We start from the raw sequence: 72,089 nt of genomic DNA, 5'->3' as shown, positions 1-72,089 counted from the left end.
CCCCAGCAGATCGTTTTTAAAAATCTATCCTTCTAGTGTAGCCCCCAAATGAAAACCTGAAAATCTTGCATTTGAGTAATATTTAACAATAGGGAGCAATTCTCAAAATCGATCATGTGAAAACGTGATTATCAACAATATACTGATTATAATTTCCATCTTCCCATACCCGTACTATAGAGGTATAAAACTTAGAAGGCAATACTGTAAAATATTAACATTCATTTTCCCTGAAAACTGCAGCTTTGCGTGGTTTGCTTCACTGGCCATCTTTTTTCTGGTTCTTTCCAAGTGTTTAAAAAAAATTTTTTTTAACTGCTACAGTCAGAAAAAAGGAGGAAAAATACGCATGCAAGCCCGTGTTTTACATGGCAAAGTGTAACCCTGACTGGGTGTTCATCTGAATCACACGGCGGTCTTCGCACAAATAAACAAAGGTCTGGTTTTCCTAAGTGCTCCAGAAAAATTAGATGTTTCTGTGAGATTATCTGTCCATGTCTTTCCATGATCAAGAAAACACAGACACAAATACACATGTTGTTTCTGTGGCACCGCCCAGAGTATTTGGGAGTTTGGATCCAAGTCCAGAATTCCAGCTACCTCCTCCAAATCTGGGAACCTTTTGCGTCTGTGAAACGTAAGCGACAGTCCCCCCGGGAGAAGACACTCCTCGGCTTCCTGCCTCATCGCAAAGAAAACTGCCCTGTGTGCACAGGCCTTACCACGAGGGCAGAAAATGAGAACCGCTTGGAAAAACAGCAAGATGCTTGCCATCGTTTGTCTGGTGTCTCCGAAAATATCTGGTGTCTTCACCAGATGAGAGTCATTGCTTGCAGATGATCTGGAGGGGGAATCTTTCCCTTTGCTGAAACCGGAAAGCTGGCTGGGTTTCCAGGACTATGTTTTCATAGACACGATGGAGCATTTTCGGAGAAAATGGGAAATGTGATCATCGGAGACATGATTTGTATAGGATTTTTACCTCCTGTAGATTCGCCCGGATGTTGGGGATATCCGTGTAATCAGAAGCTCCAGCGAGGGGGCTCTGCCGTCTATATTTTAGTAAGATCTACAGGTGATTCAGATATGGGGCCAAATTTGGGAACATCTGTAGAGAGGCACCAAGGGGGGGGGGGGTGGGTTGGCTCACGCAGGAAATCGGCGTCAGTTACAGCACGCCTCAGCATTTCAAGTAGCGGTGTTTAAAATACAGCCTTAGAAATTATTTCGTTTTAAAGACCGTCTCCTTTGCTGGAAGGGCTTCCATGCCTTTATTTCACCTCATTCACAGATTCCTCTCACAGCCTGAATAGAAACAATAAAACAACCCAGGGGCACACTCAGCCCCAGCCATAGGATGCCACATAAATCAGCTGAGGAGGGCAAGCCGACCCAAGCGAGGGTGAACACTGCCGGGGCAGAACAGCCCGTCTGGTGACCAAACGCTTTTGGCCTCTTAGCTGCACGTGTTGACTTTGTGTGGGGACCTGGAGAGTCCAGTCACCACAAACCCAAGGGTCAACAGCCACTCGGCAACCTCTTTGCACGGAGCAAATGCTGAATTAAATAAGACCAGCGTTGAAACCGCCCAGCGTGCTACCAGAAGTTCCTCTTCGTCATTGGGTGAGCACACGTCCTGACGGGTGCCGAGAGCTTAACCCCATTCTCCAGGTGTGATTATTAATAGGGCCCTTTCACTCAGACGTACCCCGGTGTGTGGACAAAGCACGTGGGCACCTAACATCAAGGCCAACGGCACGTTGGCTAAGGGAGCCGTGGGAAGAATAAGGTTTCATGACTTCCCCAAACAGTCCTGAAGCAGTAACTAGAGCTTCCACAGCCCGCGCCCCTCGCTTAGTAAGCAGTAAAAATAACTGCTTGGGAAGCTTCCCCCAACCCTTGCTCAGCACACACCCCCCCCACACCCTGCCCTCCACTGTATATATTGTTAACTCTTGGAGTTTCTTTACTACCCACCATCGTCTGTGCAGCGCAGGGCAGTGACTATATGTCAATTTTCACTTTGCAGCGTGCACGCTTTCTTCCCAAATTACCCCAGTAACCCAAATAAGAAAGGAGAAAACGCACAAAGAATTACTGTGGCCATCTGGAATGCATAATGGGAAAAGATCTGCAATACATTACATGGTCTGGAAAGTGGCTGGTCGAATTCCAGAGGGCTAAGACAGACTTCAAAGTCTGGCTGTACATCAGTGAGACTGCTGATCGGCTCCGATATTTAAAGTGGGTGTAGATGAATGAATTTATTACAGTTTTTATCTTCTGGGCTCAGATGGGGAAATGGGATCATAGTCAGGTTCTCTTTCAATTTCATGCCGTATTTCTTTTCTCAGATTTTATTTTCCTCCTTTTTAGTGCTGTGCTATATCTCATTTTTTTCTAACTGAGACATCCCTTCTTTATCTCCACTATGATCCTAAAAACTGACTCATTTGTATGAATAACTTAACTCTGCAGAAACTGATGACCTGATCCTGAGATGTTTGTACAAAATGTCTCAATTCAAACAGCAGATATAACTTCATAGTCTTTTTTTTTTTTTTTTTTTTTAATTTTACTCTCTAGTAGAGAAAGTCATTAGCTGGGATGTGACCTCAGGGAATGTATTTCTAAAACTGCATTGGGGTGATGTCTAGCTGTATTTCCCGATTAGAAATATTTTTTGAGTAAAACCTGGGCTCAGTAAATATTTGCAAACACTTAATTTGAGGATTGTTGTCAGAAACTCCCTTTAGGAAGGGATGAAACACAGTTCTTTGGTCAACAGCCTCGAAATCCCTTTGAGAAACAAGCATCTTCTCCTCTCTGCCAACTGGATTGCTTTTATCTTCATACAGATTTATCTTGACCCTTAAAAGAATCTCAACAAATAGAATTCGAAGCCAGAGAAAATGTCTGCACTCCTCCACCTTCAAGAGCTCTTAAGGTTCATTTCTAAGCTCTAAACACAAGCTCATTAGCAATGAAGAAGGATTGCATTGGGTCTCTTTTGGGACTGGGAAAGAAAGAATTACTTTTCACACACACAGGAAGGAAAAAAGCAAGGTTAATAGTCTCATGATAGCCGACAGTGACTGCTTACTTTCTCTACTGTGCCAAATATGCATTTGAAATTTCTTGGATCTCTACAGCAATTAGATTTCTAAAACATAGCTGAAGTTCCGACGAAAATATTCAAGACCAGCCCAGAACAAGATGATAGAATCATTTAGGGCTTCGCATCCAGGTTCCTTCTTGAGTTCCTGGCCTCTTTTTTATTTTCAGGGGCTCTTTCTCTACCTCCTTCCCCAGTAATCAAAGACCAAGATATGAATTCTTCAATGGATTGCTCTTGTCTTTCATGAATCTTTTGCCTTTTAAAGGGGAGTTGGGGCGCCTGGGTGGCACAGTCGGTTAAGCATCCGACTTCAGCCAGGTCACGATCTCGCGGTCCGTGGGTTTGAGCCCCACGTCAGGCTCTGGGCTGATGGCTCAGAGCCTGGAGCCTGTTTCCGATTCTGTGTCTCCCTCTCTCTCTGCCCCTCCCCCGTTCATGCTCTGTCTCTCTCTGTCCCAAAAATAAATAAATGTTGAAAAAAAAAAATTTAAAATAAAGGGGAGTTGAGGGCTTAGACTATGTTTTGCCCAAAGGGATGAATCTCTCACGACAAGACATGGAAAAAGAAAATCGTGGGGCATAAGGGGCCTCCGATATTCTTCAAATTATGTCCTGATAGTGTTCTTCTATATTCAAAGATTGGTGTTAGCTAGAGCAATGTTTAGAGCTCAATTTTGCTATTCGGATGCCCTTAGAAGGAAAACCTAGTTCAATGTATGTGTGCTCTATTTCCACTTATGTGTTACATTTCCAACTCATTATAGACTTTTTCAAAAAATAGCTAACAGTGGTGTCCTAAGATGCCATAAAAACGTGCCACAAAATGGATGGCTTAAAGCAACAGAAATTATCTCACAGACACCTGGAGGCCAGGAGTCTGAACTCAGAGTGTGAGGGGGGCCATGTTCCCTCCAAAGCCTCCAGAAGAGGGTCCTTCTTTGCTTCTTCCAGCCCTGGCTTTGCGTGGCTCATGGCAGCATGACTCCAATGTCTGTCTCACATGGCCACCTTCAGGCCACATGCCTCTTCATTATCTGCCCTCTGTGTGTATCTGCCTCTGTGTCCACATCTTCTTTTCTTGTGTGGATGCCAACCGTGGTGGAATAGGGCACACTCTCATGACCTCATCTGACTTACGTGTATCTACAAAGATTCTATTTCTAAATGAGGTCATCTTCACAGGTATTAGGGGTTAGGAATTCAACGTATCTTTTGACAGGGAAATGATTCAATCCGTAACACGCTCCTAGACCAGAACAACTAACAAATGAAGATGGCAATCATCTCCTACGGGACAGCCCTTAGTTCCACCTTATTGGAAAGATGTAATTCAAACTTGAAAAGCCAAAGACAAATCCCATGAGAATTCTAGAGACTCTAGAGAGCTCTGGACCAGTTAAGAGACAGGTGATTTCATGTCGGCCACATCTTGGAGCCTCAGTCTGCTCAGTGAAGCAGGGACCCCAAAGTTTATTTCTCCTGTTTCCACAGAGCTACCTAAATGTGACTCATCACAACTGTGACTCACCTCTGGGACATCCTGAGACAAGCTGGAGGGGTTGATCCTGGCTTGTACTTTGGATGATTCCGGCCAAACCTGGTTTCGGTTAAAAATTAGAGATAAAATTCTGCTTCGTGGAAAAAAAAAAAAATTCTGCTTAATGTCACCAACAAAAAGGTGTATTTTTTTAAACTTAGTTTTATTATTATTTTTCTTTTTTATTTTAGAGAGAGAGAGAGCATGAACAGGGGAGATGGGCAGAGGAAGAGAAAAAGCAGATCTGAAGCAGACTCCATGCTCAGCATGGAGGCTAACGTGGGGGTCAATCCCACGACCCTGGGATCATGACCTGAGCTGATATCAGGGGTCGGACACTAAACTGACGGAGCCATCCAGGTGCCCTGAAAGGTGTACTTTTTTTAAACACTACAGTCGGAACTGTCCATTTGGGTTCCAAGGTACAGGTACATGCTTCTTGAGGGCAGGAGTCATGTTAAACTGATCTTCGTAGTCCCATTGCCCACCAGGAACTCAGGAAAAGCTGGATTAATACGTCCAGGCCTTCTTTTGCAGATAAACTGGAGTTTAAGTCACTTGCCCTGGAGGCACAACTGGGAATTTGAATTCAGGACTTCTGCATCCAAACTGGGAAATCTTTTCACCAGTTTGTCCTCCAGGACAATCCCCTGAAGGGCTCGTGAAAAAACAGATGGCTGCCCCCCCACCGCCCAGATCTTCTGATTCACTAGGACTAGAGAGGGGCTCATCATTTCCATTTTTAATGTTTCCTGGTGACAACAGTGCTGTTGCTCAAGGAATATACCACTGCACACTGGTTGCATGTTTAGAGTTACTTGAGAAGCTTTCAGATGTCACTGCTCCGGGGTGTGGCTTGGCTTCTGGTGGTTCCAAAAGCTCCGTGGGTGGTTCAGTGGGCAGCCAGATTTGGAGACTGCATTTGCCACTCAGCTACCTGACAGCTGGCCTCTGGTGAACATTGACCCGAAGCTCCACTTGGGAAGAAGGAAGGACTGTTCAATGCCCTGGGGTAGCCAGTGTATCCCAGGTCCAACCATTCGGCTTCTCCCCACCCCCTACTTCCCCAGTCACTTCCACCTTGACTTCAACCGCTCTCTTAAGAGAAGAGAAACAGACCTCTAGGAATATGTATTTGGACTCTGTGGGGAGTGGGGAGGGATCCAGAAAGTAAGAAAGAGTATCTATTTCTCCCACATTGACATGTTGATCCCTCATCTAACTAAATACCTTCTTCTGTCTAAATTCACAAAATACCCTACCTAGTGCTCTGCAACTGACAAATCTCTCTCCATCACATCCCGATATATATTCCACCATTTGTATATCCCAGAACGTATTTAGCAGAGCATATAGCTAATATAATGTTTTCAGCCTCAAAAAGTCCTCCCTGATTTGTTGACTCTGAGGCCTAAAATTTTTCTGGAAGAGAACCCATCCTTCCCAGGTCAAATACTCATTGTGACTCCCTGGGGCTCACAGAACAAAACTTTAGCTTGATATTCACAGCCCTCAACAGCATGATTCCCACCTACTTCCCTTTGGCCACTGTCTGTTTGCATTGTCTCATTTCCCCTCTGTGCTGGTAATTTGGATCACTCCTCTTCTCCATTCCACACATACTAGCCCTCTTCTTTACTAAATGTTTTTCAAGTTATTCCCTTTGCCTGGGATTACTTGAACTCCAGTATAGGTGTTTACATTCTACCTATTTAAACCCCAAGTTTCTTTTAGGGTGTGCTCAGGTTACCCTTCCCAGCCTCCCAATTAGAATCAATTGGCCCCACCAATCATTCATAGCAGTTGGTTCTGACCTAGCATGTCCTATCTTGCTGGAGTTATTTATACTTTTCTACCATCACCACCCTTTGCTACTCTGTCAAAACATAAGGGCTCAATTTACCCATTTTAGCATCCTCTCCCTAAACTAAGCTCAGAGTTTGCATATAATAAATACTCATAAAAACTCTAGTTCAGTACTGAATAAAATTCAGCTCAGGCTTTGATCTCTGTTCCTAATATAAACTATACCAAGGTATTGGCATTTTGTTAGCCATTTACACTTTAGTATAAATGTGTTTCCAGCCTTCTATGAGACTGTGTTGTAAATATTACAAAACATGAGACAAGGGTCTCATGACAAGGGTGGGAAGGGTGGGAAGGATGACAAGGGTGGGAAGGAAGAATTGAGATGAAATGGATTCTATTGATCAACTTTTCCCTGTACTCAGGAGACAGGGCCCTTGTTGAGGTGGATAGCTCATTCTGCTGCCTATGAACTAATTTGTGACCAAGGTGGGTTCACAGCTAAAGGCTTGCATAAGAAATGATTTTCTTTCAGTAATTACATTTTGGTGTTTCTCATTAGCCCCCGGAATCATTCTCTTTCTCTTTGGCAAATTTGTACCAAAGATCCCTCATCCAGCAAGTGGTTCCTTCCCATTTGGCAAGTTCTCCGTTTTACTCTCACATGGTTCTTGGTTTCTGCACATTTTCTGTCCTGTGGCTGAAGCCTTGCTGATAAAAAGGGAAGGGAGCCTTCCAGTAGATTTGCATTCAGCCTTTAGGACAAGTTTCACATGATATCATGCTCTATAGGAACTTTAAAAATAAAGACTCAAAGTTTTCCCCCTGGTCTTAATTACGTGGTGGTGTAATTTACATTCTTTCAAAGCTGCCATGTTCTGGGACCAAGGGAGAGTCACATTACCCTCACTGATTTGTTCAGGTGAAAACACCACAGACTTCCAGAACGACAAGACCATGTGACGATCTTTGAGAGAAGTGCTATAAAAGGAACTTGCCAGCTGATGACCCTTCCAATGGCCTGCATTTCATCTCATTCCAAGTGAATTCCGTTCTAACTGAGCATGTTCAGGTATCTCTGTGGAAGGGAATTACAGTGACCATCTGGTCCAGAGCCATGTCGGGAGATGATCTCCAAAACATCTAGAGTTAATAGTTCAGTGGGGCAGGCCATAGTGCTTGAAGCCAGTCACAGCTGTGGGGCCTGCAAGCCTCAGTGGTCTTGTGGGGATAGACCATGACCCCACAGAGCTGTGGGGACAGACCATGACCAGGTAAGTAGCATGCCTATCACAAGGCCTAGCCCACATTAAGTGCTCAAAATATAGTCTTGTTTTTTGTCCTACCATTTCTCTTTCACTGGCCATCCCTGCAGGTTGAGATTCCATGGCTTCCTTCTGTTGTCCATCCCAGGATTTTACTTTCCCAATTAGAGGAAAACCTTCCTCTTGTCCAATCCCAATCTCCCTACTTTATTTACGTTCATGGAGACCAGCAGAATAGTTCATCTTTTCCTTTTCTTCTATTCCTAAAACAAACCAACACCTCAGCATCTCTGGTTGGCCTGTGAAAATTAGGAAAAATCATTTCTATCCTGTCCCGCAGCTCTGTGGTGAGATTAAATTATGTAAAGTACATGCAAATGCTTTGGAATTTGGAAGAGTCTAGGCCAACGTATTATTCCCCGGCCTCACTTCCTTAGTTGAAATCTTTGTGGCCTCCTGTCTGGATATAACAAGCACTCCTTATCTGGTCCCTCACACCTACTGCTGGTTCCCTCTGCCCCATATGCTCACCACACAAATACCAAACCCCACTGTCATTAATTTTCTCCCCCATTCTTCAGGCTTCTTACCACGGCTTAGAATGGGGGGAAAAAAAAACTAAATATCTCCAGTGCAGAAAACTGTCAAGGGATTTTTTAATAACAACCAATGCTGTTCAATAGAACTCAATAGAACTCTCTACAATGAGGGTGATGTTCTACATCTGTACTGTCCAATGCAGTAGCCACTAGCCATACGTGGCTAGAGTGGCTGAAGGACTACATTTTAAGTTAATTTTTAATTTATCATTATTTTAAATTTTATTCTAATTAATATAAATTTATACAGGCTAGTAGCTACCATGTGGGGTAGCAAAGATATAGACCAATGCTTCTCAAGCTTTATGATTCACGGGGATCTTGTCAAAATGCAGGTTCTGATTTGGTAGATCTGGGTTACAGCCTGAGATTCTGCCTTTCTAACACATGGTTAGATGCTGCTGGACCAGAGACACTTCTTTACAAAGAACTTTTTTTTTTTCCGGAGAAAGAAAAACAGCAACCTGAAAAAATATAGAGAAAGGATATGAACAGGTAATTCACAAAAGAGGAGCCCCCAAAGGCTTTTAAGCATATGAAGATGTTCAAACTTACTGATCAGGCTAGTGATCAGTATAGACCAAATAAACAGCAACGTTATATTGCTTGACAACTGAGACTGGCAGTAATCAGAAGGCTAGGTGCCCCAAGTGTGAAGTAGGGATCACGTCCCGCTGATGGATGCGTAGGCTGGTGCTGCCATTCTGGAAAGAAATCTGGCGCTACTGATTTAAATTCAGTAGCTGCTTACCTATGACCTAGTCCCTAATGTCCTGTGTATATACTGGAAAGGAGTTCTCACACAGGTCAGGTAAGAAGGTTGTGATGGGGGAAGCGGAGCCAAGACAGGCATCCATCACTGGGAGAGCAGATGGTAAAGTGCGGTGAATGCCCGGCACAGGATAATACGCAGCGTTTGCAAGCAATGTCGCTGATGTGCATGTACCAGTGTGGAGGGCTCTTAAAGATGATAGCGCTGAATAAAAAAAATATATATATGAGTCAGAATGAGACGTACCATACGATACCATGTTTAGAAATTAAAATACTCTCCACACAATCACAAGTCCTGTTTGGTAGACACACGTAAGCTTTCAAAACTACATCATTGTTACTTTAGATCGATTGTATACAGTGGGAGCGAGGTGGCAGAATGGAAGTATGGAACAAAATCAAGAAAGACAGGGCCTTGCAAGGACTGTGAAGATGTGGCATGCGGCGAAGGAGAAGTCTGGAACTCAGCAGCCAGGGCAAACTGGCCCCAGTGGCCTGACCAGCCTCATTTCCTGCTGTGTCCTCCGTGTTAACACTCCCGAGACTGCGGACAAATTGGTCCTATTGCTCTCCTCCAGACGTGCACGGGCCGTTCCTTCACAGACTCCTTTTTGCAGTGTGGAATCTCCCTCAGCCCCAGAACTAAGCTGCATCCAGGTGAACCCTGGCCTCTTTCATTCATGAAGTCTCCCTGATCATCAAAACCAAAATAAACACCTCTTTCTCTGATATCTGCCACAACTGTATTCCGCACCTCTCCCTCGGCCCTGATCACATACTGATTTACATCATTGGCCGCCATTTTGTAAAGACATAAAATCAAGGAACAGCCAGAAATCAACATCAACAAGACCGGTACTCCGAGCTTGTAAGCTCCTGGAACACAGGGTCAGTGTCTCCATTCTTTTCAGGATCCTCATCAGCATCTATTAGCATATATTTCAAAGACCTGTTTAATAGGAGCTGGTTAATGTGGTTAACCATGCCTTTATGAAGAGAACGCACAGCATTTGCTTCTCAACTAGAAGTCAGTGTAGTTGAACAGAGCATTCAGAGCTGAAGCAGTCAGGAGTGTGTGGAAAAATAGGGTTTGCAGACCAGTGTCATTAGCCAGCTTATAAATATTTTTTTATATCCACTAAATTAAAGTAATAAAGATAACACATTCAGTAAAGATAACGTCAACAGCACTTTATACATCCTAAACTAATCACAATGAACACTGTTCAGTTAATTACAATTTACCATTGTTTGTTGTTCAGAATCTCTTCAGGATATCTTTCTTCTGCAGTTTTAGTGGGAGGCTTGTAAAGTTGGTATCCTCTGTTTACAAACACTGAGCATAATAACTACCATTTGTTGAGTATCCAGTCTATTTCCAGCTGTCCAGCCTCCAGCCCATTTTTCCCCCCACAATCCCTTTTTTAAGACTGAGGAGATAGAGGGTCAAAAGCAGCAAAACAACCTCTTCAAGGTTATCAGCGAGTAAGCGACAAAGCAAGCGTGGTTTCAAACCAGGTTCATCTGACACCCAAACTGAAACCCTGTCCACTATCCACTCGTGCCAAAGAGCTGTCTAGTATCCGATTCTCCAAGCGAATATCTGTTCAATAGCACGCCTCTGAACATCTAACTCATAGAAAAGAAGTGCTTCTGATTTGTTTAAATCAATGGTTCTCAAATATGCATGCACTTTGGAACCAGCGGTGAATGCAACTGAATCGGTCCGGAGGCGGAGCTTAAGCATCACATCATTTTGAAAGCTTCCAGATGACTCTAATGCGCAGCCAGGGTTGAGACCCCCTGGCACAGACTCAGGATAGGTGGCCAGATGCAAGTCCACACGTGCCAGGATGGGAAAATGATTTGCATAATAAAAAGTGCCCTCATCCCTTTTTTTCGAAATTGAATTTCTGTAGGGACAAGATTTCCATCTTTTTTACGAGATGCTTACTAACTCTCATCCCTCTCCAGCTTCTTCTTGTCTCTTTGGAACACAAACAGCAATACAGGAAGTAAATATCCTACTAAGAGTCTGATAAGTGCAGACCTTCACAGCAGGGCTATTTTCTGAGCTGCCTTGGTCAGGGACGTCCACCTGCTATGTAACGAACCACCCAAACTCTCGGTGACTTTACACGACTGAAGTTTGTCTCTGGCTCTCATTACGGTTCAGCAGGCAGCCTTCCACATGGTAACTCCGGGACCCAGATTCTCCACACCTTGTGGCTTCACCCCTGTAGCCACTGACTCTTTTGCCGGATCCTTGCTGTCTGGCGGGCAGATGAGGAAAAGAAACATCGCAGAGAATCTCCCCTTAGGGAGGAGGATTTTATGGGCCAGGACTGGAAAGCTGCATGTCCTTTCTTCCTATGTTACTGTTTAATTCACCTCGAGGTCACTTAGGACCTTTGGAAGTTTTCCCAAGACTTACATTCAAGTCCTCTTACCTACTCTAGATGGAAATTAATATAATAGTTTCTGAGTGCCCACTAAGTTGCAGACGAGTTATGTTATATACGTTCTCTCATTGCATCATCACAATAATCCCATAAAGGATGTGCTGTTTTTACAGAAGACAGTGAAACTAACGGAATTTAAGTGACCTGACCATACTGAGATACTAGATACCAGAGCTCAGACCGGAGCCTTGGTCTTCTATGACTTTCCATTGGTGTGTTCGATTTTGATCTTTAAGACCATTATACTGAAACTTTGATCTTAACATAATCTGATCAGATTACAAGAGAGTAGTTTCCAGAAGTGGACTCTCTCGCCCACTCTGCTTCCCAAGACCATGCAGAGTCCTCTGGCTCTCTCTGCCCCTGCACATGGTCACCTTTATTAGATGGCATCAAAACGTCTGGGGCTCCTGGGTGGCTCAGTCTGTTAAATGTCCGACTCTTGGTTTTGACTCAGGTCATAATCTCACAACTCGTGGGTTCGAGCCCCGTGGCCAGGATCCTACCTCCCTATCTGCCCCTGCCCTGCTCGTGTGCATACGCTCTCTCAAAATAAATAATTTAAAAAAGACCAAAATAAATAAATAATTTAAAATAGGCCAAAATGTCTTACTCTTCGTTATTCTTTAACCTTTGTTTGAAAAGAAAAACAAAAGGCTTTCAATATCAAAATCTAGTTTGTTGTTAGGTATTAATTTCCATTTTATCAAATACGGACTAGCCTAGGATTAAGATGGCTTACCTCAGAGGCTTTCAACCTCCAATAAATCTGAGTGAATGTTTTGGCCCCGTTGGATGAGAAGTTGCTTCATTCAGAATGCAGAATTCCTGTATGTAATCTGTCAGAAGAAAAGCTCCAGCCTGGTAACATTCCCCCACATGTCCAACCAAATTTCTCATTTCAAATCTCTTCCTTCTTAATTCTTAAATATGCAAACCAGATGCTCCCAGACCTGCTTTTGTACTTCTTTTAAAAAGATACTGCTAAAAAAAAATTTTTTTTTAATTAAAAAAAAAAAAAAAGATAGACTGCTAGACTTTTCATTCACTCATTCAACAAATTTTAATCAAGTGCCCACTTGGAGTCAGCACAGAACTAGATTCTGGGAGGGATGCAGTGATGGAGAAGGCCCCAGAAATCACCTTTGGTGAGCTCATGATTTATTATAAGGAAGGAATACACAACCCCCCATGATATGCCGCTATATTCACTCAAAGATAGAGGTGTGCTGGGAGGTACAGGGCCCTAAGGGAGGGAGAAACCAATTCTGCTAGAGAGGAAAGTAATGAAGTGACATTAGACGCAGCATTTATAGGGGTGCCTGGGTGGCTCAGTCAGTTAAGTGTCTGACTTTGGCTCAGGTCATAATCTCGCAGCTTGTGGGTTCGAGCCCTGCATCACTCTGTGCTGACGGTTCAGTGCCTGGAGCCCACTTCAGATTCTGTGTCTCCCCCTCGCTGTCCCTCCCCCACTCATGCTCTGTCTCTCTCTCTCTCTCAGAAAAATAAAGACATATTTAAAAAAACATGTTTTTAAATAAAAGGTGGAGCATTTGCTGTGGGCATTAAAGGGAAATGGGAGATTTTAAATCACAGGATGAGAAGAATGGCATTCTAGGCAGAAGGAATGGCAGAACCAAAGGCTCAGAAGCACATGGCCTGGAATGGCCCAAAACTCAGACTTGGCACTCAAGGAGGAGGGTGGGAGAGATTTTACTAGGGAAGCAGTGAGAAGTCATTACAGTTTTCTGCTGCTACTATTATTTTCTTGTTGTTATTGTTTTTGATGTTCTGTTATAAAGAGCAGATAGGAGGGGTACTTGGGTGGCTCAGTCGGTTAACCACCCGGTTTCAGCTCAGGTCATGATCTCACAGTCCATTAGTTCGAGCCCCACATTGGGCTCTGCATGGGCAGTGTGGACTCTGCTTGGGATTCTCTCTCTCTCTCTCTCTCTCTCTCTCTCTGCCCCTCCCCTGCTCCCTCTCTCTTCTCTCTCTCACTCTCTCTCAAAATAAATAAATAAACTTAAAACATATAGATAAGAAAAAAACATCGGGAGCTAAGATGACCAATGAGTAAACGGCTATGGCAGTCAGTCCTGGAAAGGAAATGATGAGGGACTCAGTGAGCTTTGTGGGGCCAAGGAAGAGTAACAAGAAGGGATCTTGGGTGGCTCAGTCAGTTGAACGTCCAACTTCAGTTCAGGTCATGATCTCATGGTTCATGGGTTCGAACCCTGCATCAGGCTCTCTTCCGTCAGCACAGAGCCCACTTCAGATCCTCTGTCCCCGCCTCTCTCCGCGCCCCGCCCCCCACACTTCTGCGTGCTCTCTTTTAAAAATAAAATAAACATTAGAATAATAAGATATAAGAGATATTTCAAAGATACGATTGAGAAAATGTAAGGTCCCTGAGGGATAGGGGACAGGAAGCAGCAAGCTCCCATGTCCTGGGACTGGACATGGGAAATGTGGAGGCACCCTTCACCCGTGGAGCCAAAGTCAGAGGAGGTCAGGAGAGGAAGAGGGGTGACACGAGTGCAGACAGGATGGGGGCTGTAACACGGGAGGATACATGAAACAGCTACCTGCGTAACACCACCAAGATGGTGACCCATGGTCTGGAGCCCCATTGCAACCAAACGCTGACTGTGCCCTTTGCTAACAGCTTAGCGACAAGACAGGCTGTCGCACTTGGTTGTAAGACTAGGAACTGAGGACAGGCCCTAGCTCTGATCTGCTATTAGCTCCATGGCCATAAGAAACTCTCCACTTAACTTCTGTGTTTCAGAACATTCCTCTTGAAACTCAAGCTTGTAATAGGTCACCTCCAAGTCATGGTTCTAAAATCCTGCTCTGGGGACTGACACTGGTTCATAATGAAAGATCTATGGGAAAAAAAAAAAAAAAAAAACCATGAGGAAAATTAGTGAGTGTTCTACAGAGAATTATTTAGGTAGACTTTCCACAATTATTAGATAACTAGATAGACAGGGTAGGTGAATGGGTGAGGAGAGAGAGAGAGAGAGAGAGAGGGAGGGAGGGAACTGTTATGTGGAAACTCCAATTTGCATTTTCTGAAAAGAACTTTCCTTTTATCCAAGAACATATCCTTCCTTCACTTTTGGTGTTGAAAAGCCCCTTCTTTCGTTCAAGACTGGTGATAGTGATAGTGATTGCTTGAAAGCGTAATAGCAATCTTAGAATTTTCCAGCCTTCCATCGTTCTCACCTGTTTTGTTTTCCTTCTTAAAATTTTCTTAATCCGTAACAGTGAAAAGTCCGAGAACCAATGTCCTAGCGTGTCTCCCATCTGAGAGGCTCGGGCCGGGCTACAACAGCACAGCGATTGTTTTCTTTTCACAGACCCTGACCCTGTACTTCACACTCACCCTTCCGGTGTGAGCGGCGGTTGTCTCCCGAGCACCACGGCCCACTGATTGTAATGTGACCCTGCCAACCCAGAAATTGGGGGATTTGCTTCTGGGGACCTTCAAAGAACACCCATGTTTCCTTTCCTGACTTTTTTCTTTTCTTCCTCTTAGTTTCTCCCATTAAAAAAAAAAAGAAGAAAGAAAAGAAAAAGAAAGGCAAGAAAATCAGTGAGAGGACAGAAAATTCATTCTCCAGATGATACTTCTGTTCATCCTGGGATTCTTTACACCCCCACATCCCAAGCCACCCGCCCCCGGCCTCCCACTGGAGCTGAATTGAGGTTTCTGGTTGTACAACTGTTGGCCGGAACACTATCCTCTCTTCCAAAAAAGATGGTTTTCAGGTGGAGGATATAGAGATTGGTTATGCTAAATCTTCACTACATGATCAGATAACAGAGATTAAGTTGGGGTATGCCCGGATCTCAGTCTGTGGGACAATTATGGGATATCTCCACTGAAACCTGTAAAGAAACAGCTATTTGCTCCCTACAGGGAAACTAAGGACTGTAGCACAGGTTATACATTGGCCCTAACCCTACTGTGTACCTCCTAGTCATGGTGGGCTTAATGGTTAATAATAGCTGTTATCTTTCAGGCATTTACTATGGACGAAACACACTTACGCTAAACTCTAAAGTAAGAATCATTCCTCAATTTACCGAGAGAACTGAGGGGGAGGGGAATTATTTCCTTGCCCCTATTACACAATTAGTTAGTAATGGAGGTGGGGTCTGAATCCAGATCTGTCCGATTACAAGCTCTAATTATTGGGCATTTCGGAGTAAATCCCCCACCATCAGAAGGTCTAGACCCATTGCCAAAGCACAAAGAGACGATGGAATGAAAAAAGGGTCCCTCTCGTGATCTGACAGGGGAGCTAGACTTTTCAACAATTAATTAGACTATCCGGCACATTCAGAGGCAGGCTGTAATGTTGGGGCAAGCAAGACGCAATTGTCACCTCGGAGAAGCCTTCCATCAGGGTTTCTATCTGAGGGTCGGTTGGAATGAACTTAGATGAGAAATCAATGTTCCTAAGAACAATAATGCCATGATTATCACTTCATAAGAAGGGTTGTCAACATCATGTTTGAAGGCAGAATTCAGGCTTTTTTTTTTTTTTAAGTTTATTTTGAGAGAGACAGAAACAACACGGGTGGGAGAGGGGAAGAGAGAGAGGAAGAGAGAGAGAATCCCAAGCAGCGTCCCCATGCTGTCAGCACAGAGCCCAACTGGGGCTAAAACTCATGAAACCATGAGATCGTGACCGGAGCTGAAACCAAGCATGAGATACTTACCTAGTGGAGCCACCCAGAAGCCCTGAGCCTTCCTTTTCTTTTTAATTGAAGTATAGTGGACACAGAATGTCACATTAGTTTGTCTCCTCCACTTTCTTCCTGTGCTCTGGTTGGTTTCTCCCTGGCTTGGTTCACGGTCTCTTCAGCCTTGCCCTACCCCCTGGAATCGCCAGAGAGACTGTTGCATTGGCCTTCATGTAAAGGTCTTGGGAGTGAGAAATACAGGTTTCCTTGATCTGGAAAGAATTGGCTTTGAGTGAAACTCCTGGGACTCTCCAGAGAGATTGAGGTCCCTGCGCCATGGAATATGTGTACATTGCTATTGTGGTTGTTGTTTTCATTGAAAGAGCAAGGGTTTGCGTTCCAACTTTTAAATTCTGAATGCATAAATATATGCTTCCTGTGTTTTACAAAATAAGACAAGTCTATGGAAGGGGGAAAAGGGTGAAAGTACCCCTTTGCCCACACCACTCACAGTAGGTAAGTACAAATAATAATGACTTGGCAATTCATCAAACAGACCTTTTTCCTTGTGTTTACAGCTTTGTATACATTTGGATATGAATGTGCATTTCTGTATTCATATTTTTTAATAAATTGTAACAGATATTACATATTTCTCTGCGATCAATTTTTCCCTTGACCAGATGTCTTGGAGAAACTTCAATACAAGGGAATATAAATTTCTTTAATTCTTTAAACATTTTATTATAGACTATTTTAAAAACAGAGAAAATGGAGAACCTGACGTAACAACAGTCCATGTGTTTGCCACCTCGATTTATAGAATTATTGATTCTCAATGTCACCAAAATTTTTGAGAAATGGAACTTTGTTCATAGAGTTCAATTGCCTTTTTAAAAGCCCATTCCAATATCATTCCCTTCCCCAGTTTCCCAGAAGATTCCACAATCCTGGGAGATTGTTGGATATACTTTTGATACAAGCTGTTGGGGTTTTTTTAAAATTACATGTATATGTTTCCATAAACTAATTAATGACATTGTTCTGGGAATTTTCAATACTCAGAAATAGTCTCATACCATGCATGCCTTTCTATGACTTACTTTTCTTGCTCAGTATTAATTTTCTATAAGTATCTAAATGTAACCATATTGATACATGAGAGCTAATTATTTTCATTCTTAGGTTTTATTGTCTGAATTTATGATGATTACTTTATCCATGGGAGGGGTGGATATTTAAGTCGTCTTAAAACTTCTGCAATGAACATAGTGCATGCCGCCTTGATCAGATGTATATCTCTTGGTGTCCTTTGGACACATGTCCATCATTTGTAGGACTCATCAGAACTTGTATTAACATGAAATATTAGTTAATTGCTACTTTATTAAAGAAGTGATACGCAGATATATGCAGTCAAAGAGTGCAAGGTATCCCTCTAAGTTGGTCATGTTGATTTCTTTGGAAGTGTTAAGGACTTTAATGAACTTCCATTTCCAAGAAATTGGAAATGACCATATAGTATCACCCCCTGGGATTAAGCCTTTTATATCCAAACACAACAGATCACAGCAGGGATGTCCACAGTCCCTTAAGAAAATTACTCCCAAGCCAGGCGGGATCTGACTATAACCCAAACGAAACATTACTGCTCTGAAGATAGAATATAGCCATCAAAACGGGTACTGTCTTCTGGGAAGCCCAGGGGGAAACTCAACAATGCTAGTACAGTCATCGCATCAAGGAAGGGAAGCCAGAACTACAGATTTCTAAACCACGGCTGTAGAGCTGATCCTTACACGCTTCTATGCCTTACTCACCACTAAGATTCCTTTTGTGTTCCTTGATTATCAGTCAAAGATCATACTGACCCTTAGGACTTTGAGTGCTTCCCGTTACGTGCCATATTTTTTTAATGTAAATGAATACATTGGCATTCTGATAGTACAAGTCCGTCCCACGCACACGTCTTCAGAGTTCACCACAATGAGATGGTCCCTTCTCAAAATGCTGAAAGCGTCAGGTTTGAAACTGAGACCCGGAGCTTCAGAACTGACAGAGGTAAATAGGGGTAATGAATGCCACCTGAGCAGGTCCTTGGTCACAGCACTGTGGCTCTCTTTTCTTGGGTCTGCCACACGATAACACCTGACTATGTGCACGTGGTTTCTGTAATTTGCATATTCTAAGTTCTATCAATGTCTTATATACCTTTCTCCCCCCCCCGCCCCCGCAAACAGAAGTCACAATAAATCTGAGTCCCAGTAATCCTAAAGAGGCAACATGTCAGCCAAGTGGGTGAGTCTAAGCCCAAATGCCTCAGCCCAAAAGTTAATGCACATAGGGAAAATCCAGGTGACTTAATCCTTCCATTGGAAGAGAGAGCGTGGCCACCTGGAAAACTCTAAAACTTGGAGTATATTTTTTCATGGTACCTTAATGCAATTTTTCATGCGTCACACATTGATACTATCTTCATGATGAAAAATGATTATGAGAAATAGCATAAGCTTGACATTTAGGGTTGTGTGTATGTGGTTTGACTGGTATTCCACACATCAGGAAGAAAGGTTCAAGAGATGTTAAAAAAAAAAGCCACATTGTTATTTTATGAAGTGAGAGTATTAAATGGCCCATCTTGCAAAATGATGGAATGGGGCGGTGATTAGAGCAAGAAAAGAGAGACTGTGACCATTTCCTACCCTCTGACCACTTTCCCAACAAATAATCAGGGCTGTGATAATTACTGGTTTGTTCAAGTAAGAATTTGCATCTTCAAATATATGAAAATCACTGGCAATCCCTGCTGTTGTTTCTGATGTCTTGGCATTGCATTAAAAACGTTCCTGATTTTTAATGAAGGTCAGATTCCTTCATAACAGGAAAACATCTGTCATAAACACTGTACAAATATTTATAGGACTAAACTGGCAGTATGCAGCCTCCTCTCTCCCCTTTTTAATCGGAACTGAACGTCCAAGGGCAAACACCATAAGACAGCAGCAAACAAAGAGGGTCACGGAGTGCTGATATGAGGGACATTGGCACATTGTCACCTCAGAATTTGTCCCCAAGTCAGGCAAAGAAAGCACAATGGGGGAAGTTTCCAGTTATTTCAGGATCTTTGCCAGACTCTTTGGTATATGCTATTTGACGACAATCTCTTTTCTTCTGTGTTTTTTCATTGAAGACATTCTATTTTCTCCATGGGGGATACCTGAGCCACAGATTTGTTATTTTTATCCCGATAAGCTCCTCCACACCTGTATTCTGTCTGATTTAATTCAATATAGCATTTTCATTTTACCCTATATTGAAACAACAGTTCTATGTGACCAAGAATATCTAAACCAGTAATGAGAAAACAAAGGGGGACTGGAAAGACTCAATCAACGTCTCAGTAAAAAGCAGAAATATCAGATCCTAAATAAAAGAAACTGTCTTCCAACCTCTGTTTTACAGTCTCACTATCACTATCATCACACAAAATGTATCTCAGACGTGGTTCACTATTCTCTACCCGTTCTCTACAAGTCAGTGGGTGAGGGTGAGGGTTTTGTTTTTGATGCTTTATTTCACCACAGTGATTTTAAACAACTCTAAATTTGAGGCACTAGGGTGGCTCAGTCAGTTGAGTGTCCAACTCTTGATTTCGGCTCAGATCATGATCCCAGAATTGTGGGATCAAGCCCCACATCAGATTCTGTGCTGAGCATAAAGCCTGCTTGGGAGTCTCTGTCTCTGTCTCTCAGTCTCTCTCTCTCTGCCCCTCTCCCCCATTCATGCACCCTCTCAATAAAGAAGGAAAGAAAAATAAAAAATAAAAGAACTCTAAATTAATTACGATTTCTCTCTGCTTTGGCTTCGTGCTTTGTGAATCCATAAAAATGGTAGACTGTCACAATGTTTTACTTAGAAATCAATATCAAAGTTCACTCTAGGGAAAATTACAAGGTAAGAATGTTTGATCTGCATGGTTCTCCTAACCTTCTGGTTTGGCACCTCTCGCACCAAATGTGGGAAGAAGATAAAATGTGTGGGCTTTGGAGCCTAGGAGATCTGATGTCAGATCTGGCACATGTTGTGACCTGGGCTCGCTAATAAATCTCTTTAGCACCAGCTTTTCACATCTCAGAAATGGGGTTTTTGTAGTGGTTGAATCAGTGTTGTAAAAGCACTTAGCAGTGTGTTTCAAGTTCAACAAGGACCCAATAATGTTTCTTTTCCTGCAATTCCGTTCCCTCTCCTGCCATTTGACGTCACATTTTAATCCAGACTCGTAAATGATTCATGGGTCAAAAAAAAAAAAAAAAGGAAAGTTAGAAAATATTTTGAACTAAGCACAAATGAAAATGCAACATATCAAATGTGTGGGAATCCACAAAAGCAGTACATAGAAACGTGTAGCACTAAAATGAATTTATTAGAAAAGAAGAAAGTTCTTAAATAAATAACCTGAGTTTCCATCTTATACCTCTAAACAGAGAAGAGCAAATCAAACCCAAAATAAGCAGAAGAAAATAAATAATGAAAGACAAGTAGAAATCAATGAAATAGGAAACAAAAATAATTGAGAAAATCAACGAAAGCAAATCCTGGTTATTTGAGAATATCAATAAGTTGATGAAGATTCACCTAGCCTGATCAGGAGAAAAGTGAGAAAAGACACAAATTACCAATATCAAGAATGAAGGAGGCAACATCACAACAAATTCTGTAGATACTAAAACGATAATAATAAAATATTACACACACCTTTATGCTCATAAATTTAAGAACTATATGAAATGGACAAATTCATTGTAAGATACAATTACCAAAGTTCATTTAAGATGAAACAGATATTGTGAAGGTCATATAGTGTATCTTGTTATCTTGTTTTGTTTTTTGTTTGTTGTTTTTTTTTTTTTGAGAAAGAGAGAAAGAGAGAGAGAATGGGAGGGGCAAAGAGAAAGGGAGAGAGAGAGAGAATCCCAAGCAGCCTCCACACTGTCAGTCCAGAGCCTGACATGGGGCTCCATCCCACAAACCATGAGCTGAGCCGAAATCAAGAGTCAGACACTTAACTAGCTGAGCCACCCAGGCACCCCATACAGTGTATCTTTTAAGGAAACTGAATTTGTATTTAAAAACCTTCCTACAAATGAAATTCCATGCCCAGATGATTTTATTAACAAATTCCAGTAAACATTTAAGAAAGAAATAACACCAAATCAAAACAAATTCTTCCAGCAGATTGAAGAGCAAAGCGTATTTTGCAACTCATTCTGTGAGGTGAGCATTGACACCAAAACCAAACAAATATGTTACAACAAAAGAAAACTATAGATCAGTAACCCTCATGAGTATAGATACAAATATTCTTAACAAGTTTTAGCAAATCAAATCCAACAAAATGTATTAAAAGAATAATATATCACGGCAGAAATGCAAGATCGGTTTAACATTAGAAAACCAATATAATCGGGATGCCTGAGTGGCTCAGTCAGTTAAGTGTCCGACTCTTGATTTCAGCTCAGGTCATGATCTTATGGTTCATGAGTTCGACCCCCACGAGGTCTGTGCAGAAAGGATGAAGCCTGCTTGGGATTCTGTCTCCCTCTCTCTCTGCCCTGCCCCCACTTGCTCTCTATCTCTCTCCAAAATAAATAAAATTAAACTTTAAATGTTTATTTATTTTTGAGAGAGAGAGAGAGAGAGAGAGACAGAGCGTGAGTGGAGGAGGGGGGCAGAGAGAGAGGGAGACACAGAATCCAAGCAGTTTCCAGGCTCTGAGCTGTCAGCACGGAGCCTGACATGGAGCTCGAACTCATGAACTTGAACTCATGAATGCAAGATCATGACCTGAGCTGAAGTCTGATACTTAACCACTGAGTCATCCAGGCACCCTTAAAATTAAACTTTAAAAAAGTATATATAACCATATAATCATTTCAGTCAATGCAGAAAATGTACTTGACAAAATCCAACATCAAATTCTAATAAAAACTCTCCAAAAAAAAAAAACCCTTAAAAATACAAAGGAACACCCTTGAGTATCTGTAAAAACCTACAGCTAACATCAGATTTAATGGTGAAAGATTGCACACTTTCCCCCTAAGTCCAGGAACAAGGCAAGGATACCCACTCTCATCACTTCTATTCGACATAATACTGGACATTGTAGCCAATGCAGCAAGACCAGAAAATGAAAAAAGAAAAAAAGACACCCACATTTGAAAGACAGAAATAAAACTGTCTTTATGCACAGGTGACACAAACATCTATAGGGATCATTTTATGGAATCTACTAAAAAATTATTAAAATTAATAAGTGAGCTTACCAAAATTATAAGCTATAAGGTCAATAGACATAAATTGTTTTTTCTAAATACTAGCAATAAATAATTGGAAATTGCATTTTTTAAAAATACCATCCATAATAACACAAATATTTAGAGATAAATCTGACAACAAAAATGAAAGACCATTAGACTAAAAACTACCAAATCTTACTGAGAGACATTAAAGAAGACCTAAATAAATGGAGAGATGTACTTTGCTCCTGGGCTAGAAGACTCAAGACTTTTAAAATGTTAGTTCTCTCTAAACTGATCTAAATTCAGGACAATCTCAATCAGTATCCCAGCAAGCTTGTTACAGAAAGGGGCGGGCTGAGTCAAAAAATTCATGTGGAGTTGCAAGAACCTCAGAGAACAAGAACCATGTTGAAAAATAAGAACAAAGTTGAAATAATCACACGCCAGTCTTCAACGCTTATTAAAAATCCGCAGTAGTCAAGACAATTGGTATTGATGTCAAAATAGACAAATATATCAGAATGAAACAGAATCCAGAAATAGACCACACATCCATGATAACTGATTCCGATGCAGGTACAAAGGCAATTCAGTCGAGAAAGAATAGTCTTTTTAACAAATGATGCTGGAGAGTTAGATAGCCACATGAAAGCATAAATAAATTAATCTTCATCCCAATTTCACACCATATACAAAAATGAACTCAAAACGGATCTTGGACCTAAATGTAAAACTGAAAACTGGAAAAATTCTAGAAGGAAACATGGAAGAAAATCTTTGTGACTTTGGATTAGGCAAAGATCACATACAACACCAAAAGTGAAATCAATTAAAAAAAAAAAAAAACAAAAACCTGTTACATCAAGTTTCGTCAAAATGAAGAACTTTTGATCTTTGAAAGACACTATTAAGAGAATAAAAAGACAAGCCATAGATTAGAAGGCAATATTTGCCAATCATACATCTGATAAAGGAATTGTACCCACAATATAAAAAGAACCCTGAAAAGTCAACAATAAAAAAACAAAAACCTGAGTTTTTTAAAGTGAGGGAAGGTTTGAATACATACTTCTCCAAAGAAGACACAGGAATTGTAAGTAAGCACACAAAAAGACAGCCAACACCATTAGTTGCTGGGGAAATGCAAATGAAAATCACAATGAGAAACCACAATATGCCTATTAAAATGTCTCAAATGAAAAAGACTGACTATACCAGAGGTGCGTGGGTGGCTGAGTCAGTTAAGCATCTGCCTCTGGATTTTGGCTCAGGTCATGATCTCACAGTTTGTGGGATCGAGCCCCAACTCAGAGTCTGTGCTGCCAGTGAGGACCCTGCTTGGGATTCTCTGTCTCCTTCTCTCTCTCTCTCTGTCCCTCCCCCCACTCGCATGCATGCACGCTTTCTCTCTCTCTCTCTCTCTCTCTCTCTCAAAATAAATAAACAAACTAAAAAAAAAAAAAAAAAAAAGAAAGAAAAAAAAAAGACTGACCGTACCAAATGTTGGCAAGTTTGTGTAGCAACTAGAACACTAATATGCTGCACTTGGAAATGCAAAACGGTAGAACCACTTTAGAAAATAGTTTGGCAATTTCCTAAAATGTTAAACACACACCTAACAACATACCCAACCATTCCACTCCTAGGTCCCTACCGTGAAAAGCAAGCACAAAAGTTTATACAACTGTCCATCCAGCTTCGTTTGTATAATAATGAAAACGAACAAACCAAAAACTGGAAAAAATCCCAATGGCCACCAACAGCAAATGGGTATCCCAACTGCAGTGTCTGTGTATACTATTCAGCAATAAAAAATAGCAAGTATTTTATCATTCCATTCACATAAAACTCTAGAAAATGCAAACGTACCTACAGTGATAGGAAGCACTTCAGTAGTTGCCTGGGGCTGGATGTTGAAGGACCGCGGTGCGGTGAACTGCAAAGGGCACATGAAAACTTCGGGGAGGGATCAGTATGTTCACTGCGTTGATTTTGGTGGTGGTTCCACAGTTGTATATACCTTATCAATTCAAATACTTTAAAGCCATGACATTTTCTCCAAGTCAATTACAACTCCAGAGGGCTGTTAAAAAATCGTTAATTAAAAAAGTAATCCAACTACCCTCAGGGGAAAATGAACCTCCTTACATTTAAAAGTGTGTCATCAGGAACAAGTGCCTTGGTAAGTTGGTCAGTGAAAACTGACTTTATTCTGACCTCTAGTTTGGGGCTCATTCTTGTTTCTTTGTGTTGAGCAACACTTGATACGGTTGCCCTATCCTTTCACCCGTTGTTTCTGTGGTTGGGGAAGTGATCACATGGATTTCTCCTACGCTAGAACCAATTTTCACCCTGAAATACCTTATTCGTGCTCCAATGAGCACTTTTCAAGTGGACGATGATCATTTTCAAGCTTCCACTTATTAAGCATCTACTATGGGCCAGGCAGTTGACATGTACTAGCCCAGATGCTCACAACAATCCTACGAGATAAATTATTTTCTCATTCTCCAGATGCGTTCACTTGCTTAAAATTAGCGTTGTTCCTAATCAGCAGGGATGCGTTCAGGACCTAGACTTGTCCACGAAAGCCTCACCTGCCAGATAGATTCTGTGGCGTGGCAGATACATCGGCGTGCCGGTGACAGCACCAATGTCATCTCTGATCAAGGAAAGACACAAACAAGGAAGGATTTAGCTGCCTGGATTTGTCCCACTTGGGGTGCTTTCCCCTTCAGGCTTCATAACGGTCTTTAAAAAACATTCAGCCAAGTCCTCAGTGTCTTTTACCAAACACTTTTCCCCTTGATTTTTAAACCCATGTGTTATTTCAGGAATAATGAAAACCATATGTCGCTGACATATTTACACTTAAATCATCAAGATGTTGTTTGGTCAGAACTTTTTGATGTCCTCTGAGTTTTTTTTCTTAATGGGACCCTCCTAGAGGCAGTAAGTCCCCATCACAAATAAACAAATTAAAACAAGAAGAAGCCTGAATAGGGACCCGGTTTCAGGCTGGCCGCGTGGGATGGATTTGAGACTTGGCAAACTGCGATCATTTTGGAATTGTTTAATTCTGGTTCTAGCTCAGAAGAAACCATGAAAATTTGACTTCAGTGAGAAACTCTTCACTGATCTGGTGACATTGCAGAACATGTTCTTGGACTCTTAGAAGGCCAAATGCAAAAGGTAGAAGGCAAACCAAAGTACCAGCTTCCGAGACTTGATGAAACTGACAACTTACCGTGAAAATCCCCTAAGTAAACAACCCCTTTGGGAAAGATGCAGTCACAGTTGCTCACACAATCTGCCCCCCGTTTTCTCCAACAGGCATCCCCACACTCCAACAAACTAGAGGCTTCCTTCTTGCTGGGGATACTATGCCGAGCTCACCTGTTGTTCATATAAACCTGTCCTCCTAGAATTCCTCCAAAGACAAAGACAACTCCTTGATCATGCTTTGGTGTTTCCAAAGCCCTTTTCACCATGCCAAGTACCTGGGAGAGAAGCCAAGCAAATCTGAGTCTAAAAGTTCCGTTTTCAGGGGCGCCTGGGTGGCGCAGTCGGTTAAGCATCCGACTTCAGCCAGGTCACGATCTCGCGGTCCGTGAGTTCGAGCCCCGCGTCAGGCTCTGGGCTGATGGCTCAGAGCCTGGACCCTGTTTCCGATTCTGTGTCTCCCTCTCTCTCTGCCCCTCCCCCATTCATGCTCTGTCTCTCTCTGTCCCAAAAAATAAATAAACGTTGAAAAAAAAAATTTTTTTTTTTAAAATAATAAATAAATAAAATAAATAAAAGTTCCGTTTTCAGAACACCTCACTCAGGATGGCGCCAGTGATGAATGGACAGAAACACATGCTGTCTTCCGATCCCAACACTGCTGTGTGGCCTTGGGCAAGGTCTTTCACCCCTCACGGCTCAATTTCTTCATCAATAGAAGGAATGTAAGAATGTTATTCCAACAGGTCGATGTGTGAATTAGTGATACTGCCACACAAGAGATTCATATAAAAACTCTTTTTCTTCTTTTATTTTTAGAAAGAGGGAGGGAGAGAGAGAATCTTAAGCAGGCGCCACACCCGGCGCAGAGCCCAATGTGGGGCTTGATCCCACGATCCTGGTATCATGATCTGAGCCAAAATCAAGAGTTGGACACTCAATGTACTGAGCCACCCAGGCTCCCCAAGAGGGTCATATAAATTGAAGTGATTCTGGCAACTCGAAGAATGGAGAGAAAAATCTTTTTAAAAATGTTTGTTTGTTTGTTTGTTTGTTTGTTTGTTTGTTTGTTTTGAGAGAGAGCATGAGCAGGGCAGGGGCAAAAAGAGAAGGAGAAAGAGAAAATCCCAAACAGCCTCCACACTGTCAGTGCAGAGCCAGATACGGGGCTCGATCCCATGAGCAGCGAGATTGCGACCTGAGCCAAAATCAAGAGTCAGATGCTAAGTCTACTGAGCCACCCAGGTGGCCAAGAGAAAAATCTTTAAATGTTAATTCATAGGAACAACAATTTTCTGCTTCCAGGTATCGCTACTACACTTCATAACACATTTATAAAAATACGCAATTATGAAACTTGAGAGATGACGTCATTGACCAGACTTGAGCCTTCCCCGTTCGGTTGCCTCATACATATTACTTGGTCTCCAGACTACTCACAAGTACCCGCTTACGGCAGAGGCACTGTTTTTCTTATACCAAAGTGTATGAGGGATTGCCATATGTGTGTATTTTGAAAATGCATGTGTTCTTAACAATTTTAGAGCTGGAACGTGGTCCAGCTTTGTAGATGAGGAGGAAACTGAAGTCAGCGGTGTTCAAGGACTTGTCCAAGGTCACAATACTATTGTCAGCACTTGGGGAAGAGTTCCCAGGCCAGTATTCTTGCCACCTCATCCCAGTTTCCAACGTGTAGTACCGTTTTTTGTTTGCTCTTCTCTTCCTTCTTTCTTATAACCACATAACAGAACTTAAAATATAATCCAGAATCAATTTGCTCTATTTTTAAAAAAGAATACCCTGTCATCGTGACAGCTGTACCTGGCCCTCCCAGCCTAGGACTGTAGACAAAGCCCCCCAGGGAGCACTCAAGCTTGTGGTGCTGGTGGAATGTTCCGGAACGCCGCAGTCAGCTGACACATGGGGAGGCCTGCTTGTGATTACCAGAAAACTCGGGGGAATGGATGAGTTTGGGAAACATTTTTGTAGGGTTTTGCTAACGGAAAAAAGAAAGGGAATCTGGTATATGTTAATCGACAGATTATTCCAGAAGAGTGTCCAAAAATATAAAATCGAAATTGGCAAATTCAAGAATGTCTGAAACATGGAACGTTGCCGAGATGCTCATGTGCCTTAAGCGAAGTGATGACATTTGCTTTCATGCCAAATTCCAGAGAGTCTCAGATCACGGTTTCTACTTGCCGTCCATCCTCACTCCATCCTGGGCTGCTTCTGTAACGTGGGCTTCCTAAATTGAGTTTGGGGACAAGCGTTCCAGGTTATCTTGATTCCTATTTCCTTGGTTAAATTTACCCCAGGTCGTGCCATCCCACTGCAACAGGCAGTGTGGACGACGCCTCTATCTCGGTGTGACAGGAGAACTCAGAGGAAGCTAAGAAAAGCTGACCTTGCCTGGAGCCAGGATTCACAGATGTTTCCAAGGAAGGAAACGGACATCGTCAGGGCGCCCGAAGGCTAGAAGTCTTTGAGCGATGGGGAGCAACATGAAAGGGCACCCCCAGGGTAATACTGTTGCTTGGGGTAAAGGAGGGCTCACATGAAATCACAACAGCTAGAAGAAGATCCCCAGCCCGCCCACCCAGGGCACACCTTGGCCATTGCCACACTTTTCCCTGATAGCTCAGCCCAGCTGTTCCCAGCTGTGAGGGCCCGGCACATCGCAAGTGGGACAATGTGGGAGGAGCATGAAGGCATCAACCACCTACTCCCAAGGTCAGCTGGCCATTCCCCCTGAGGATACCTCTTTAAACCTGTCCCTTTGTTTCTCTGTTTCTTGGCCATTAGGTATGAAGGCCTAGATTTTAGGACTGGTGGCTACTTAACATTTGGTTTGCAACTGAAGGGTAGGAGATGCCTGGGTGCCCCACCCCCATTGTCACTCATAGGTCAATGGCCTGGTTTCCTGGTGTTGGATCCTGTGGAGGGACTGCCCTGGCTACAGGAACATGCTCTATGTGTCAGAGGGTTAACCAGCCTAGGGACAGTCCGCGCCCAGTGGCTTATGGACAAATAACACATAGGGGACACTTCCCAGCTGTGTCCCACAAAGGCTGGCAGCAGGTTGAGCCCCACTTGCCCTCAGGGGTCAACAGCGCACTCACTCACTGTGCTGCGACCTCTCTTCCCCGCCTACCTCTCTTCCCCGCCTACCCCACCAAGTGCTTCCGGGCTGGTTGCCAAAGCAACCGAGTTGTTCCTGAATCCTCATTTTAGGTCCTGCTTCTGTGGGGACCTAACGTAAAATATTCAGTAAGTATTCACGGTTAAAATCATTCACTAAGCACCAGGCACCGTTCTGGATGCTGGGAGTGCAGAGAAGAGAGGAATGAGGCCACCTGAGCAAGTCCTGAGTTACTGCGTGTTTTTAAAGGAGATAAAAGCAGATACCCCAACAGCATGTATCAAATGGCAGAGAGTGCAAAGTTCCATGAAAGAATAGAAAAGACAGTCTGGAAATTCAGAGAGGAAACACACACGTGGCCACAGACTTGGGAAGCTAGGAAGGCTTAGGAGTGAGGCAGATCGGCGCTCACCTGAAGGCAGGGGAGGTACGTAGGTAGGTAGATACCGGTAAAGAACATTCCCTCCCAGGAGAGCTGACCAGGTGCAGACATCACTCCTGTGACCCTGGCCCGCAGATCCTGCTGAGGTTCCGATCCCCAGCCTGGCCAGTCAGCTGTAGGGTTGGGGGACTGCCCAGAAACTGTGCTCGGAAGCAAATAGGCTTCACTGGACCAGCCAGCCTCCCGTGGGAAGTGTCACGAATATAAGTTATGTTAAGGGCCTGACAGTTCTCGGGAGGGGAGACAGGCTCGAGACTGGAGGACCCAAGTCTCTTAGTTTCTGCATTCTGATGCTTTGACATCCAGGGCCTGGCTGACATGGGAGGGCCGGCCCCTCCCAGGTTAGCCAATCCTAGAGACAGAGAACAACTTGCCCCTAAGCACACATTCCAAATACAAACCCACATCCCAACATCTCCTTACTGGGTTCTCACACTCTGGGCCACTACCCACCTGCCCTATCACCCAGGACTGGGTTCCAGACAGCCCCAGCAGTCTGCCGAAATTCTTCAGACCAGCCAATCCTAGTTTACCGTTTCTTTCTCCTGGAAACCACAATAAAGGCTCTTGCCGAAGTCTCCCTCCTCCCTCTCCCTCCTGACCGCCTCTGGTGCCTCCTCCTTGCGGCCCCTTGTGACACAACCTGCCCCTTCCCCGTGGGATCGGTGACTAACGATGTTTTGGCCTCACCATACCTCCATCTTTCTACTCATGCACTGTCTTCTAAAATAGAGATTCACAGAGGGACGGCAGTAAGAGGGAGTCCGGAGGCAAAGAGAGAAAGAAGGTACTGAGAAGAGAGGGTTGTGTGAGCAGAAACAGAGAGAGAATGGCCGGGCAGCGTTCCAAGTCCCCTGACGCCAGGCTGCCTGATGCCTGGGTCTGTTTGCTGCTTTGTCTTCCGTCCCCACGTGGCCCAGCACCTAACCTCCTAATGAAGGTGCAACCTGAATGTGTCTGTTTGCTCCCGCAGCAGGAGAGCAGAACTTGAAGGAAAAGCTAAGGGATAGTCACTGAATCACGTAATTTTGGCATCGGGAGGGCCACTGATAATCGTCTAGCCTCGGGATGCAAAAAGTACTTTCTGTTAAGGAAAAGATGGACAAACCGGTTTCCTTTCAGTTAAGAACATGCCTTCATCAGAAGACACCGTGAAGCTACTAGGTAAAAGCTAAGCCGCAGGGAGGGAGAAGATGCTCACAACACATACGACAAGCAATGTGTGTCCACCATGTATAACTCATTCCTACGAATCCACGGGAAATACAGACTGGCCAGTTTTCAAAATGTGCTAAAGAATGGGATAGGTACATCACAAAAGGGAATGTCAGAATGATAGAATAAGGCATTCGAGGGGCAACTGGGTGGTTTAGGAGATTAAACTTCCGATAATTGATGAGGGAGCTTAGGGCAAGCTGCCTGGCTGCAAACACCCCCCACCTCCAGGCAGGGTGTGCGGGGATATTCCTCAGGCACTCCTGGCTGCCCAAGAACAAAGGAAAGGGGTAAACAAAGGGTTAGCTGATAGATCGTAGTCCTGCAGGACCTAAGTCTCCAACGCCCTCCATAGTAGTGTGGGCAACAAAGGCAGAAGGAAATGGCAGATAGAACCAAATTTCCTTATAACCAGCAGCCCATTGACAGATACTTGAGGCTGGCAGAGTGAAAAAGGTTCTCCAGGAACTCCCTACTGTCTTAACGCTGATGCCTTGCTAGAGGGAAAACCACCTTCCCTTGACAATAGCTAGGCTTCCACTATCCTGAGAGTCTTCTTTAGCACATGAAAATTTCACTGGAAACTTCCGCTGGCCGGCCGTTACCTCCCCCAACTCCATAGTATAAAACCAATCTCTCCTCCTGGTCCCGGGGCAGCTCTTCGGGTGTCCCCGTGCTTCAATAAAACCACCTTTTTGCACCAAAGATGTCTTCAAGAATTCTTTCGTGGTCATCAGCTCCAGACTGCCTGAACCCCACTGTCACCCCAAAAACCTCATCAATGATCTCACAGCTTGTGGGTTCGAGCCCCACATTGGGCTCTGTGCTGACAACTCAGAGCCTGGAGTGTGCTTTGGATTCTGTGTCTCCCTTTCTTTCTCTGCCCCTCATCCACTCATGCTCTCTCTCTCTCAAAATAACTAAACATTAAGAAAAGTAGGCATATGAAAAAAGCCTGGATATATGGTAATACCTACAGTTGGCAAGGATATAGAGGAGCCAGAATTCTTCCAGTAGGAATGTAAATGGATACAACTCTAGGAAACCATTTTGGACAACCACAAAAACTGAACATATGCAAACGTTTGAAACCCCGCAAATCCACACCCCGGTATAGTCAGCAAGTTGATATGAAGTCAGATTAAAAAGTTTGTCAGTTAAAATTTTGCAGAAGTCTTCAAAATCTTGTAAACAAGCGTGCACCTATCCTCACCAAAACACATGTACTCGGATGTACGTCGCAACGCTCTTTGGAATAGCCCCAGACTGAACACAATCCAAACACTCATCAACAATAGAATGGATAAATCGTGGAACGTTCCTGACGAACACCACACAACAGGCACTAAAGAACCATACACGCATCGTGAAGAAATTTCACAAACACTGTGCTGAGCCAAAGAAGCCCACACTAGAGGGTTCATAGATATGATTCTATTTACGTGAAGTACAAAACAGACATATAAAGACAGAGCTCATCTGTGGTGATAAGTCAGGACAGTGGTTAACCTGGGGAGCTAGCATAGTGCCTGGGATGGGGAACAAGAAGCTGTTTTGGGGGGGCCAGTAATGTTTTATGCCCTGGTCTGGGTGTAAGTTACACTTTAATGGACACTCATGACTTGTGTACTTTCCTGTACATATGTTATGCTTCACTATGGATGTCTACTAGATAAAAACCCCTAGTCTGCCTTCCTATCTATTTACTACCGAGGACCTTCCATGTTTCTCTCAGCAAGTGGTCATTCATTCTGATCCTGCTTTAACTCTTCTCAATAATCAGAAAGGCAAGTGGAACATTCGTTCATAGAAGAATAAGGAGTAAATTCTTCTAAGGCTCATGTCACCAAACGCCCAAGTTGCTGAATTTCCTAAATTTACCCATAATCTAATAAATGTATTCTTGAACATAGCAACAAATATGAACATACGCTTCTGGATGAATTCATGAGTGAATCAGCCTTCACCTTCTACTGGGGTTTTAAACATATACTTTTCCAAGGAATACATATGTTCATAAGAAGTACAAATCCCGTTACGTTCCTTAACAATTCCTTAAATTGCTTCTCTGAAGAGAATCAAAAATCGGGCAAATATAATATGGCAGATTTCCCCAAAAGCTATTAAAACTATATCATTTCATATGAATTCCTGTACATTACATACATAATTGAAATTTGTAAAGAAATAAACATTAATGCACCATTGGAGAAATTAGTCAAAGATTTCTACAATTGCTAGAGTTTTGGTAAATAATAAAATGGCTTTTAAAGAACTTCAGGACAACTCACAAAAAACCTGAAAATTTCACAAATGAATAGCTAAAGGTCAAAAGAATTCAGAAAATGTGATGGAAAAGAATATAAATATATGTATAAAATATTTATATTACATTACATAAATATAGATACTGAGGGGGTGGAAAGAAGGCGGGAAACAGACGCATTATAACCACTGCCATCTTGCCTCCCAGCCCATAGCAATCACATGCGAGTCGATCTTCACCATATTTTACTTTCTTCAACTTGTGCATGAAGATAGAAACGAATCTGTGTTTGTGGAGAGAAGGGACAAAGAAAGAGAAGAGAGGGAGAGAGAGAATGTACCGGAGGGACATTTATTCTTTTTTTTTTTCTGGCTTTACTAAGATATCATTGACATGTGAACAATTTGATACATTTATAAATTGTTTTTTAAATTATAAATTGCCAGTCAATGCCACGATAGCAGTCGCTCCCTCCCATCACATACTTACCATTTCTTCCGTGTGTGTGTTGAAAACATTGAAATTAACTAAGAGGGAAGGGACGTTTTTTGAACACCAGCCCCATGTAAAACACGACACAGGTATACAAAGATGGTTACGAAAGTGATTGAGATAAAAACAACAAACACTCATACAGTCCTGATGCTCTAAGCAGGGTCCTCAACACAACACACGGTAACTCACCTGACTCCCTCACAACACCCTTTGGAAGTAGGTACTAGTGTTATATTATCGCCCTCTTTATGGATATGTTACCTGAGGTACGGGGAATTTACGTACTTGTCCCAGGTCACAAAACTAATACTTGGGAAAGACTGGAGTTTGAACCTTTGTACTTTGTGCTGTAGAATCTGTGTGCATTAGGACGACAGTCTGGGTAGACTGTGATCAACCTCGGGACACGTGAGCACTTAGTAGCTCCATCCAAGGGTCAGATGAGAACTGAAAGGGGACCCAGAAAAATCTATTTAGCTACTTGGCAAGAAAATTACCTAAAAGGAAGGCAGCAGCTTCGTGCCGGCGTCTCATCTTTCCAGGGTAAGCATACCCTTTCCTATCTTTTATTGGTGCCCTCATTACCGTGCCAATTTAAGAGCGGCCGTAGCATCTCCTCCTCTGCCACTTTGCTGCTTTGCCCCAAGCCCTGACCTCATTCAGTGGGGTCAAACCGTCTTCCTTAATCACCAAGTGGGAGCTCAGTTTTGCACAAGGAGAGCTCGGATGATAAATTAAAACAAGGGACCTTTGTTTGGTGCGTGCAGTTGGGCATCACCGTCACCTTAATTATGCAATGACGTCACCCAAGCTGAGGGAAATTCTAAGGGCTTAATTACTGGGAGGCCTGGCAGGCCCGTGAGTAATGAGTAATGGGCATTGTGGCGTGCCTACAACGCACCTCCTCTCCTGGGCAGAGCCAGCTGCAAAGGGGATGCGGGGGCTGGGAGTCGGCGGAGCCTTCTTTCCGCTAAGGAAGCATAGTAGAGCGCAGTGGGCCAGAGCATGGCCTTGGGATCGGATAGGTTTTCGCTTGACTCCAGGCTCAGGCATGACCTTGCTGCGTGCCCTTGGAGGAGTTTCCCCCCCTCGCTCCAGACCGTGACTGTGAGGAAGAAATGAGACGGTGTATTTCCGTGCACGTAGCGGTTCCCAGGCGAGCACTAGGTGTTTGTGCTATGAGAGAGGGGAAGCCCCCTCTGCCATTAGGAATATCTGGGGACACCGGTGGGGGGGGGGGGGGCTCGGTCGGTCAAGCAACCTACTCGATTTCGGCTCAGGTCACGATCTCATGGTTTGTGAGATCGAGCCCCACGTCAGGCTCTGTGCTGATGGTGCGGAGCCAGCTTGGGATTCTCTCTCCCTCTCTCTGGCCTTCTCCTGTTTCCTCTCTCTCTTTCAAAATAAATAAATAAAACTTTAAAAAAAAAAAGAGTATCTGCATGCCCCCAAGATAAAGCAAGACAAGGACCTTCTGTTACATCCCAGGCATGGGTTCGTGATCCTCCTCTGATCTTGAACAAGTGACTCCACCTTTCTGAGCCTCAGTCTTTCCCTTTGTAAAATGGAGCTAAGGTTTGTGAGCCTTGACCGAGATCATGGATATCAGTGACCCCACACAGAGCCACAGTGGGATGGGAAACAAATGTCTGGGGAGCACAGCACATGAGGCCCCTGGTTTCTTCCCACCCACGTGAAAGCGTCAGAATAACCGGCTTCCAGACAAAGCCCTTCAGACTGTTCTGTACCTCCAGCGTTCTGTCAGAGAGACGTGGTTTCCTCCTTCTTTGGTTTCCTCTCGCCAGTTTATCGGCTGCTGGGCTGGAGAATTTGGCCTCTTCCCTTCCCTTCCCCCACCCCCTTGCTCGCCCCCGCCTCTGTTTGGCCCACAAGGGCCCCAACAGGAGACAGGCTGTGACTGATGAGCCTGACCCCCGCTCCTTCCTCAGCGACTCCTCCCCCTGCTTCCCACACACCAGGTGCTCCACCAGCTCCTGGCACCACTTGCACCCCAGCCTGTAGTCTCCTCTGCGTCCCTCCTGCCCCCCATCCCCTCCCCATCCAAGCTTCCAGTCTTTCCCAAGAGCAGGGGAATCGGCCTCCCTCTGTTTGGCGGACGAGGGAGAACTCCCATGGTGCTCACTTGAGATGAAGCCCGGACCCAGGCTTTCAGAGCTCCTGTGGGTTGGGATGTGGGGCACACACGCATGTGCACACATGCACACAAAAACACACTCGTACTCACATGCAAACACGGATGCATACATGCACACGCACACAAACACACGCATACACTCACCTATACACAGGCGTGCACGCTCTCATGCACAAACTCACATTCGTGCACACACACGCGCGCACCCCCTCCCCCAGCCACAGAGGAGACAGGATTTCACATGCACGGCGTACCGTCAATAGTTGAGAGCCCCCAGCTTCTCATGGAAGTTTCTAGAGATGATTGCACACGTGTTTTGAACAATGAGGGAAAGGGCGTGGCACGAGGGCAGCTGTGAGGCATGTTGCGGCCATGACTTGGCAACGTCATTGGATCCAGGGCCAGCCCCATTGGTGCGTGCTTCTGGGAACTATCTCTGCCACGGAGACAAGGCCACCCATGCAAACTGCCGCCTTCCTGCTTATCCGCATCTATTTATAGCGTCAGCCCTGTGAAACAAATGTCTTCAGCCATACATCTGCGAGCGTTTCTGGCATGTAGGCCCATTCCTTTTTAGTCTCAGTATGCCCTACCAGAAGATTCCCTGATTGGGTATTTCTGAGGGCACCAAGAAGAATCACACCCACCTGCAACAGAAATGGCGCTGAGCAGTGGTGGGAGCGGGGGAGGGGGGGGAGGGCAGGGCATGTATGGTACTCGAAGAAAAGTCACAGCTACTGTCCCCTCCCAGGCCAACAGAAGACCCCCTGTGACACGCTGGCTGGGGGAGAGTCGTTTCCCCCCGGTGCTGGAGTGGAGGGGACAAGACAGAACACGCCCAGGGTTGTGCCAGTTCTCACAAGCCACACGCTTTATCATGTCAAATGAGGAAAATATTTTGCTTTCTGCCTAGCTTGGGGGCTTCCCATTCTGGCGGGGATTACACGGACGCCAAAGCAAGCCGTCTGCTAGGAATGTGAGCGAACTGGCTGAGAACGGGGCCCGCAGGATCCAGCAAGCTGCCACGTTTTGAAGGCCAGGAGTCCCTTCTGAGATTCTCTTTTTCTGGGTACTTGGAGAGGCTGCAATCCCCCGTCCTCATGACTTCAATGCTGAAGGCAGATTCACCAGAGTCCTGTCTCTGACATGAATTTGCCGCATCCTCTTAGAAAACATCCCCCAATTTTTTGTGAACTCATTCTCCAGCTGAGGAGATCAGGAGACGACATGGTGCTTCACCTTCCATCTCACCCTCCCCGGGAAATACACCTCACGTCCCAGCCACCCTCAGCCAGCTCTGCCCCGTGAGGCCACCGGGCCTTTGCTCATGCTGTTCGCCTGCCTTGAGCAGACTCCCTCCCTTTTTCACTTTCCTTTGAAGTGCAAGACGACAGCCACGTTTCTACGGAAGCTTCCCTCAACTGTCCCAGAAAGAATAAATCATCCTCCTAATACTGGTTTCCTGTGGCTGCCGCAACAGATTACCACGGACCAGATAGCTTAAACAAGAGAAATTTATTCTCTCACAGCTCTGGGAGCCGGAAGTCTGAAGTCAAGGTGTGGGCGGGGCTATGCTCCCTGCAGAGTCCAGGGGAGAATCCACTTCTGCTTCTCCCAGCTTCTGGTGGCTGTGGCTTCCTCGGCTCGTGGCTCTGTCATACCAGCCTCTGCCTTCCTCTTCACTTGACCTCTGTGTGTCTCACAGCTCTCTTGGACTTTTTCTTAGGAGGACATCTGCCATTGGGTTTAGGGCCCACCTGGGCAACTGTGATGCCAACTCAATATCCTTAACTTAACTACAGTTGCATAGACCTTTTCTTCCAAATGAGGTAACATCCGTAGGTCTCGGGGACTTGGACACAGACAGTTATTTTTGGTGGCCACTGTTTGACCCACTATATACCCCTGCCCAACAAAAAACACACTAAACCACCCCATGGCACACTAGCCCCCCAAAAGGATAATCATCACTATGTTATATCGCTTAGCACACTGAGCCATAAACTGTCTTCCCCTTACTGGATAGTTAGACCTTTGAACTACATGAACTCTACTGGATTTACCTTTTGGATTATAGAATCATTATGTGTTTGTTACAATGGACTAGTGATAAAAATAAGTCCAAAGCCTCCCACGGCCCATTCAAACCCATCTGCACAGTGAGGTCTCTGTGCCTTCAAGGAGACCAGGACTAGTGTTTAGTTTGTGTCTGCCCGACAACATTCTTAACACTCCGACACACAAAATAATTGATATTTATATACACTCACCCATACGCATATATAAGGCTTTTTGTTCTCCTTTTTTTTTTTTTAAGTTTATTTATTTAATTTGAGAGAGAAAGAGAGAGAGTGAGCATGAGTGGAGGAGGGACGGATTCAGAGAATCCCAAGCAGGTTCCGCACCCACATGGGGGCTTGAACCCACAAAGTGTGAGGTCATGATCTGAGCCAAGATCAAGGGTCGGATGTTCAACAGACTGAGCCATCCAGGAGCCCCCCCACCATTCTCCTTTCTACAAAGAAAATTTACAAACCTCTTTTGTTACTTAAGAATGTATCATGGGCTTCCCTCTCAGTGAGATATCACTGAACCTTTCTAGTAGCTGCATACTACTCCATTGTATGGAAGCACCATAGTTTAATCCATGAGTCCCGTGTGGGTAGATAGAGATTATTTAACTGTATTTTCTCTCTAAACATGTAGTCATAAACATTCTCTTACAGATGTGGCCTGGGGTATTCCTGATGATGCTGATGCAAATTTTTCTTCCATTTAGATCTTTAGGACATCTAAACCAATGGCTCTCAACTGGGGCCAATTTCCTCCCTCAACTCGATGACAATGTCTGGACACATTTTCGTTTGTCCCACCTGCGGGGAGGAAGGTGCTGGCAACATCCTACGACAGAGAATTAGCCAACCCCCAACGTCAACAGTGCCAACATAGAGAAACTCTGTGGCTAAACTGCAATTTTATAGGCAGGGTAAAACAGATCTGTCTTTGTTTTCATTGATACGGATGGTTAGTTTTGTGTGTCTCTGTTATTTATTCATCTTCCTCGTCCCACTAAAATAAAATGCTGTGTAATTCCATGCTTAGTCCACATACATCTTTCTTTCTGATCTTTCCACTAATCCTTTGTTCTATTCTTACTCCGATGCTGCCTCTTTAACGTAAGTTATTTTTCGTTACTATAGGCAAATACATACTAGATATAAACTCCTTTTTGTTAGAGCTCTGCTACATCAGACAACCTCTGCTTTGCAAATCAAATACAAATACAATTGCAAAACCAGTAAATTTCAGACGAACACAATATGTTGCCATAACAAAGCTGTTGGTCAGCAGTGAAGACCGGTAACTCAGGGCTATGGGGGGGGGCAGGCAGGTCCTCTCGAGTTGGGTATGCCGAGAATATTATTTGTCATGCGAAGACCTAAGGCTCCCTTGTTGTTCCCACCGATGTTAACTTTCATTGTCACTGAGCCACATTGGTATTTGGCACTCAACACAAGCACGTCATCAGTGTTTTAAATCTACGTCTGTTCTTACTTGCCCAGGATTATTAAATCAGGGCCACTTTACCACCAGTGCGATCATAAAGGCACTTAATTGTAAATGCAAGTGTGGCACAGATTTTGTGGCAGTCCTTAGCTGTGGGTGATCATCAGATGACCCAGAATAGGATTATGTTTACTTTCGGTCATTATTATTTTAAATGATAAAATTACATTTTACATAAAATTACATTTTAGGTTTGCAGAGAGAATTGTCAGATCCCACAAATAGCCACAGACACCGACTTGAAAATTTCTCTCTGTGTCTTTCTCCTGTCATCGAGGTTTCTCTCCAGGGCCACTTCTTCCCGGCAGGCTGAGGGCTCGCTTAGCGTGTCCCTGCCCTAATTTCAATGCCTTGTGATTTTACTTCCAGAAATTTTATAGTATGTTTTCACATCCAGCTAGGCAAATTCTCTCTGCCACCCTTCAGTATTTTCCTTTTCCAAATTTTTATTATAAATTTTTACACATTTGTACTTGCACTTTTCACTTCTAATCAAGAAGTATGATTCCTGATGTCCCACAGGAAGAGGGGAGAGTGACTTTCATGTAACCACTGATTTCATGACTGTTGAGACTTCAGATTTAAGACTTTCCTCCGGAACATGGTGTGTTTCTTTCTTTGTTACTACCTTAAGTCCTTCAATAAAGTTTATTCCTGGTTATTTTATAGTTTTCATATCTATTTCAAATGGGATTTCCCCTATTCCCTTATTGCTATATCTGAAAAAAGGACTATTGATTTTTACAAATATAAAAATATATAAATATATGAATTTTACATATTTATGTATTGTATATTTTATGTATATTATATGTATTATTATATGTTTTATATATACTTATATGCACACCTACATATACTTTCTCAAAATCTCTTTATGAATTTTAAATGGTTTTTTTTAATAATCTTTCAAGTTTTCTAGGAATACGTTAATTATCTTCTGAAAAAAAAGATTATTGTGAGGATTTTCAATTCTAACATATATTCTGCTGATTTTATTTTCTAGAAGCTTCAGCGTCAAATAGTAGCAGCCATACTGCCATTGTCTCTTCTGTTTATAGAAGAAGAGAGTCTCAGTGTATTTACTCAGTTGACTTCTATTTAAACTGAAGTAGAATCTCTATAAATAACATCTTCCAAATTTTATAATGACTTCTTTAGAATCTACTGGTACTTTTTGTCTTTCTCCTTTAACTGAATTAATAATTTTGTTTTTAGATTTCCTGATGGTGAACCATTCTTTCAAATACAAACCCTCCTGGGTTATGCTGTAATAGGCATTCTTTCAGTATACTGATGGATTTTACTTGCTAATTACTTAAAGTCCTTATTCATTTGTTTATTCTATAATTTTTGATATCAAGATAATAATATATTTGAAATGAACTGGGAAATTTCTATAATTTTCTCTATACCAGAACATTTCACTAACATAGAAAATGTTGTTTTTTTTTTCATATAAAATGCAACTTAGCTGTGAAAATCAACAGAGCTGGATAAATTTTTGGTATGTTTATTTTTCCACCGTCATTGGGTCAATTATATTTTATTTTCAAAATTACTAATTTCTGGTATGTTTTATACATATTACTGTAGACAGCATAAAGTACCCCCCTATAGTTTTTTTTCTTTTTCATATTTATTTTTATATTTCATGCTTCATTCTTAATGTTGTATCTTTTTGTTTCCTATTTACTGGTTTTGACTCTTTCATCTTTTTAAAAAACTAGTTGTTTTTCTTTATTTCTTTTTTTATTTTAGACAGAGACAGAGACAGAGAGAGAGAGAGAGAGAGAGAGAACACATATGCATGAGCAGGGGAGGGGCAGAGAATATTAAGAGCAGGGAAGGGGAGAGAATCTTAAGCAGGCTCCATGCCCAATGCTGACCTATCGGTTCGATCCCATGACCCTGAGATCATGACCTGAGCCCAAAACAAGAGTATCAGCGAGATGCCTAACTGACTGAGCCACCCAGGTGCCCCAAAACTAGTTCTTTCTTTAGTTTGTTTTAATTTCATTTGTTTCAGGTTTTATTCTTATCAGCCTTCTTTTCCTAATCCTTTTGTTTGTTGTATTCTTCTTTATCTAATTTATTTACTTAAGCATAATGAAGACAACGTGTTATAAATTTTCCTCCCAGCGTACCTTTGGCTGCATCCCCTACGTTTCCATTTTAATTTTTTTGTATGATTTGTAACTCAGACCTTGATTTACTCTTTCATATGAGAAGTTATTTAGATATAGATGTGTCCAAAATCTCAACTAATTAAACTTTTGAGTGACATCTTTCCATGAATGCTTTTCTACGTTTTAGGACTTGGGGGTAAAGGATTATGGTCAAATAATATGATCTATAAAAGCTCCCTTATTTGAAATTTGTTAGAATTTTATTCTAACCAAAGACAAAATCAACCTTTGTCCTTATTCCATGAATTATACAAGAAAGTGGTATATTTTCTGGGCTCAGACATAATAGGGTTTTGCTGTTGTTCTGCCGGATACATTATTGCTGGTTTTTCCTGGTCTCTAGATTTTCCTAATTTGTGTGTGTGTGTTTCAAGAAACTATTTAATCTTGAAATCACAGTTTCCAGTGACATCATCATCCTTTCTATTGCACATCACCTAATACACATCCAGATTCATTATACACCAAAGTTTCTGGAACATATTCTCTTTTCTGCATGGAAATCTTTGTTCTGCTCTTGCTTATAGTTTACAAAGAACTTTTCTGAATAGTTACATATCTAAAAATGTCAAATTTATTTCTCCTTATAAAGAATGTTATCTTAGGGGTGCCTGACTGGCTTAGTCGGTTAAGCATCTGACTCTTAATTTCTGCTTAGGTCGTGATCCCAGGGTCATGGGATTGAGCCCCTTGTTGAATTCTGTGTTGAGCATGGAACCTGCTTAAGATTCTCTCTCTCTCTCTCTCTCTCTCTCTCTCTCTCTCTCTCTCCCTCCCTCCCTCTCTCCCTCTCTCCCTTACCCCACCCATCTCTCATTTGCATTAACTCTCTCTGTCTCAAAATAATAATAATAATAATAATAATAATAATAATAGTTTAAAAAATGTTATGGTGGCAGAATAGATGATTTTTTTAATTATGTATTTTTCTTTTAATAGTTTATACATGTGCTGCTTTTGCTTTTGAACTTCTAGTGTTACAGATGAGAAGTCCAATCCAAATCCGACTCTCTAGACTTTGAAGGCAAGCTTTTGCATTTGTCTAGAATTTTATAAGCTTTTACACTGAGACTTGCATTTTGGAAATTCACCAGGAAATGTTTAGATCTGAGCTGTCCAAAGTGGAAGTGACTAACATATGACTGTTTAAGTGCAAATGTTAGTTAATTTTAATTGTCAGTTCCTGAGCCGTATTGTTCACATACCACAAGCTCCAAAGCTCATGTGACTAATGGCCACTGAGGTGCAGAGCTCAGAGCATTTCCATCATTGCAAGAAGCGCTATTGGCCAGCTCTGATCTGGTTTGTATTACCAGTGCCATTAACATTAATACTACTATTAATCTTGCATGACATCTGCTGAACCCTTTCAATTACAAAATTGAAGTTTTCTTTAACTCAAAATGTCTTATTTATTTATAACTTCTCCATCTATTCTTTTTTCCTATTGAAATTCCTCAACACGGCATATAAGGTCTCACTTCTCTAAATCTCACAATTTCCCTCATTATTCTCACTTTCTCCCTGCCATGTTTCCTTAATGAAATCTTTAATTTGGTGATCAGCAAGCGATTATTCTCTGTTATCAATTCTTCCGTTACATTTCTTATCTTGTGAAATGTGTATTTTAGCTAAAAATTTCTTTTGGGGGGGCTCTGTGAATATGTCTCCTTGAAAGCTTCTTTCTTTCTTTCTTTCTTTCTTTCTTTCTTTCTTTCTTTCTCTTAAGTTACACTCTTCTTCATTTCTTCTACTCTGGAGCGTCAGCACTCTGGTTGATCCCTCAGGCTGGTCTTCCTCCCTCAGTGGATTCCCTTTCTGAATCCAATGTGCCTTTGTGCTTTTCCTTGCCTCCTGTGGCTGTGGCTCACCCAGCAGGACCACCAAGCTCTCAGGGGAAATGGGTGGCCCTCGCTCTGGCACCTGCTGCAGTGGCCTCTCAGGCAGTTGTAGAAACTGGCCATTTCTCCTGACCCCTGTTGGTACCCACACATCACAGACTGAAGACCCACCCCAGTTCGTTCCCCTCCAGAGCCCCAGGTTTCCAGGGATTAATTGGCCCTCCCAAGTAGTTAGGAAGACTGACAATCAGAACAAAGCTTCCACATGCCATCATCTGAATTCTCGGTTCTTGAAGGCTCATGTTTTACCCTCTCTGTCATTGAAGGAGAGCCCAAGAACAGTTCTGGGCAGAACTGTGGTAGAAGTTAACTCCAAGCATTGGCCCCAAAACCCAAAGGGATTTTTTCCCCCAAAAAACCTTAGCTTAGAGTGAGAAAGCTATTTCCCAAAAGAGAGTAAAACTTGGTATAAGCTTTCTGGAAGACAGTGAGGCCATAAGATTAAAAATTCACAAATACAGACTCCCTTTGAGCAAGCAATGATATCTAGGCATGTTTTCTGAGGGAACAGTTAAGGATATGTGCAAAAATCTAACTATAAGAATGTAGTTTAATACTGTTAAGATAGTAAAACATAAAAAGGTGATAGATATAGATAGGTAGGTAGGTAAATAGATAGACAGATGAGGAAATACTCCAAATGCCCAGTAATAATTTGTAGCAAATTAGCTTCGAAACACTGTAATCTATGCACCGATATAAAATTATATTCACTGAAGATAGTATTGTGGATCATTTGTGTGTGTACTGATTCCATTTTCTATTGTCTTTAAATCTATAAACCTCTCTATGTGTTTATACCTCAATCCGCATAAAATGGGGAAAGATAGGATATACCCAAGTGTTTGAAAGTGGTAGATGGGCAAGCAACGTTTGATCATCTAAAATTTTATCTTCTTATTTTTAAATATCAAGCAAATTTTGCTTATGTGACTTTTTTAAAGTAGCAAACTTATTTTATTTTATGCTTAAAGTTCATTTATTGATTTTGCGAGGGAGACAGGGAGAGCGTGAGCTGGGGAGGGGCAGAGAGAGAGCAGTACCCAAGTCTCCATTTGGGCTCAGGCCGTGTTTCACGGTTTCTGGGAGGGAGCCTCACCTCAGGCTCCACGCTGGCAGCACAGAGCTTGCTTGGGATTCTTTCCGTGCCCCTCCTCCACTTGCACTAAATAAATAAATAAATAAATAAATAAATAAACCTCTTATTCCAGAACTCTAGTTGAACTTTTCAGAATCATGTTCAAGGTTTCCAGCAAACTGCATGGCTACCTGATCCCAGCTCCTTACTCTTGGCTTTTCCAGATTGTCTCACCCCCCCCCCCCCCCCCTTAGCCTGCCTCCCTCACATCTCCTTCTGCCATCACACGCCATTAGACGATGACGAGCTGATGTACCACACGGTCATCGTGGGCTAAGGAAAGCTCACTGAGAGGGAGGAATGGTCCCCTCCCAGGTCTTCCTCCAGGTTTCTGTTTCATCAGCAAAAGGTAAAGGGAGCTGGAATGGGCCTTTCATGGGCTGGAGCTCAGGGCTGGGGACAAGCTTCCTAGGCTGTGCAGACGCCTATGGTCCTGCCCCAGCATCCAGCCGAAGTGGGGAGGGCTGCAGGGCTGAGCCCATCACCAGGGCAGAGGCAATAACAGGATACCAGTCAGACCAGGGCCAGCTAGAAGGCTCACTGGTGATGACTCACCTGCTAATCCGGTCTCCTTCATTGTCCCCTAATCAACAGTGACAATAGCCTCCGTGTCTAGGACGGAAGGAGAGAAATTTAAAACCTGCTATACCTATAGCTCAACCCTCTTTCTGGCACCATGTGGTGAAGCAAGGACATATCAATATCTTCTTGCCCCAGGCTCTTTGAAGAAAGTCCAGGGCTGAACGACATGAGGGAGCAAAGGAGTCCTCAGCCTTGTCGGTAACGTGCCTCATGCTGCCATCTTGTTATACCCAAGTTTTACTTTCTGATGAAATAAATGAGAAAAAAAAATGGACGAACTCTTGCTGAGCAGAGGTGGCATTTATGTGCTTGGCAAGTTTTTTATAATTCATTCTTTTTTTTTTTTTTGACACCCAAAACTCTTTTATTGGGGGTGGGGGGGAGCACCGGGGCCCCTCACTGCCCATCTTGTTCATTGATGCTGCTTCCTAAGTCCTGTGGCTTCATCATGTCAGATGCCTCAGGTGAGCTAGACAAGGACTCAAGGCACAAGACCTAGAAAGCTTCATCGTTCTGGAAGGCCAGCCTCACAGTGGCTGGAGCCTGCAGCCATGCTGTCTGACTGAAAGTGAAGCCACACTTTCCCAGTGTCTTACCATCACCCAGAAACTGGTCCTACTTGTAGCTGCTGCCTGAGGATGCCCTTGACGATAATGCAGAACAGTGTTGAAAGTTGCCTCTTGGCACATGTCGGGATACTACATAATGGAGCCTCCTCCTTGAAGACAAGGGCTCCCTCCTTCCAGGTTGTATGGCCTTTCCAACATTGGATCTAGTGACCAATGTATCTCACTTTGGGGCTGGGGGTCCCATGACTGTTCCCACACATATTCTCCCTCCAGCTTTGGTCCATGACAGCGGGAGCCTCTTGAGGACAGGAATTCTCTCTCTCCCTGTGGCCAGAGACCCAGCAGTGCTGAAGGGGATGGGTAAGAGGCCAAGGCACAGACGGGGGGAGGAACTGCCTCATAACCCAGAGCCTGTCAGTCAGAGGAGCTCACTAAAGGATACAGGAAGGGACATATTTGAGTCTTTGGTAGAAAGTTTACAGGGGGTCAAAGTGCCATTCCACCCCACCCCCCCCACCCCCCCCCCCACTGAAGAGAAAGGGCCAGGGGCTGGTTCTCTTCAATGGAAGTGACATTCTTGGGGGCTCCCAAGGGACCTTTGTCTTTTCAAGTAAAATCTTCACCATTTGCTACCTCTAGACCAGTGTGTTCCTCAAATTTTAATGTGTACACAAAATCACCTGGGGATGTTGTAAAAATGCAGATTCTCACAAGTCTGGGGTGAACCTGAGAGCTGCTGCTGGCCCATGGCTCACACTCTGGATAGTGAGACGTTCAAGAACGCACGTCACATGGAAGCCTGTTCTTGCTACAGCTGAGTGACCTTCGTCAGACGCAACCAGATTTCCGGCCTGCGGTGGGTGAGGCAGGTTAGGAAGATGCCAAGCGTACAGAGGTGAGAGGAAGGGCCTCTTTACCAGCAAATCTAGCAAACGCATCTCTCCTCTTTCAAGTTCACCAGGTTGCCACAAAGATACTCTTTATACCGTCCACGTCTACAAAGTTCATTCTGGGCATTGAAGGGGTTAAAAGGGCCAGAGACAGTGAGAGAAAGCACCCTTTTCAAGGGCATTTCTAACAAGCTGAGCCTGATCCAAACCTGGTTTAATGAGTGCTTATTTTATACAAATAAGCTCACAGGCGCGTACTCATCTCTAATTAAACCAGAAAGAAAGCATTTGTTCTAATTGGGCTGCATAGCTCAAGAATTAATTGTGAGATTGTTTAGAATTGCAATCTTGTGACCCGTTCGCCAGAAGGGGGGCTGGGGGTGGGGGTGGGGTGGGGAACCTACTTTAGGAATCTCACTCTGTGTATTTTTTGCTAGGCTTTTTCTCTTCCTAATTCCTGGAAACCTTCCTGCAGTCTGAACTGATGATTTACAAACAAAAGCAAAAACTTCTGAGAGCAACTTACCGCCCTGCGTTACAGAGGCGTGGGCCAAGGTGAAGAGAACGCAATTCAGTGTATATTCTAATGTGCCCCTGAGAAAGTGCCCTGATAATTAAGGGTTCACACAATTTCTATGGGGGGGGAATCCTGAGTCACGTTATTTATCAATATCAAAAGAGTCACTTTTGCATTCGGCAGTCTGGCCTGCCTGGAAACAACAGATGTTCTCCCCGAACGCCAGTCCACAGCCACGTTCAGCCAAAAATGCAAGAGGTTTCTATAGGCACATCCGGTGCCCTTGGGTGGCGTTGATTGCCATCGAGTCTGCAAAGGATTACTCGACGGTGCTTGGCACTGTTTGCTCCTGAGCTGCCCTCCTCTGCTTGGGCTCTGTCTTCTGTATCTTGTCGGTGCAGCTCACTGACAAATGCCGGCTGTTTTCCTGCAGCCAGTTCAGCTCATATAGCTGCAGAGAGAACAAGCTGGGTCCTTTGCCCTTCAGAAGCTAAAAAAAAAAAAAAAGATACAGCTATGTCATCCTTGACGGCACACCCTGAACCCCTCCGAATCAGGGGCAGATGTCTTTAGAGAACCGGACAGGCTGGGACCGAGGTGGCCTTTTGCAGCTGGGACCCCAGTGCATTGGTGCAGCTCCGTTCAGCTAGCTGTGCTTGGGTTGCTAATACTCTGCCAGGGGCAAAAGGGAACCTATTTCACTGCCAAGAACTAGCTTGAGCTTGTGAAGCTGACACTCGGAAAAGTCTTGCTTTGACTTGTATCTGGAAAGAGAACATTTCAAGTTGAATGTCAGTGATGGAGGAAAAGGGGGATGCTTCAGATGGTCTTCCCGTGCGATACCACGTTTCACCAGCGGGTCAGACTTCTGCTGGGGGGCTTCCCACCCCGCACCCTTTGCCCCCTCCAAATGCACAAGTTTGCACAGTTGTTCACTCTTGAACACAAAACCTGGCTGCGCTTGAGTAAGTTTCAGGGATGGAAAATGCAGAGGACTTTGCCAGAATTGCATAGCGTGAAGGGACCCAAAGCAGACCATAGTAATCGCAGACAGGAAAATGGATCTGAACAAAAACAGAACCGTTTTGCTTCGGGGAATGGATTTTAATAAAGATCCAGTCGATTGCGCCCAGCAGAGACCAGGCATTAAATCAATCGTCCATGCAACAGCCTCCACCCAGCCAGCATTACACCAGGGCGTGTGGGAGACAAATTGGGAAATGAAAGGCATATGGCCTTCTCGTGAGGAGTGAGCACACCCCTGTAGGGAACTTTTCACTAGACTGTGAGTCTTTAAGGGCCGGCTTAGGGCTCTGAGTTCCCATCTCCTGACGTGAGATCCCATCCCAGGCTCCACAGATCTTTGCAGAATGAATGGATCTTTGCGGAATGAATGCAAAGATAATGGGAGACCGAATATAACTAACATGAAGCACAGGTATCCATTGGCACCGCAGTTCAAAAGGGGACCGACCAGTGTGGGACCAAATAAGTGAGGAAGAGCCCTGGAGGGTGAATCGAGCCTCAGTGCAGAGAGTGATCCTGAATATCCGTGGCTTCTATATCTCCTCATTTCTATTCCCAACCTTTCCCCCAATCTCCTGAACTTCCTGAGACCACAGCCTGTATGTATCAGGCTCTTTTCACTGCAGAGAGAATTTGACTTAGAGACTCCTAATCCTACTGCCTATCTATCCTAATGCTAAGTTACCATCTTAGCATTAAGTGCTTAATACATGCAAAACCAAAAAGACGAGAAAAACACACAGAGATGCTAATTCCTGGTTCATTTTGTTTATTGCACACGAAAAATGTATGAGCCAAAAGTTTATAATCGTACACTCTACACGTCCACAATAATACACGTACATAAGAGTATTTTAAATATATTAAAATCCAGTGGCTTAAACAAAACCTACTTAACGTACAATGTTGTATTGGTCAAAATAGCTTAAGCCATACAACGATTAAAAAATGAGCTCCGAGATCTCCATGGCTTTACACACAAAGGTTTATTTTTGCTCTGCTATGTGTTCAAGTACGTGGCAAGGACGACGTGTTAACTCTCAGGAACCAGGCTCTACCACTTGAAACATGTCCGGGCCCTATAGGAAGGGAAGATACAGCCAAGAAGGGTCATGTCCTGACTCTTCTACACTTGAGTCCAGAGATGACATAAACCACTTTCACCTACAGCCTATTGGTCAGAACTAGTCAAGGAAACTTACCCGAGAAGTCATCAACCACTAATAATAAAGCCTCAATTACTCTCTGAGAGGTCTGTTTGATCTGCGAGGCCCCCAAGTTACCTCTCAGTTGGGTGATACCAAAGTGCCCAGCATTTCACCATAGGGTCTAAACCAAGGGCCACAGCCAAGAGGGGAGAGGCAGAGACTCTGAATGCTGAGGACAGAGTAACTGTCTGGCCCAACTTTTTACTCATTGGGTCTCTGATTCTTTGTTGCCATATCTCACTAGGGATAGCATACGATTCTGCAAATACTCCAAGTAGATTGAATATTTAAAACGTAAGGTTTTTTTTAAGACCCATTTAGTATTTCCTTCCAGTTTCAAATACTGGGAGCAATAAAAATTGGAAGTTCAAAACCTCAAACATCCCTGAGCCTCTAAGAGGCCTTACCAGGGATAGATAATCCAGTGAGCTCATTGACAAAATTAGCTGAAAATACATGTGGGTGTTAGGCCCCTGGAGACGGGCTGCTCTAAGCCCAGATCAATCACCCCCTGGTCATGAACAGGCTCCACCCCACCAGGGTGATGACCACATGGAGAAAGATCCTGCGGTGGTGGCAACCTTCAAACTCAGCTTTTCAATCCAGCCCATCTGTACCTGGCCCCCAGCATCACTGCGGGGAGGCGCTCTGGCTGCCAAAAACCTCCAAGTGTCATTGAGAGAAGTTGGTTAGATTCTTGCGGTTTGAGGATTAAGCCCGTGTGGAGACTCTAGTGTTTTTCGGTGCTGGAAGGGGGGGGTTCCTGGGGTTGGGGGTGGGGGTCCCGGCCTGAAGCCCGCCAAACCCCGTCACCTGAACAAATAGCTCCCTGTCGCACCGATGTCACTGGAGAGAACAGCTGAGGTTCAGCGGAGCATCTGCTAATGAATCGTCTCCACGGTGTCAGCTCTCCCGCCAGGGGCCCGTCCTGCACTCTGACATTATTTTCCTTAAGTGAACAAAAGGAAAGCCGGGATGGCATTTATCCAGGCCAGCTGACTAAGTCAGCACAGCTGGCTCCACCAGCTTAAAGACACCTCACTGATCACCAGCTCCAAATAATCTCAAAACTGGGCCCTGCAAACTCTCCTCCTCTGGGAGGGCAGATACAAAGCAGGGGCCAAGTCCTCCAGGGCTCCGGACCACAGTCTGCTGTGGAGGGGAGAGGTGGGGACCTCCCATCCTCCCTCGGCTCCCGGCTGATGAGAAAGCAGAGGAAGAGGAATGCCTGGCCTTGGGGCAGGGTGGGGGAAGCTTGCTGAGAAGCCGTGTGTGTTCGCTGTGCCTCCAGCCCAGGACTGCCTGGGAACCCAGGGAGGTGCAGGAGCCCAGGCTACAGGAGGCATGTGGCATCAGTGTAGACGCTGAACCTGGGCCAATTTCAGCAAAGGCCGAGATGAAACTGGATGGTGAGGGCAATTGCCTCGCCCTCTCCCCACTGGGGGCAACTTGTGTCCAAAACTGCATTTTGCATTAAAATAGGGCAAACAGGGACTGAGTTTCTTGGGCAAGGCAGCAGACGGGGCCGGATTGAGGTCACCTATTTTCTGAGCTAGGAAAACACTTATTTGGGCTTTCATAAAGATTTTTCCTACTTTTTAAAGGTGTGTCCAAGAGAAGTATTTAATGAATGCTTGGGGCACCTGGGTGGCTCCATTGGTTGAGCATCCGACTTTGGCTCGGATCATGATATCGCGGTTCGTGGGTTCGAGCCCCACATCGGGCTCTGTGCTTCAGCTCGGAGCTTGAAGCCTGCTTCGGATTCTCTCTCTCTCCTTCTTTCTCTCTCTCTCTCTCTCTCTCTCTCTCTCAAAAATAAATAAATAAACATTAAAAATATAAAATTTAAAAGTGCTTGGTAGTGCCTGGCCATAGGCACACTATATAACAGAATGGCTTCACAGACACAGGCCTGTGAAATTTTATTATCTGCATAGATGAAACTGATACCTTTTGTATCCTGCAAACTTGAAAAAGTTCAAGAAAGTCTCAGATGGTGAATTCGGGACGAACAATGGAAGCAGACCTTCATGGTGACATACCCCGTCACCTCCTGCGTAGACATTGTGCTTTCTAACTCTTTCCTTCCCTTCAGCTCAACAAATGGTCACACACCTAGGAAATTCTTCAAGGAACATTCAGGCTGTGCTCCTATATTCAGGAACGTACTGGAGAGCCCTGCTTTCTGAGACTTGGGACTGTCTGCTTTTTGAAAAGGATGTTCACTTGAACAATGCGTGTATTTGGGCCTCTCTGGCCCACATCATCTCTACAAGGACTCATTAGAAATGTGTAAAGAAAGCAACTCCAGGTTGGAATGTATCCAAGCAGAAGACCAGATCGGCACAGAATCAGACTCTCCTGTAAACCCCATAGCCTCCGTGGTATCACCCTCTGGGCTATGGACAGACCGTTTGACCTAAGTTACTTACTATCAACCAGCAAATGAATTTTTCCAGTGGATTCTCAAGCCCGTCTTTTTCTTGTGGCATTGTTCCATTCTGATAAATTTATCTGGATTATGCCTATGAGAGTAAAGGGTTGGGGTCATTCACTAAAGACCATGAGCCTCAGAGTATTGGGAAATAATGATTCTACTTTCCCTGCTTGAATTAGGATTCTCCTAAGCAATGGACGTAGGAGGTCAGAAAGAATGGACAGCTGTTTTTAAAAGACACGATATGCATCTGGGGGTCTTTGCAGTTTATGAGGCATCTGTACCACAAAGAGTTCCACAGATACATCTTCATCATTTGGAATTGAGTTACTTAAGAAATGGGCCAATGCAAGAAGAACACTAAGACCGCCCTTTGTCTCCAGAAAGAAGGAAATAAATCTCTCATAGGAAAGAGACTGCCTGACGTACCAGGGGGAAGAGAGACATCCCTACTGTCAGAGATATGAAATTCAAAACAAAGAATTCTGTATAAACAAATCTTGTTACTTTTCTTAGTTGTCTACTCCAGACCTGATCATTTTTAGAATTCCTTGCTAATGATAGTTCTTCAATGTAAAAAGCATAATCATCCTGTGAAATATCGAAGATTTATGCTTCTTCGTCTAAAATGTGCAAAAGCTGCCTGCCACGCTCATTTCTATGTCCCAATTTCATCACTGGACCTTTGTGAGCCTGTATGAAAACTCTGAGGTTGTCTCCTGTTTAAAAAAAAAAAAGTAAATAAGCCAACTTATAGCACTTAACAAATAAGCCCTCAAATTCCTGCATTTATATGAAAAGGAGGCATAATGCCAAGCAATGCAAAGTAACAATTTTGCCCTTGAAGATGTAGTCAGAGAAGACGCGGCTCTGGCTGAGAAGGTCGGAGATTAACTCTGCAATATAAGCCCATGCGCTGGATGCATGAAGATTCCAGATTTGCATTTAACAAATCTGCTACCATAAGCAAGGTAGACTTGGCTTTGCTCTGGGAGTACTTAGAGAGTTGTTGACAATAAGTGAGTTTGAGCAGGAGGACACATTCATGAAATAACTACAGGGGCGCCTGGGTGGCTCAGTCAGTTGAGTGTCCAACTTCGGCTCAGGTCATGATATCACGGTCCGTGAGTTCGAGCCCCGCGTCGGGCTCTGTGCTGACAGATCAGAGCCTGGAGCCTGTTTCAGATTCTGTGTCTCCCTCTCTCTCTGACCCTCCCCCGTTCATGCTCTGTCTCTCTCTGTCTCAAAAATAAATAAACATTTAAAAAAATTAAAAAAAAAAAAAGAAATAACTACAAACTGTAATGAGTGCTGTGAAAGGAGCATGGCATGGCATAAGGAAAGGCCTGGAAGGATGCTATCTATATTCACGCCGAGGCCTAGAGTGCCAGGAGGAAAGCTAAGAGAGCTTCCAAGCAGAATAGCATAGCCGGAAACCCAGAGGCAGGGAAAATTTAACCCATGGAGAAACCAAAAGGCTGGTGTGGCTGAACCTGAAAGACCAGGGCTGAGAGATGAAGTGCAGTTGGAGGCAGGCAAGGGCCGGATGATGAAAACTTGCCAGCCGCAGTGAGGATTTTGGATTTTACTCCATGTGCCATTGGAAGGGGTCATAACTGGTAACCATGACATAATCTGGTTTTCATAATTAGAAGGCTATTCTGGATGCTGTGTGGAGAACGGGTTAGAGGAGAAATAGAGAAGTGGCAAGACATTCAGGAACTGGCTAGAATAGTCTACAGGAACGGGTGGGAGAGTCTACAGAAGCAGTAATAACAACCTGGCTGAGGTTAGTGATGTGGATATGGAATGGGTAGACCAGTTGGATGACTGAAAGTCTTGTTTTAGACACATTAATTCCGATATATCTGCAAGACATCCAAGGACAGATCGTGAGTAGGCAGTTAGATACATGAGTCTGGAGTTTACAAATATAAATTTGGCAGTCTTAGACATAATTTACATATCTGGGAATGAGTAAGTTCACCTGGTATGAGACACAGTGAGAAAGGGAGACAGAATGAGCGTTAGGAACTGCCAACACGTCCGTTCTTAGTAGTTGATACGTAGCCAGTAGAGGAAACAGCTTTGAGTAATTTAGCCCTAGCTCTGTCACTCAGAAGTCGGCGTCCTTGGGCTAAGAGACTGGATGGTACGGACCCAAAGTTCTCTGAATGTTTGACACCCCATGATTTTACCAAAAGGCATTTTCCCAAACCTACAAGCTGACGAATGTTGGGTGGGCTCAGGACTGACATGAAAGAGGTCAGCTAGAATGACACCCGCCTTCTCTCCATAGTGTTTCTTCAGACGAAATGGTGGGCTAAGTAAATGATGGGCCTGATGTTGCTGTGGAGAAAGCCCTCAGATTTTAGCGAAGAAAACTTTAAATGATAAGAAGGTTCCATGTATTTGTGAACACAGAGGTTAAATTCAAGTGTGTCTTGGGGTGAGGAAACAACTGGGAAAAGATTTAGAAGCGGGGAATTGTCCAACCAAGGAGACCTTTTCAATGAAGGAAAGGGATATTTCTTATTCTGCCTTTTGCCAAAATAGAAGCATGAGGGAGATTCCAATCCTTTGGATCACCTAAAGCAAATACTCTTCAAGTCAACAAGAGAGGACCAATCAGTGGCATTCTCTTAAGAGCTTCCAGGGCTTTGCGGTGACAGTGTGGAGCCTGCTTGGAATTTTCTTTCTCCTTCTCTCTCTGCCCCTCCCCCTCTCAACATAAATAAATAAGCTTAAGAAAAAAGAGCTTCCAGGAAATGAATGTCATAGAAAGTTTAGTGTAGAGTACATTGAATTACCTGTGAGTTCTTTTAGGTCCTGAGTTTCTCTCTCCTGCAGGTTATATAGTTTGGGAAGTTATAGGCGGGAAACAAATAATAGAATGAATAGGATATTTTACATTTATTTTTTTAATATTTATTTATTTATTTTGAGAGAGAGAGAAAGATAGGGAGAGACAGAGAATCCCAAACAGGCTCCATGCTGAGCCCCATGCAGGGCTCCATCCCAACACCATGAGATCAGGATCTGAGCCGAATCAAGAGTTGGACGCTTAACTGACTGAGCCATCCAGGCACTCCTAGAATTAATAGGAATTTTAAAGGAGCTGCATGTATAGTGTATTCAGTTTGCATGTGATGTGTAACAAGCTTCCTCAAAACTTAGTGGCTTAAAATATCAAACATTTTGCAGTGTAAGCACCTGAGAGTTGGCTTTCTGATTATAATGCAAGTGTCTGACATTAAGCTTTTGATTTCCAGGCAGCCTCTTCACACAGCTATCTCCAATAAACACACTGCCAGCCACAAGACTAGATAAAAAGCCAGGCCACTCCACCCCTGTTTTAGAGGTCCCTGGTTGACTTCCATAACTGACCATTTGAAAAATAAGTGTATTTTTCCCTGCCCATGCTGTAATTATTGCTCTTATGTTTTAAATTCACCAACAAGGAGTGAACCCACAAAACCCTAGACAGCCCCATCTTCAATCCCAATAAAAGCAGAACCTCAAGCCCATGCTTTCTCTCTCTCTCCACAACCTCGTTGTATGACCCCAAACGTGCCATGCACTGTCCATGACCCTACGTGCGATAAACCTTGATTGTTGTTTCAAAATTCCCTGAGAGTTGCTGCTGAGGTGCCTCTTGCAATCATAATAAGAACCACAAGGGCCAGTGCAGCTACAACACCGACTCTGAACGGGGACATTTCTGTGGGGGCTCGCCCCAGGCCCAGGTGAATGCCCTCCAGCAATTCTAGCCAATAGCCAGCACAACACACATTTATACTTCCTCACCATCCCATGGGTGGGCTGAACAGTTCTGGTTTGGGCTGGCACAGATGACCTCTGCTGGCTCTAGAGGAGTTTCAGATCATCTTTTGTGTGGTAGGGGTCACACAGGTCTAAGAGAGCAGACTTCAGTGTGCGAGTTCTTTTCCTACCTCTGCCCGAATCATGTGTCGATCGTGCTTGGATTGTCCTATTGGCTGAAGCAACTGCCAGAAGCAAGTTCTGATTTATGTGGATGGGACTAGCCAAGGGTATGGTTGCAATGACACACGAATAAATCTGGGGCCATTACTTGGACAATCTACCACAGATATCCCCTATCTGATGCTATGGAAGAATCTGGAGTTAAAAGGGAACAATTTAGGAGCCTACCATGAGCACATGAGCGCCTGAAAACATTGTATAATTATTGAAAGAAAATTTTAAATTTCAATGTGGCCAAATACACTCTGAACAAAGTTAGAAGGTAAATACAAATTGAAGAAAAGGTGTCTCCCATACAAAAGACATGCAAAGGATCAATATTCCAAATGTACAAAGCCTTGGTACAACACAATGAAGAGAAGACAAAAACCCCATAGTGGGCCTTTGCCTTTTCCTTGACTGGGCAGTTTCAGAAGCCAACGACCAGTGCCTTGGGAGAGACCAGTGCTTGGAGGGGGGAGATGTGTCCACTGGTGACAGCTTAATCCACCTCTACCCTCCTGCATAACCTAGGCTGTGGTTTCTATATCCAGCCCTTCCTTTGTTTGTGCTTATTTTCTGAGCCTCATTTTTCAGCCTCCTTGTCAATGACATGAGCCACCTGATACCCCCCAAAAATCAATTCTCCATCTGCTTAGATTGGTTTCTACTGTTTGCAGCTCAGAACTTCAACAGGTACACACCCTACTAGAAAAATGTGCAAATATGAGTAAGCGAGTTGTAAAGGCAAAATACAAAATAACCAATGAGGACAGCACCTGTCTTGTAGACCACAATGCTGATGGTGTCATATGTAACACAACAGAAATTAGGAAATAATTGACAATATCCATCCTCACAGTGGGGAGGATGCAGAAAATAGGTACTTGCCAGCATTATTTCTGGGAATGCACGCTACATGATCTTTGCGCAAGGCAATTTGACATTATGTATCAAAAGATAAAATTTCAAGAAAAAAGACAAAATTTCATGCTCGGCAATTCCACTTCTTGGATTCCCACCTAAGGACATAGTCAGGAAATAATGTGGAAAGACATATGTATCTGGAGGACCGCTGCACCAATGTGCACCATAGCACAAAAAAAGAAAAACTGAATTTATGGTGTTCCACAAAATAAAACAATATACTGTCACTTAGTAGCTAATTCAAGGTGGCACTATTTGATCTGGCAGGATATCTGAAGACTCCTAGCACGCCGAAAAGCAGAGAACAGAGCCTCAGGACTGGTGGGATTCCACTTCTGTGCATGAGACTTTCTGGATATGTTGAATTCATTTATGACTTCCTTGAAAAACACTGATAGAGTGCTTCACCCCAAGACAACCATGATTTTACATATCCTCCAAATACTAATTCATTTCTTATCACTATAGCTCTATGATAGAGGTCCTTGTATTATCTCCATTTTACAGATGAGGACACTGAGGCAAGTTAACTAGTCCAGGGTCCCAAGCTGACAAGCAGGATAAAGAGGGTTCGAATCCAGGAAACCTGGATCCATACCCTGAGCATTTACTAATGAGCCTTTCAAAACTGTACCCAAAAAATTTAGTAGGGCCTATATCTCTGTCTAGTTGGAAGTTGGATGTTTTCTCTTTTGTCTGTTGTATTTTCCTTTATTTATTATCTATTTTTAATCCATTATGTCTTTTTGTTCTGTTTCACAGTTTCTGTGTATTAGCTACTTATAGAAAGACCTTCCAGTAGGTCTGCTTACATGCAGAACAATCCAACGGCCAGACGATCCCCTTAGATGGTAATCTGAACGTCACTCTTCCACTCAGTGTCACATGCAGCACCTGGAGTGGATGTCTACTAAAATGAAAATGGGGACAACTAAGTTGACTTGAAATCATTCCACCTTGAATGTGCCAGAGAACCTTCTTGGGAAGAAGAACAGGCATGCCAGGCACCTGAAGAGAAAATAAAATATATAAGAAGAGGGGACTTTCTGCTAATCTGGGAGGAACATCATCCAGAGGAGAGAGTGAGTCATATATTCAAGGCTCTCACCACAGGGTCAACAAGGAGCAGAACACAGGGAGAGCAGCAGGAGTTTATATTCCTCTTAAAGAGCACAAATGCCTAGTCTTACTCTTTGCTTTTGTTGTTGTTAATGGGAACGCTTATAATGGTAATGACAACAATGATGTGATGTTGATGAAGTAGGTAACTTCAAAAGGTAATTTGTAATGTAGAACATTAAGCTTTTAAAAATACGTCTGGGGTAATCAACAAACTCATACAGTTTCTTATAGGCATTTTATATAGCCTTTTTTTTCACTTCTCAGTCCCTTCTCTCTTCTCACTACCCTGTGCCTGAGGCTTTGTCATACTGGGAGGGCCTTGATGGGCACCTCGAGACAGGAGAGGAAACCAAATGATTTAGTACACCAGGCTGGACAGCTGCGAGGAGATCAGCTGGGTGGTGTGGAAATTCCCAACTCTCTCTCGCTGATGCTCTTCCCAGAATGGGTCATGGGGAGGGCCACTTACCCCACGTCCTGGACCCCACAGGGAACACAATAGCTGACAACCAGCATCCAGAGAAGAGGAAAAGAAAAACAGGAACTTATCGAGAGAGTGAACAAGTAGGAATATTCCATATTGTTGTATTGTTGTATTATTATTATTCCTATTTCACTGGTAAAAAAAAAAAAATTGAAGACTTAGAGAGGTTAAGTATCAAAGGGCCAAGAGGAGGGAAAAGCAAACTGAGGGTCAAAGGGCACAGGTTTCTATATTTACATTTTTGAGGAATTTCCTCCATACTGCTGTCCATGGTGGCTGAGAGAATTGGTATTCCCACCGACAGATTAAAAATGGAAATAGCATATGATCCAGCGATCCCACTTCTGGGTATATATCCAAAGGAGATGGAAACCAGATATCAAAAAGACAGCTGTTCTCCCATGTTATTGCAGCATGATTTACAAGAGCCAACAGGTGGCAACAACCTAAGGGTCCACCAATCGATGAATGAATAAAGAAGCCGTGTAAATGTACAGTGGAATATTATTTAGCCACAGGACTGCCTTTGCAATGACCTGGCTGGGCTTTGAGAACATTGCACTGAGACAAGTCAGCTTGGAGAAAGGCCGAAACTGCACGATATCATTTATACTCACGCGTGGAGTCTGAACGAGCTGACTTCATAGACACAGACCGTAAAATAGTGGTGGCCAGGAGCTGGGGCTCGGGCAACTGAGGAGATGTTGTTTAATGATACAAATGTGCACGTAGCAGATGGGTAAATTCTGGAGCCCTAATGCAAAGCGGAGTGATTGCCCTCAACAATACTGATTTTATACCTCAAAGTTGCTAGAAGGTTAGATTGTAAATGTTCTCACCACAAAAAAGCAATGGCACAGGTAGTACCAGGTGGTAATCATACCGCACTATGTAAATGTGTCAAACCAACATCTTCACTCTCCTTAAACTTACAGGACATTGTATGCCAATCATACCTCAATAAAAAAGGGAGCTCTGGTTTCCCTTCTCCTAGGGAATGGGGGGGCCCCTGTGATTCTGGAAGATGCCATCTCCGCCCTGTGGAGAAACTGTGGCCCAGTCCAAAAGACTCAGAGAGCGACTCCCTAATCCACATGCCCTTGTATAATCAAATCCTCCCAAGCTCAGTTTCCTTGCTGACGCCTGGAACTAAGAACCCACCCTGTGGTTTGGGGGCCTGAGTGAGATGGTGAGTTTGAGCTGCTGCACATGCTGACGGACAGAGACCCAGTGCTCAAGGAAGAAGATCTGTCATTGTTATGATTATTAGTACTTATAGGATTGTTATTCCAATTATTTATCTAAAATGTTTTCATAGGTACAGAGTATAGCATTGGATGTATGTACTTGATTGATTTATCTAAACCCCTGTTATGGGGCATTAATCTTGTTCACAAACCCTCTACCGTTAATCCTGTTAATGACCTTGGGGAAAACAAGCACAAATACAACGATGGGGAAGGAACATGGCTTACTGCACCACCAGGAGTTCCTGGTTCTCTCTTGGGGGCCCCTCTGTTTCAATGACGGAGGGAATGCTCCAGGGCCTCCACTCAATCTTAAATCAATGCAAAGGGAACCAGGACTCCACGCAGCTCGGGAGGCCTGCCCAGAGCATTTGTAGGCTGGGGAGAGTCCAAATGGAGATGCCACGTAAATACTTAGAAGTTACAAACCAAGCTCACATATTGCTCAATATGTAATCTCCTCCTCTCCTCCTTCCATCATGCTCCAGAGGCCGGGTTTCAATTCAGGCTTCTCAGATTCCTTGGTGTTCCATGCTAAAACTGGCAATGAGGAGAAGCAAGCCTCAGCTCTCCACCTGCCCCTCCTCTCTTACCACTCGAACTCCATTCCATAGCACGCAGAGCTGAGTGGACTCCCCAGCCTGCACATCTAAGATCTGTCCACACCTAACATCAGACAACTGCCTCTGTGCCACCACCAGGCATAGGGCCATGCACGCTGGTCTGCCCAAGGAGGACAGACATGGAGAAGAGTCCCATGTAGGCTCTGGAAGTAGGCTCAAGGTCACTGGATAGGGAATTCTGGGGTCTAAAAGAGGGGCACTCTAGAAGGGAATTCTAGAAATGTTATACTCCCTTCTAGACTGCATTCTGGGAGGGCACATCCCCTGAACCTCCTGATGTCTTCATCTTACGAGAAAGAACAAGGCTAGAGGAAGATCAGAGTAGAGCCCTATAAAGCAAGGGTCTTACAACAGAGGTCCCTTGCCCAGGTCTAAGTGAGGGCAGAATTTCTCAGGGGAAGTCCTCTCATCTGGCTGGTAAACTTACAGACTACTATTGGGAATCGAACTCAAGTAGATACTTTCATTCATTTATTCAGCGAGTATTTTTCCAACCATCAACTACATGTCAAGTGCACTTATAAAGGAGAAACAAGGCTAAAAAGACAGTCTCTGCTTTCACGGCACTTATATTCTTTCTCCATGCCATGGTAACTGGACAGGTGATGATAAGCACTGTGAAGCTATTAAAGCAGGGTTTGTGTGATAGAATGGGGATCAGCAGGCTCATTTATGTTGAGTGTTCAGGAAAGACCTCTTTGAGGAGGTGACATTTGAACTAAGGCCTAAACATCAAGATGGACCCAGCCTTGTGAAGTCCTGGAGGCAGAGGGGATAACAGGTGCAAAGGACCCAAGGCAGGAGAAAGCTTATGGTATTGGATTAACAGAAGGAAAGCCAGTGGGCTTAGCCTAGTGAGCAAAAGGGCAGGAGGTGAGGACAGAGAGGTTGCCAACACTAAATTAAGGAGGGTATAGGTAAATACCCTATAGGTACCTATATTTTATGGTATTTACATTATTGTTCAAAATGCCACGAAAAACCACTAGGTATCCTAAGCCAGAAGAGATGTGACCTGATTTATGTTTTTAAAGAGCATGCTATACAAAGAATGAAGGGGGAAATAAGGCTGGGAACAGGCACACCAAACAAGAGGCACAGCCCAGGTAAAAGGATGTGGTTTCTGGGACGAGGTCGGTAGCTTTGAAGCTAGGAAGACGTGAGATAAGGAATAAGTCAGGATATGTATTTTGGAGCTACCCTTGAAAGAACTTGGTGATAGATTGCATATGGAAGGTAAGGGAGGGAGAGGAGCCCCAGGCGACTCTCAGATTAGGGTCTGCTCAATTGTTCAGATAGTAGTCCCATTAATGGAGATGTGGCAAAGGGCAGAAAGTGAGAAAATCCAAGGGGGTCTGGAAAGTGCAGGGGCACATGTGGACTGTTCAGTGAACAGCCACCATCTCTGCCACCGTGGGCCATGTGCACAATAGAAGGGAGGGAATCAATCCTGGAACCCTTCCCACCCAGCCACCCGTGTCCCTTTCCCATCCACCTCTCCTCTGCTAACTCAAGCTTCTCCTCTGTCTCATTTCCTCAGGACTCGGCTCTCCATCACTCATCTCTCTCCCTCCCGCTGCTCCTCCCCCACTCGCACTTTTTCCCTCTCTCTCCCTCTCAAAATAAATAAATAAACTTAAAAAAAAAAAAAAGAATTAATAGACCCTGAAGGAGACACCACTTCCTTGGGAATCTGCTTTCATCCACTAACGGACAAAGCAAGTCCATATAATGCTACCATTTCTGGCCCAGGAGCAGGAAGAGGGAGCTGATCACATGCCAATTGTACATTTCTCTTACTTGTGTGACAATAATGGCTTCCTTCTATTGGGTGCTTATTCCGTATTGCCACTATTATTTTTGTCATTATTACGATTACTTTGAAAAGTGGCACAGTCAAGTCAAATCCCAAATCTGAGGCTTAGTGACCTCAAGCAAAGTTACTTACCCTCTCAATCCTGTTTCCATGACCATTTAAAATGAGGCTAAAACCACGCCCCTCGTAGCCTTGAGACTCCAACAGTCTCCACAGTCTCGTAACAGAAGAAGGGCTAAGCGTCGTGGTTCCAGGGTGGCAACCCCAGCTGGTACGCAGGCCATTCTTTCCTGAGAGGAAGAAAGAGAAGCTGGTGGAGGAGGAAAAGGCCATGAAGTCATTCTGACCAAAGACTTTGAAGCAGGGCCTGCCCTTATTCCGGGTCTGTGGTGCAGCTGCAAACTGAGCCTGAGCCGCTCGGACCCACACAGAGCAACCAAAGCCCCTCACCAAATGGCCTGTCGACACCAGGTTCCCTCCCAGGACCCCCCACCGCGCCCAATTCCCTATGAATCCATGCTTGGAGACCCGGGAACGTTTAGTGCAAGGGTAAGAGACTGGCGGTATGTTAGGAATATTGACACAGCAGTGGTTTAATTAAATCTTTAGTGGAAAAACACAGCTAAGAGGTGGGGCCAGCTCACCAGGCATCTGAGTCCCTGCCATCCTCTGGTACCAACACTGGAGTTAATACCATCACTCTTGCCATGATGTCACTCTCAAAGGGGCTGAACTGTCATTTGAAAACACCGCCCGGCTCTTGAAACCAGTCACCTTCTTCAGAGAAACTCCACGGGCAGAAATTCTGGATGTGACATAAGCCAAAGCAGAGGCCTGGATGAAGTGGCCCGCTGGGGGGGTGAGATGTGAGGTAGCAGGAATGGGATGATGGGGATGGATGAGTCCCAGGAGATGGGGAACTCACATTCCTGTCTTCTCAAGTCACCCACAGCCTGGCCTCAGATCTCTCCCAGGAGGGCCCATCTCTACCGTCACTTTGAGTTTAAGAATCTGGGACTGTAAATGAGACGGCCATGTGAGGCATGTCAAGGCACAGGGAGGACACCGGCAGATGGGACCATCGGGCCTTTGACACAAGCCTCCAAAGCCTCCATCACCTCCCCCCCCAAACCCAAGCAAAGCATGTTTCTCAATTCCCGCCCTTTGTAATAATAATATCTGGCATTTATTCAGCATTTAAAATATATTAGACCTACACTGTCCAACGGAGTAGCTACCAGCCCCCCAGGACTGTTCAGTACTTAAAATGTGACTAGTTGAATTGAGATAGTCTTGCTAGAAGTATAAAATATACATCAGATTCTGAAGACTGGTTTAAAAAAATATAATATACTGTATTAGTAAATTTTATAATGATTACATGGTAGAATTCAATATTTTAGGTATATAAATTTAAATAGGATGTTATTAAAATTAATTTCTTTATTTTTTAAATGTGGCTCTGAGAAAATTTTATACTGCATTTGTGGCTTAGGAACAATTGTGATTGGATTCATGATTAGAAAACCACGTTATGATTGGGGATCTTCACTCTACAGGCTTCCAGCCTGCTCCACCCTAAAAGGCTGATCTGAATTGTCTACACGGGGGCACCTAGTTGGCTCAGTCAGTTAAGCTTCCGACATCAGTTCAGGTCATGATCTCATGGTTCATGAGTTCAAGCCCCGCATCGGGCTCTGTGCTGACAGCTGGGGGCTTGTATCTCCCTCTCTCTCTGCCCCTCCCCTGCTCACACTCTGTCTCTCTCTCCCTCAAAATAAATAAACATAAAAAAAAAAAAAAAGATTTTGAATTGTCTACACAGATTGGTTCCTGGTTCTTTGACTTCTGGTTGGGTTCACTCAATGGGGAATAAGAGATTGAGGAGGGGATATTGATTCCCCTGGCTCCCTGCCCAAGGAACACAAGCTAGTCGTGTCTCTGTGCTGTAGGGGCCTGGCTCTGTTTCCATGTTTTGATACATTTTCCTGCCATGGCACCTAAGCCTTCCCATTCCAAGTCTCCAGGCTGATACACTATCGTTGGTGATTTCTCTACACCCTGCCCACATCTTTGTAAACAATCTTTTTACTAAACCCTCCCAGATTCCCCATTTGAATGTGCCATGTGTTTCCTCCCTGACTCACACAAGATTCTTTTGTGGACTGCTCCAAGAAACCAGATACCATGTAACATATTGTCCTACAGGAAAACTCATTCCAAGGAGCAAGTCAGATTGCCAGGAACTTACCTACTCCCAATGTTGCCCCAGCTGGAGGAGAGGCTCTCACCCTCCTATGTTGAGTGGATTGGGGGGGTGGGGGGGGTGGGGATGAACTGCCTCAAACTCCCAAGGTTCCAACAGTGCCATGGGACCAGATGGGAAGGCTCCAAAGTATCCAGCATGAAAACCAGCAATCGTGCATGGTCAAGGGAAGCAGCTGGATCCCTTCAGTTATTATGTTCAAGGATTGAGCTCAACTGAGTTTAAAACTCAGGGTTGGCTTGAGTAATATGCATGTTTATGTGCATAAAAACAACAACGCAGTCATGATGTGTTTATTGAGTGACTCTCATGCACTAGGCATTGTACTTATGGGACATTACGCCCATATCTCTTTAATCCTCAAGACGGTCAAGAAACATGTATACTTTTCTTGGTTGATGGATGTATATATATAATATCAAACAATCAGCAATTAAAATTTGATCTTAAAGGTACAATTGGGACACAGCTCAACTCTCTCCACAAGCTGAGATCCGGAGAAATTAAGTAGCTTACTTGTAAAGGTACATTGGAAAGCTATGGTGGAACTCAGTGGCTTTCATGCCAGACCCTCATGATCTCCATCTGACTGATGGGCTATCCTTCTTCAAGGTGTGAGCCATTTGATATTTTCTAGCTGAGAATTAAACACATAGATAATATGCCTGTCCATGAAGAAATGCCCCCCACCCCAGTTCAAGCAATGAATTCATCTCATTTACAGATAACACAAATATGTTATAAAAGGAGCAGAACCCAGGGGATTCTGTCATGCTCACTATGGGAACAGTCACACTGACAAACCTACAGTTGAGAGTCCCTGTAACAAAGAATGCCATTTCTGGCAGGCTGGAGAGAGCAGACCAAGATGGCCAGGGGACAGCAGACACGTTTATGAAGAAGAAAAATGAGCAAGGCAAATGTGCTGTCATATTCAGTTCAATTTCAGCTTCGTCTATGGGGAAACTAGTTTCACTGTCCTCAGATGGCTCAGAGGGATCTCACAGACCTTCAGGAGGAGCCATGGAATGTGCATTCGTGATGGATGCTTCAGGATCTGGCCATAGTCTCTTCCTTCAGACTATTGTCTATTTCACATGTCCTATCAACTCTTGGGAGACCTGGGAGGATTTCTCTTGCCCCCAAACCTGATCCCGGATCCCTTTCAGGAATGGCTGGTAAGATCTCTGGAAGGGAGAAACTACCCTTTTGTCCTCTCTTCCCATCCCGCCTCATTCAACACTAAACACTGGTCAACACAGTGTGCTCCCAAGCTCTGATACCCTGAACATGCCAGAAAGAAAGAAGCCAGGAAATACTATCCCTCTTGAGCTCTCTTGCCCTGGTCTCATGGTTTACGCAGCACTGAGATGGTGCCAGAACACTTGCGAATCCTATTAGTGTTCCCTGGAGGCTCCCCACATTTGAGCCAAAAACTGACTCATGGATGATCAGTTTCATGGTACTAAACCCCAGTCCCATGACAGCATCATACCTCATCGGCTTTGACGTTCTCCTTTGTAACTGAATCTTTAACAGAATTAGGTTTCTCTCACAACCACTCTCTCGAGCAATATTGGCTGCACTGGGTAATTCGCCTATGAAGGTCATAATTTATAATCTGGGTATTGTACTGAAACGGACAGACAATACAGCATTACAGATCATGACATGCTGTAGTTAGAAATCCTAGGAAAATCTAATTGCATATTCATTTATTTTTACCAGGTTAGATTTCTTTTATAAGCAGGAAATTTCCTGAATGCTTGCCGCCACCCCTTCATGGGTGTTATATATGCTTGTATTTATTTTAAATTTAGAAGAAAAATAAATTAGTATTTCAGGAGGAAATTTATGTTGAGCTTTGCAGCTCATTCTACAATTTTTTTTAGTTTCAAGTTCAATGCTAGCCCAGTAATACTGATATTAAGAAAAGACCAATTATGATGGGGAAATTGGGTGGCTCAGTCGGTTAAGTGTCCAACTTTCTGCTCATGATCTCATGCCTCGTGAATTCGAGCCCTGCATCAGGCTCACTGCTGTCCATGCAGAGCCTGTTTCAGATCTTCTGTCTCCCTTTCTCTCTGCCCCTCACTGCTCACAGGCACAGGTACACACATGGGGGCATGTGCTCTCTCTCTCTCTCTCAAAAACAAACAAAATTTTTTTTCAAAAAGACCAGTGATGATAATAGAATTATAATTGCTTAACATTTAGCACTTAGTGTTTAAAAGTCCCTGTTCTAAGTACTAAACACCCATTATCTTGATTAACCTTCACAATAATTTTGTAAAAGAGGACTATTATTAAGCCATTTTATTAATGAGGAAACTGGAACTTTAAGAGTTCAAGGTCACCTGGCTGAGTGTGGCAAAGTCAGGATTCAGGTCAGGCCTTGGGCATCAGAACCCTGTTCTTAACCTGTACACAAAAGTGGTGGAGAAGAAAATGAGATTTGATTGAGATGTCCCATGTTTTTGGCTTATGTTTCTTTCCCACTCTTCACCTTTCTGCAATATCTGGAAGTCAGAGATGTACAACTAAAGTCTCAAAGCAATTTTGAGTCAGATGCAGTGGACCTCAAAAGAACTGGCCGGGTTTTTATTTGAAGCTTTATTTGTTAAATCATAGTTCATCTCTGAAGAGAAAGATTACGCTGCAAAAAAGAAAAAAAAAAAGATAACAGCTAACATTCAGCCCAACGTAAGCAATGTGGAAATCTCTGGGATTACATAAGAACTTCCCACATGAGGGATTTATTTATGCTGCAGAAAGGTGGTGGTGGTGATGTGTGTGTGTGTATAAAAGAGAGCAGAGGGCGTTTAAGAGAAAGAAATGAAAAACAGAGAGTTTCATTGCTTGTATTTTTGAGAGTTGAACCTATAGAACCAGACTTCCTGTCCCAGGCCAAGTTCACAGTGAGATAAACTGTGTATTTAAATGACGGGTGTGTGTGCATGTGTTGGTTGGCATGTTTTGGTGACAGAGTCAGGATGAGGTGAACTATCATTCCATTATGAAGAGGTTAGTGTGAATCTCTCAGATTTCCTCTAGTTTAAAATTTGGGGAAGGATTGTAAGCCCCGCCCCACCAAGTGGAAAATGAACCTACTCACGCATTTGTTCATTAATGTAAAACTTCATTTATTCCTCCTTAAAATACTTACGTTAATCACATTTGAGAGTCTGAAATTACATACCACTTAAGTTCAATAGAGTATATACATATATTTTCATACTTTTGTAGAAAAAAATAGTAATATAATGCAATACATTTTATAAAATGTTACATATCACATCATATTAAATACCTCACCAACTATACATATATAGTATTTAATTTCATCTTACACACAAATATTAATAGTGTAATTTAGGTGCTTTTAATTGTGTCCTTGTATTTTTTTGGTTCTTCTAAATTTTCTACAATAAAAATATATGACTTACATGCTTGGATAACAGAACAATGAGCAAATTGCCCTACTTCGTCATTTCCCAAATGGAAAGCCCATTTGCCAAGTCTGCTGAAGTTCAGCTTATGTGAGCTTGTTGAAAACCTCTTCCTCTTTAAACTTCTGCGTCTCCACTTATCAAATACTTTCAGACCAAGTGGAGGAATGGACTCTGAACTCCCCTACACACGTGCGCGCACACACACACACACACACGCACACACTCATACTGGAGAATGGAGAAGGTATCATCCTGAGTGGCTCATTTTGACAGCCATGGCTTCCCGAAGCCCACTGTGGAAATGCAGTCTCTGAGGACTAGTGGAGCCTGTTCTATCCACGCCCACCCCTGCACCCACCACTCACTTCATATTAATGAAAACTGCAGGAGAGCCCAGGCTGCCTTGCTAACACACGGAGGACACAGCAGACTAACTCAATGTAATGTAATGCATTTTAACCCTTCCACTGAAAAAGACACTCTACAGAGAATCCTAAACTGCTAGGTCAGTGCTGTTTTCTAGAGGATTGGGGCTGTCAGCTACAGCTGGAACGAAAGAAAGGGTGAGGAGGCTGTTACTAATGGGACAGTGTATTTTCTAAAGACACACACCAAACAGAAATCTCTCTAGGCAATCAGGGATGCCGCAGACACTGGGCTGGCTCTTTGGGGTGAGTCAACTGGCTTGTGCCGAGAATGTGCCAAGACACCTGCCATTCTAAATGCAGGGCAGTATTAAGAATCACATGCCCGCTGTTAAGACTAGCCGAGTGTCCCTCAGCTGCACTATTAGGTTGGTTCTTCTTGTTAAACTAGTTGGGAAATTTAAGAGTCTTTTAGTAATCTTTAATAAGCTTTCAATATGTTGCAAGCGTCAAAAGACACACATGTCCACTAAGGACATAGCGTGAGCCTAGGTCCAAGAAATATGCAACAATAAGAAATGATCTTAGTCTCTCTAACAACTTGGCAGAAGTAAGACTAAAGAACACAGAATCATCAGAAAATGCCATAAGAGAGCATATTATATATATATATGTATATATGTATATAATATATATATAATATATATAATATATATACACACACACACACACACACACACACACCTGTCACGTATATATATAATGAGTGTTAATTTGCCCAACAATGCTTGAGTATAAGAAATGTACCACTTTCTTATTTCTCCAGAGCAAATAAATCTGGTTGCAGGCTCCTACTTATGTGACTAGCAGAACATCTGATGCCTGTATTTGTGGGTTTCCTTCTGTCCCCCATCACATTAGAGAAGAGTCCCTTGTTATCTTGGCCCCTAGTCTATGGGACACCGGGTTCTCTCCCTTCTTCTGCTTATAAGCCTGCTGCTGAGTAAGCCCACATTTATCACGAGTCAGTCATAAGCACACAATGGATAGGCAAAAAGAATGCAGCGGTTTTCAAGATGTGGAGGAGTTCAGCCCCAGACTGGGCAATGGGAGACTCTCCCTTCCCCTTTCAAGGCTTGAGTGTTGGACATCGGTCCCCAGGCAACCACTAGACATTCCCTCAGTGGAATTGACCCCTCCTGGGAGATGTGGGATGGGCTTGGGTCTTTGACATGCCCAGCCAATGTGAAACAAGGCAAAAAATACCTCGATAGGTAATCCCCGGGTATTTGTGAATATGTGGTAACAAGATGACAGTACCTTGCAAAACACAGGGTCTTATTTAAGACAAATGATTTCCCTACATAATGCTAGACTGAACTGAATAGAGTTAACAACAGCTTTTCCCAGGTCATAGCACATGTTTGGCTGGAAAGCCCAGGCTGGCCTGCACTACAGGCCTTGGCAACTTCAAGGCCAACTTCCCCTTGGCGAATGAGAAATGCCTCTGGGTCACCAAGCCTTTGTTGAAGCCAGAGTGCACATTTTCAGGGTGCAGCCCTTCCTTCTCTCTCTCTCTCTCTCTCTCTCTCTAACTCCACCTCCACCTCTAACTCCACTTCCATCTCTATGTCTCTATCTCTATCTACCTCTATCTCTATCATCTCTATCTCTGTCTATCTCTTACTTCAATAATCTTTCTTCATTGGACCTTTCTTCTAAAGACAGGAATGGAGTAACATCATGCTTCCAGGCCATCCCCAAACTTCCTCCAACGCTTTCCTCTCTGGGATTCTACAAGTCCCTGGTTTCTTGTATTCCTTTATCCAAGGCATGATCTATCTGGCAGATCTTGTGTGTACATCCTCCTGGGAGAGAGGGCGGTGGTGGTGAGTCTCCCCTCAGACAGACCTGGAATTAAGCATGAATTCCAGTTCCAGTTCTTACTAGCTATGAGATAGTAGACGATTTCTTAGCCCCTCCGATGCCATTTCCTGAGCTGTGCAATGCCAATTCTTCCCTCTGAGCGTGGTTGTGAGTGTGGAATGTGGTGCTCGGTGAATTCCTCAAACATCTCCCCTCCCTGACCAGGCAAAAGGATGTTATAAGAAATGCTCCCTCGTGTTTGAGTGCAGGGAATCCACAGCATCTTACTCATTCTTATTACAAACTTTTGGGGCAGAGGAAAGACTGTATTGTGGTGGTGGGGGTGGGGGGGTGGGGGGGACTGTTTAACTTTCTACAGATGATAGAATCTCCCCTCTAAATTCCGGGCAAGCTCAGCATTCTTTAAAGATAGTTTTATGATGATGCTTTGCCAGCTACTTCACATTCTTAGGCTTTAGGAAGTTACTACCACCTGCAAGAAATGGTTTGGCAATGTGGGCAGCCTCCTGCCATCACTTAGAGGTAAGTGGTTAATTTTCCAGAAATACATGGTGGTCAGCCAACACAGTGTTCTTCCCCACAGATGAGACAGTTCAAATTCTCCTACTTCTGGGCAAAGAAAGAAATCTTCGAGGATATCATACCATTGGTTAATTCGGGTCAGTCCAGTGTAGCATTGTATTGGGAAATCATTTGTCTCCCACCTCTGGGCAGAGAGAAGTCTTTGAAGATAGCCTATCCTTCCTCTGTCCCTTTGAGAGGAGAATAAGTAGAGGACTTCTGCATAGCGTGGGGTGGTAACCTCAGTCCCTCGGGTCTGGGTCACTGGAGATGTGACACAGCTGTCTGGTTGATTTCATAGGGCTACAAAGTCTTTGCAGCTCCTCCCGTTGAAAGTGGCATCTGTTTCCCCATCTTTCCACTATCAGCTGGCATGTGAGTTGACTTGATCAATAGCATGTTATGGAATTCCTGTTGTGTGAAATCTGGAGCCTTGGAATAAAGAAACATTGTAGCTTCTGCCCTTGCCATTTTGGAATGCTACCTTGTGGCTGCCATGTCAGGAAGCTAGTCTAGCCTCCTGGAGGATGGGAGAGCACATAGAGGAGAAACTGGGTATTCAGGACAAGAGCCAGTATCACCTGCCATCTTGGACCTCTGGCCCAGCTGACCCCCTACATGAATGACCTCATACAAAACCAACAGAAGAACTGCTTTGCCAACCACAGAAGCTTAAAAATAATATCTTATTACCATCTTAAGTCACTAAGTTTGGGGGTGCTTTGTATACAGGAAAGGCTAACAAAAAATGTCCAAGAGGAGTATTTTCCATAAAAATCCAACTCTCCAATCTTGATCCCCATGTATTAAGAATAAAGGCAGAGCAAGTCTCAGGCATAAGTAGATGAGGCCTCCACCCACAGAATGAGATTTGGAGTCCGAGATAAAACTTGCCCCTAATTAATATGACTAACCTGGCTTCGTACCTTAAATGGCCACCCTCAAATCTTGTAAGTTCAGCATTGTGTTTCTCCAGAAAGTCCCTGTTGAAATGCAAATATGTCAAAAGGATGACAGGGTAAGATATTAATTTATTTTTAATAATCTAGACCTCAGTTAAAATAGCTTTGTAGTTAAGTAATAATTTTTAACCACAGGGTTAACAAAGGGTACAAAGATTAAAATAACACAACAATGATTACACTCTCATGACAACAGCAGAGTGCAATCTTTTAGGGAAGAGACATGTAGGCTTTTTGTACCTTTGTCAAGGAACTGGGAGAGCAATGGAAATCGGCAGAAAAAGAAACTACTTGTGACTGGTAAAACTGGGAAGTATGCATAGCAAAAGTGACATTTGATCAGGGATATTCAAGTACACTGAAGATTTAGAAGGACAGAGATAACCCATATAGGGTATCCATCCAAAAGGAATGAAATCCGGATCTCAAAGAGATATCTGCACCCCTGGATCCATTGCAGCATTATTCAAAATAGCCAACATATGGAAATAACCTAAGTGCCCATCAGTGGATGAATGGATTAAAAAAAAAAAAAAAAAAAAAAACCTGGTATACATATACAGTGGAATATGATTCAGCCACGAGAAAGGAGGCTATCCTGTCATTTGCAACATGGATGGACCCTGAGCCCGTTATGCTAAGTGAAATAAGTCAGACAGAGAAAGACAAATACTATATGCTGGCACTTACACGTGGAATCTAAAAAAGCTGAATTCATGGAAACAGAGAGGAGAGTGGTGATTGCCAGGGGCTGGGGGGAAGAGGGAGGAGTGGGCCGAATGAGGAGATGTTGGTCAAAGCACGCAAACTTCCAGTTATAAGATGAATACATCCTGGGGTGCAGTGCATAGCATGGTGCCTATAGTTAATTAAC

General features: G+C 43.6%; 1 protein-coding gene and 1 long non-coding RNA gene across 5 annotated transcripts; both read right to left on the bottom strand.

The window, feature by feature from the left end:
• Nucleotides 1-44,110: 44,110 nt before the first annotated feature.
• Nucleotides 44,111-51,609, bottom strand: LOC147574780 (uncharacterized). Of its 4 annotated transcripts, XR_015243493.1 has the most exons (4): nt 51,515-51,609; nt 49,921-50,031; nt 46,858-47,338; nt 46,086-46,450 (listed from the first exon to the last, which is right to left on the bottom strand). XR_015243493.1 is itself a non-coding variant. In XM_086685135.1 (3 exons), exons 1-3 carry the CDS (start codon nt 51,572-51,574, stop codon nt 47,168-47,170), a joined length of 342 nt encoding a protein of 113 aa, XP_086541261.1. In that variant the 5' UTR covers nt 51,575-51,609; the 3' UTR covers nt 46,086-47,167. The 4 variants fall into 4 exon arrangements, 1 of the variants encoding a protein (XP_086541261.1); XR_015243495.1 differs by lacking the exon at nt 51,515-51,609 and adding an exon at nt 44,111-44,317 and having other exon boundaries at nt 44,940-47,338; nt 49,921-50,450; XR_015243494.1 differs by lacking the exon at nt 51,515-51,609 and adding an exon at nt 44,111-44,317 and having other exon boundaries at nt 44,940-47,338; nt 49,896-50,449.
• Nucleotides 51,610-62,365: 10,756 nt separating this feature from the next.
• On the bottom strand, nt 62,366-71,240 carry LOC147574779 (uncharacterized). Its single transcript, XR_015243302.1, has 4 exons — nt 71,180-71,240; nt 66,346-66,409; nt 65,484-65,621; nt 62,366-62,527 (listed from the first exon to the last, which is right to left on the bottom strand). It is a non-coding gene; the product is annotated as an uncharacterized LOC147574779 (long non-coding RNA).
• Between the last annotated feature and the right edge of the window lie 849 nt (nt 71,241-72,089).

Source organism: Puma concolor, chromosome D4 (assembly GCF_028749965.1).
Source record: "Puma concolor isolate L17-30 chromosome D4, mPumCon1.1.hap2, whole genome shotgun sequence".
NCBI lineage: Eukaryota > Metazoa > Chordata > Mammalia > Carnivora > Felidae > Puma > Puma concolor.
The sequence above is the reverse complement of the archived record's forward strand: the minus strand, read 5'-3'. Positions and strand labels throughout refer to the sequence as shown.

Excerpts from the sequence above, each read along its gene's own strand:
- LOC147574780 (XM_086685135.1), bottom strand. The coding sequence starts at position 51,574 with ATGCCACAAGAAAAAGACGGGCTTGAGAATCCACTGGAAAAATTCATT. Across the intron at positions 50,032-51,514 it reads AATTCATTTGCTGGTTGATA|GAAAATAATGTCAGAGTGCA; the intron begins GTAAGTAACTTA and ends TGTTCACTTAAG. Across the intron at positions 47,339-49,920 it reads TGTTCTCTCCAGTGACATCG|CTTCTGAAGGGCAAAGGACC; the intron begins GTGCGACAGGGA and ends TTTTTTTTTTAG.